Source organism: Acanthaster planci, linkage group LG05, assembly GCF_054643075.1.
Source record: "Acanthaster planci isolate LZ-2023a linkage group LG05, COTS_SCS, whole genome shotgun sequence".
NCBI lineage: Eukaryota > Metazoa > Echinodermata > Asteroidea > Valvatida > Acanthasteridae > Acanthaster > Acanthaster planci.
The window spans coordinates 371,565-443,653 of NC_141781.1; the positions used below are offsets into that span (position 1 = coordinate 371,565).

The 72,089-nt window shown below is 39.3% G+C and overlaps 2 protein-coding genes and 1 long non-coding RNA gene across 9 annotated transcripts in view; 1 reads left to right on the forward strand and 2 right to left on the reverse strand.

Annotated features, from left to right (window-relative positions):
• Window positions 1–4,547: 4,547 nt before the first annotated feature.
• On the forward strand, window positions 4,548–43,985 carry LOC110984738 (gastrin-releasing peptide receptor-like). 7 transcript variants are annotated; one of them, XM_087137001.1, is made up of 4 exons: window positions 4,548–4,744; window positions 19,704–19,751; window positions 19,898–20,005; window positions 38,002–43,985. In XM_087137001.1, the coding sequence occupies exon 4, from the start codon at window positions 38,801–38,803 to the stop codon at window positions 39,908–39,910; it is 1,110 nt and encodes a 369-aa protein (XP_086993127.1). In that variant the 5' UTR covers window positions 4,548–4,744; window positions 19,704–19,751; window positions 19,898–20,005; window positions 38,002–38,800; the 3' UTR covers window positions 39,911–43,985. The 7 variants fall into 7 exon arrangements, with proteins under 7 accessions (XP_086993127.1, XP_022100898.1, XP_022100901.1 ...); XM_022245206.2 differs by lacking the exon at window positions 19,898–20,005; XM_022245209.2 differs by lacking the exons at window positions 19,704–19,751; window positions 19,898–20,005 and having other exon boundaries at window positions 4,548–4,749.
• Window positions 21,088–25,823, reverse strand: LOC147798965 (uncharacterized). The gene is made up of 3 exons (XR_015425263.1): window positions 25,023–25,823; window positions 22,481–22,668; window positions 21,088–21,563 (listed from the first exon to the last, which is right to left on the reverse strand). It is a non-coding gene; the product is annotated as an uncharacterized LOC147798965 (long non-coding RNA).
• A 26,117-nt stretch (window positions 43,986–70,102) lies between the features above and the next one.
• Window positions 70,103–72,089, reverse strand: part of mrps30 (mitochondrial ribosomal protein S30) — a 5,252-nt gene continuing 3,265 nt past the window's right edge. The window contains exons 2-4 of the mRNA XM_022245167.2: window positions 71,921–72,029; window positions 71,418–71,579; window positions 70,103–71,238 (exon numbers count right to left, since the gene is read on the reverse strand). Of these exons, the coding sequence (XP_022100859.2) occupies window positions 70,967–71,238; window positions 71,418–71,579; window positions 71,921–72,029 (543 nt within the window). The 3' untranslated portion in view covers window positions 70,103–70,966. The remainder of the gene's footprint in view (window positions 71,239–71,417; window positions 71,580–71,920; window positions 72,030–72,089) is intronic.

Genomic DNA, 72,089 nt, shown 5'->3' on the forward strand with positions numbered 1-72,089 from the left:
GCAGACACATAGCTGGAATTTACTGTTCGAAAGCTTCATGCACGTGTAGCGATGGATGTTTGAGGTCAATGATTTCAGACGACAATGTTTCAAGCATGAAAAATTCTGGAAATCATCAGAACGTATTTTTCTGTGACACCAAATGTGGTCACGTGGTTGCGTAGTTCAAGGGGAAATATAGTGTCAGCTGATCAAAGGTGCACTGGGGCTTTTGGACGTTTTATGTCCTTGGATAATTTCACGTTTGATAATTAGGGTTCTTGTTTTAAAGAAGTATTCCATACGTCATCAGTTCAATTATGCATAGCAGTGGTTTCTTCAGCTTGTACTGCAATTCCATCTCCTTACCAAGTCTTGTAGTGGAGTAAGAAATCAATGGCTAAGCACCTGGGAAACTTTGCCCAATTTCCCAATATTTGGCGACATCAAATTCGCTTTTTTCCAATCTGAAGCTCAAATACAATTGCAGACTTTCAACAAGTTGTCCAAACACTCTTTATGAAGTCGTCACTGTCTTTTGCCTTTAGAGAAAGCAGCACGAAGCCATTTGGATACTGGGCGCGATGTTGCATGACTGTGGAGACAGCCATATTGTGCTTGGTCCATAGAGCGTGACAGTCGGCAGCGGCAACCAGGTGACGAATACGACTTTAGGACGGCAAATAATGTCATCATGCAGAGTTAAGAAATCGTCAAATTAATCGCCGATTTATACTCTGTGCGACACCGAACGCGACCAAGAAAGCGAATTTGATGTCGCCAAATATTGGGAAATTCGGCAGAGTTTCCCAACCTTTTGAAAATTTGCAAATGGGGAACTTGAGGTGACCAATTCGCATTTGCTCTCCCGTCGAGAAAAACTGAAGTGGGCTTTTGTAGTCAACGTTGATGTAAGTTTTTTCACAAATATTTGACGAACATTTTGAGACTTTCGTCTCTTGCGGGATTTGTTGACGAGCGAAAACTGTGGCCGTAGACTTACTTTTCGAGGAGTACTTTATGTAAATACCAAGTCTAGGTACACATCCCTTGACAATGGGCATGTCAACTAAGATACATAACTATAAGTTGCGGAAATGATATGTCGATACCAAAAATGTGACGTCAGATCAAATATTCGCATATGATGCAAGATATGGGGCGGAGAGTCCCTCCCCCGCCTTGGTGTTGGTCATTGTTTGATCGGAATCTCAGGAATTCTTTTCAGACTTCAAGGGGGGATGAGTTAGGTAACAATAGTTTAGAGCGTGTATAGGGATTGTGTTGGTCATTGTTTGATCGGAATCTCAGGAATTCTTTACAGACTTTTAGGGTGTGTGTGTTAGGTAACAATAGTCTAGAGTGTGTATAGGGATTGGATATGGGGGGGTACCCATCGGCCCCGTATCGTGCACGGTATCAATATTCGTGATGAGAGATTGCGAAAGTTAAACTCATTTCGTTGTGATATTTCGTGGCGTTAATTCGCTTCGCTTTCGAAGGTCGTGTTATGTATGTGGTTACACATAAGCCTCTATTGGTCATTCCCCAATGTACAACTTTCAACTCCCAAGAGTGCAGTAGCTTCCTTCAGTTGAGAAAAAAAAAGTCACTATTGGGATTCATTCATAGTGAAAGAATTTCTCGAGAGATGAAGCGACGGGCGATGAGAAAACCACCGATATGGATTACTTTTCGCTATATGTTTTTTGTAAGTGATTTTTTCTGAATATGGACGAATCGCATTACCTCCTTGATCAAATTTCTTCTGGAATTTGAATCAACTATTTGTCAGAAGGTATGAAATGGTCCCAGGCAGTTGGCTTGGAAACATAAAGGTCCTTCCAGCTCTCTTGGCAAGGAAGGTATCTCACCTTACCAGCTTTTGAAGTCACACTAAAATGTCCATATGCTCAGTCGTTTCATTCTAGCACATTTCGTTTGGAGTCGTTTTGTGTCGATTGGCAATGGGTATTTTACATCTTAGTCAGGACAGAAGTTAAAAAAAAAAACCCGAAAAATATCAAGTTATGTTCGAAAATGATTGGATAACATGATACGCAAAGTTGTAATGCGAGCTGGATAAACTATCAACTTGCCCGGAAGGTTATTTTCGCGGTTGTAAATTAGTTAGCTCAGACTATCTCGATCTATCACGCCTTTAAGATTTGTTCAAAACAAATGATAAACCATCTTCATGAACAAAACTTACGAACATATAGAGGAATAAAGATGATAGTTTCGTACTCGGTAGCTGCAACTTAACTTACACACAGTAGAGAAAAGTCCTTAAAATAGTAGTCCTCCTCGTTATATTTTAGCATGATAAAAAGTTAATATTTGTTTGAGGTATAAATTAATCGCCTTGTTCGTGAATGGAATTTCTTACATGTTTGGAAGTTCAATCAGTTAAATCGTCCGATTAAGGTCACTGCATTTAACCAAAAGCACCTGCTGTAACTTGTAACCAATAGAGACGAAGGTAAAGTTCCTTTTAAGTAAGAATTTGGTCTTTTTTAGGAAAGATGTATATTTCGTGGCTTGGTATAAACACTGAAACTGGTCACTAGCCGTAAGTCAGCCGCTATGAAGTATTTATCAACAGCGGGCACCAACTCCAAATATATCGCTTGACTGGTTCCCATTGCCTTTTATAGATCAGTTTTATTATTAATAAACGACGAGGACCAGCTCTAAATTGGCTGACTGGTTCTCCCTTTTGGGGGCCGGTGGCTGCAATTATTTAAAGGCAATAATTATTTTAACTGCACTTAAGGTAGTTGGTGCTTCAACTTAGAATTCATAAAGATTGGATCTGTTCAAATTTAGAGACTGGCGATTATGACAAGCATTATTTGCACCCCATTGAAGGACACCCTTCCAAAATGTTTTAATATGCGTCATACCGTCCCATTTATCAACAATAACGATCGAACCCTATATATATTCATTAATTTCAAACAATTTCCCGACACGAAATGCTGACCCAGCACAGCAGTTTTAATCAGAGAGGTAATCCCATGCTACTTGTATATCTTTTTTGAGATATAAAGTAGGCCCGTGGGGGGGGGCAAAAGTGGGAATTTCTTTATACAACCTTTTGTGGTCTTTCTCAGAGGTGGAGGTATATTTGGAGTCTTTTTACGAACTCTTAGAGGGAAAGACCATGAAAGGTCCTAAATCTTGCTTTCTTTTTATTATTTTTAACGTAAATAATACTGTCATCTTTTAGGGAGGAGACACGCCCCCCATCCGCTAATGCGCTGATATGCAGTATTTTTTTTATTAGTTCACCTATTACCTACTGTTTTTCACCTTGAATTAACGTCCTTGTGCAGAGAAAGTTGACGAGGCCTTGCCACTATATCCTCGAATAATTTTAATAATGATGGGAATTTAATTTGTTTAAGTGGCGTAAAAAGCCAACGATGTCATCAGGTTTGACAATTCAGCACGCAAATAGTGTCAAAATTAGTCTATACGAAGGAATTTGCCGTCAGCAAAATCTACCTGTTTGCTGTTACGATATCGAAAACTGGCATCATGTTTCTTACTCCGGCTGAAAGACGTGCGTCATCTGCAATTCAGATTTTTGGAGTGGACCAGAGGAAAATTTAGTACAGTAAAATCTGACAAAACCTCTTGACACAATCACATCAAGTGATGTCATAGGGCTTTTGCGACAGACATAGATGCAAGGTAAAATTAACACTGATATGGATGCCGGTATGCAATGGAATTTTAATGACCCTGTTCCAAGATGTTGTTCGACGATTGTAGTAAAATTCCTTCCGGTTTAAAGTAATCTCTATCACGTTATCTCCGTTTAGAGGAAAGTTTAAAACGCTGTCAGACTGGTACCCTTTTCTTTTCAATCATGAGAGTGACTTCTTACAATTCTTATGGACAGTCTGTGACAAGGATTCTGCAGTAGACAGTGTGTAGGAAGTCGACAGTAAACGACGGATTGACGGATGGATGAATGCATAACAAACGAAACTGTAATCCTGTATTGGCTTTTGACGTCAAGTTATGCGCTAGTAACACTTCATGAGAAGAAAGATGAATCATTAATTACTCCGGGTAAAAGTTTCCACCCCACAAAATAGACATAGTGTGATGACGAGATGTTAGTTATTACCACTATCGAGATTAAAGCAACTGGATGGTAAAGGTGTGAAAAACCGTAAATAGATCTTTTCTGAAGAAAAAAAAATTAGAATGGTTAAGACACAGCTGCCTGAAAGACATGTCCGTCTTGCAGTCTAATGAAGTCCGAAAACATTGCGTGTTGATGGAACACGCTTTTAGCAGGATTTCTTTGCCATGCGGCAGTCAATACTAATTGGTTTGCATGGAAAATTTCTAAGAACAGGCTTAGGTTAAAAGAAACTGATTTATTAACCAACTGTCATACTTTTCCAGAAAAAAAGACTACTGCTTTCCCTGAAAAATAAATTAGGCATGTTTTCCCTATGAGGCGCTGAATTAAACAAACGACTGAACACGCGCCCTCTTTAGTTTGAAATTTGTACAGCCCCTCAGACGCGTAAACTAGCGTAGTGACACACTACGCACACTGTAGTCGCTACTGCTGGTTAGTTGCTTTGGAGATCTCAACCTGGACTGCAGCGTTAGACCTAACTCTCCCCTCGCAGCTTTCGGAGGCGACTAGTTTCCTTGCCACATCATAGTTCATTCTGTTGCAACGCTGCGCACGTTCTGGCTCTGGGCGCCTCAGACCACGCCATCAATGAATTCAGTGGTAATGTAAATCATTTGAACTTTTCTTTTACAAGTTGGTCTAGAATTCAGGGATGTACTGCAGTCATACGAGTTCTTTAAAGGTTGCTGTTTTGCTTTGTCTAGTCTTTGAGACCTAACACTTAATTCTTCGTGGTGAGTTGCACATTTAAATTAAGCCACACAATGAACAACATTTTCTAGCCAAACACAAGCTGAGTAGAAACTGATGCTAGTTTTAAACTTCTCGTATCGGAGCGGTAATATATTACGTTCACTGCTCAGAAATCGGCAATATTCCCTTTTGCCATTTTACATTTTGTTGAGAATGTCTATACAGAAATTTACCTTTCCTTTATAACAAATTTTGCGTCATGACGTCAGTAGGGGATACGTCGATTTAAAATAAGGGAGATTCGGACAGTAGTTCGGGTATTGCTTGAAGTTCGGACAGTATATTGCATGAAAGGCTTAAATGCGGAAGAGTGGTGACCCCATGCATGTCTGTAGGATATCATAGAGGTTAGCCCATGTTAGCCCATGCCAATGATCTGCTTATTACCAGACAACCTCCCACATTTCCTACCTATTACACAGTATACGTGTATATTTCAGATCTCCGTTTATTATTTAAGGCGTCTCCATTAGGTTGGACTTTAAAATTTGAACAACTCGTACATATATTCCTCTTTAGCAATTGTCCACAGGTTGATTTGTGGAATATTAAATTATATTTTGATCGGCAACAGATTCAGTGGATAATTCTACAACCGTGCTGGTTAATTAACTTCTCACGGATGGTTTTTACTCTTTTTATTAGCAAAAGCTTGTTTGAGGGAAGTTCTTTTTCCTTCAGTTTAATTTCTGTGTTTTTATTTTAATTGGTTATTAGCAGATCTCAATCAAATCATACAGTGATATGTATACATTAAAAGGCATATAGAGAGACCACATACCTAGCTAGACCGATTTGAAGACCAATAACATTTGTATTTCTTAAAACATAGTTTGATCCCTAGTTTTTCGACTGAAACGTTTGTCATCTATTTAACACCTTTCGTGGGTCTCGATGTTACATCCCTTTCATTTTTTGAAGTAGTTTTTGTGTAAAAAAAATAATGACAAGAACGTGAAATGTGATGTATAAGCAAAGTCCGGCAGAGTACCGGCATAACGAGTAAGAATGGATGTTTGAAGGCTGTTTATTAGGATGGGGGACTGTGAAATAGTTCGTGTTTGATTCCATTCTCATCAACGGATCATACATACCACATGCAGAGATTCTTGAAAACTGCCACCTTTTCCGGTTACTTTCTGATGTCTGTTTTGTGATAACATTTTTTAATGGGAGGGGGTCATATCATCTGCCGTCGCGGAAACTGTGATATTCAACGAGATTTTCCAGGTGTCGTTCAATTAGGCATATGCAGGTGCTCTCGTGACTTTGTATTCGTTAATAGAAGTGAAGCGTGTCAATTGAATCTTACACTAGCCTGCCACAACTCGACCCGGCAAGCTACGCATGCATGCATTTCAGTTATTAGCCTTTCAAGCATATATTACGAGAGGGGAGTAACATTCCGTGATCAATTTAAATCTTTTCTGAAAAAGAGGGACATTGATTTCCATGATTGAAAGCAATGTGAATCGCTAGTATGCCTGAATTGTGGTTTTTATGTGAACAGCAGCGCCTCTCCAAAGAATGGGAGACTGAAATGCCATTTTCAACTTTGTGAAGTCTAAACCCTCAAGGGGAGTCACAGAGTGCAACATGAGAATAAGTGTTCAGAGATGATTATCGACTATAGCATTATACTAATACCGGAGGAATAGAAGTGCTTCATTTATTTTCCTATAAGAGTTTTGTAAGCGTGAGACCGAGTTCACCATGTACATTAACGCCTATGGCCTACAGGTGCTGAACCACCAGAGAAGTATCGTTATACACAGTCTCCTGCGATAGTGTATGTCCCGTGGAGAATTAGGATTGATAACAAAACTAGACCAACCCACTGATCAGGGTTAATGATAAAAGATAGCTTGAATTCGATTTTCATTTTGTTGGACAGTGATACTGTCCTAGTTTTTCTAGGGAATGACATAATCCTCTGGTAATAATTTCTAATACCTGCCTCTCTATATAAGGGCACAATAGTACACTTGAACTTCAGTGTAGAACGAATTTACGATATGCACTGTACCAGCAAATGCTGTCATTGTCCCAGGAACGAGTATAAAAACAGAGGTCAATGAAACAATTTGATAAGCTGTGAAATTGCTGAATATCATGGTCATTCACGTTATTGTTAATTACTGCAGATTCAAACACCAGTTTAAGCTTTTTCGAAATATTTTTATTAATTCCTACTATGCCGATAAGCGTAGTAGTATGTCAGTTAAAAATGAGTCAAATTTAGGTTTTAAACTATAATTGCATGTCTGCAGGACAATCCTGAAGCTAGGATACAGCGTTTTTCTTGAGAGAAAAAATAACTTTAAATAGAATTCACAACTTTCCCGAAGACTAACCTGACTTGTAATAGTCTCATCCCACCATTCCAGGCGGACCCTTTGCATAAATGCGGCGTGGGTCACAATTACCTGAAATCATTCGAAATATCGTCATTACAGGTTGATTCCGTTTGAAATATTTATCGTAGCTTTTCCAGTGACTAATTAACCCTATAAAAGGGAAACGTCACACGGGGCAATTTGCCATGTACGAGCAATTACGGCCTTCATTATTCTGCCTTCTGCATACCTGGAACTGTACTTGCTACATACTGTACCAGAACCACATTCACAATTACTTGAATATTAAGACATCTGGATATCTATGGCTCATTTGCGATGATGCTTTTTAAGCATCACCCAAGTTAAGACACCCCCACGAGATCAATCAATGATGAATTAAGACGATGCGGTTTCCCTTCCCGTCGCCGACTGGTTGTATGATGTTAAGACATGTTCGTACAAAATTCAAGATGTCCTAAGTTTTCTCATTCTTTGACCTGTGTGAAGGCTAGTGTTACGTGTTGATGTATTCAAGACGGTAAATTACGAACTTACAGTCCCGAAGGAAGGTTACATGCGACACAAAGGCGGCCGCCACAAATACGAATTTGTGTCGCCACGTCAAACATTCGCTCTGGGAATTTGAAAAAGGTAAACGAGTTACATCTGTGACGGACTTTACCGCAAATGTTTTTGACTTCTAACTTGCTCCGCACTTAAGTATGCACTGGCCTTAAATGAGTTTCTGATTAGTTGTCTTATGTTAAGAAGATTATCGGCCCATCAAGAGCAAATAGTCTGGAGGCTTCGTCGGTCATTGTGAAGGACAGTTCATAGTGCCGAATTATTGATTTTTAGATATGAAAATTTCGAGGCCAGGCATTTCTGTTCCTCGCAGAATGTTCAAGGCAACATTTCTATTAAGCATCTGCAAGGATCGAAACGTCAGGATCTCTAACTTTTTATTTATATGTCCATGTTGCTGCAATCAGCATCAATCTGAAGCAGTTTTGTATTTTAAATTTCTGAAAATTAATAACTTATCTTTCCTAGGGGTTCGAAAACGTTCTACACTGATGTTCTGGGTAGGCCTACTATACCGTAAATCGGCTTTGTTTGTAAACAACACACAAAAAACACACATTGCTGTGGGGTTTACACCACGGACGTATATGAAAAACCTGGACTTGCAACGCCTTTGTATGAAAAAGAAGCAAACCAGCGGCCATTTTACCGAGCCGAATACAAAGGCGTGGGTTGGCTCCCTACTATTGACGTCAGGAAGAAAAAAGGCGGGCATTACCAGGAAAGCTTTGTATTTGGCTCGGTAAAATGGCCGCGAGTGGATTCAATGACTCTATAAGCTGATTAAGGGCATTGCGAGTCCAGATTTTATTATACACGTCCGTGGTTTACACCCTTTATAGATCACGTGATCTAGCGGACGCAATCGGTCTATATTTTGCACTTTGAATCTTTGCTACAGTTGTCAGTAGTATGCCGAAATACGAACACAGGCACCGTTTTCTATTTGTCATTTTAATTAATTATGTAAAATTGATAATAATAAGTAGAAAAGTTGTTCATGCTGTTGTTCTGTGTGAACAAGGAACACCAGTAATGTGCGTTTGTGGAGTTCTTTGGAATTATATATCACTTTCACTGCTCTTTGATATAGGCGTGTCCATTATTTTGAAATCAATTGATAACAGACGAGAGATGAAGTGTAGAAACAGAAAATATTGGTTAACATGTCACGTTAACAAGACATCGATGAATTTCAGTCTGGAACGGACCAATAAGTAATACAAATTAAAGGGAAATTTTCAACAGACAACTCTTTCACAGGGAGCCCGTGTATATTTCCTGTCCTAACCCAATTCCTGAGCCTAGAATATCTCTGGGTTTTTTCCGGTCTTCTACGTATCTGTAGAGACACAGGTCACAGTCATACGGCCTCTAACTTGCTCCGTCCCCCAAGGCAATGTCGACATGGGAGTTAATCTCGCATGGTCCTCACGGATACGATCCGCCTAGGGCAGGAAACGTGCCAAACAGGGGCACACAAGCATTTTTTCAAGAATGAAAATCTCGCTAATTCAATCGAAGTATTTGGATAATCGCAGCTAGAAATCCTACAGCGTTCTATTCATTCCTTGGGGTTGTTTTTACAATTCGAAGTAAAGGAGCCCCACGAAGACAAACGTCTTGATTTTGGTTTTCAGGAATTTGTATGAATTAATTTCATTCAAAACTAAATTAAATTCCAAAATTTCAAAACGGATTGCCGTCGTTCAATAACATCCTGGAATGTCTTTGTACTTTCCGCATTTACATATGCTTTAGTACGAACAAATAATTGTTTGCATTACAAATGGGCTCTAATCAGTACATGTACATTGTATTGATTGCTTTAAATAGGCCGCAGGTTTGCATTATCGCCCTGAAGTCTCCGCTTAATGAACCCTTTGTTGTCGTCAGAAATATTGTAGTCTGGGACCTGCGGTAAGAGTTGTCTGTGCGATGTTGGTACAATGAAAACATATCTAATAGTTTTACACTTCAAAACAGATTCTATGCCGAGTACATATCCCTTACACCATTACCACCCGCACACCAACTTGAGTGTTAGTGAGTTTGTTTCTGCATTCAGTTGGGGACTTTGAACAATAGAGGACAATAAGGTCCCCAATTGACAGAGGTTCCCTGATTGACAACTGTGTACAAAACATATGGGTGGTCTTCTAAAAAAGTTAAAGTACAAACAAAAGAGGAACAATAGGGGGTCCCCAGTTGCAGGCAAATACACACTTGGGTGTGTGTGTTTTTTTTTAGATAACTGTATGGGGTACACATAGACTGTGTGTACAAGAAATAAAACCTGTAAGAGGCCGAATAAATGCTCGGGCATGATTGGAAGTTGTTTTAGTAACAAACGTGGGATAGCCTATACGGCGTGGTCTCTGCATAGGCCTATATCAAAGTACATGTACACGTATTATGATTATCTTGTGGAAGAGACCCTCCGAAAACCATGAGTTTAACTTCACTCTGCGAAGTAAAACCTGCATAGATATTGGGTCAGGTTAAATTTGATGTCTTTCTCGCTAACCAAGAAATCTATAAGAAAGTTATGGTTCACTGTTGTCGTTTTGTACGGTCTTCATATCCAAGGTCGCTACAACTTTACTGTTCAGAATATGCTTCTGAATCAGTCCGGCCCTGTACAGTCTTCATTTCTAAACATTTAGTGGTGTTGATTCCTTTACACTCTTCGTAAGGAGTTCATTTATGAGATGTTCTATAAATGTAGAGCATAAGAGCAAAAACCACATAGCATTTCTTATGTACGTGTACATCATTAACTTGTAGGAAGGTTCGCCAAACGGCTGAGGCAGAGTCCAAAGAGACAGACCAATTACTGCAAATAAGAGTTAAAAGTCCCCCTCACGAAATTAGTAGGAACTTTATAATGAATTATTTTCATCGGTTGAAAACAGAACTGACAATAAGAGTAACAACAGAAATGACAGTCGGTTCCCCTTTCTAAAGTAGGTTAACGTCAAAACATTGCACACTGTCAGTGACGTATCCAGGTTTTTAGTCCAGAAAGACAGCTTAGGGTTTCTTTTCTCAAGACGAGGATTTTTTTTAAGAAAAGACTATTGTGCCCCCTCCCTCACTGACGTAAGGCCCACATATCCGCTCCTCTGTCTACTTTGGAAGTGTATACCCTTTAGGCATATCATCGCCCTTCATGACTAGAGTTCTACAATTTCATGTCGCGGAATTCAGTTACTTTACATTACCTCAATGAGTTTCATGTGTTTTAACTGATGCAGAGCTCCAATGCAGGAGAAGCACATAAAGATCTGTCTCAATTGTATCCTTTGCTCAATCATTACCCTTAAAAAGATGCCATCTCTAGTTTTATGAACCCTACCCACCGGCTTAACTAGTTTCTTTTCAGTGGTTGCAGTAATCCTATATTTTTGTACCTGCATAAATACTTTTAGAATGTTAAATTAAACTTCTTTGGATCTGGCGATCACGATATTGGCAGCTCTACTAATAGTTACGAAGGTATTGACCCTAAATTATCTGGTATATCTCCAGATCTCTGTACAGTTTATTAGCTTCGTTAAATTTCTCTACGCCCTTCCTACAAAGGCATTGTAGAAATGATGGTAAAATTTCCCTTTGCCTTCCGTCTTCGCTGCTTTCATTTTCAACATTAGGAAAGCCCATTCATCTTTGGAAATATAGAATGGCAGTAGCTGTTATTTCACAACATATCCAGAATATATTAAGCTCCCCTTTTTCTGGTTAACCCTACCCCCTAGGGTGTATGCAGAATCATACTGAAAACGGACGATTCAGGACTGTTCTCTTACATAGCATGTAGTCACGACGATAACCTTGCATTACCAAGCTCTACATAGCTCTTCCATACCTTGCAACGTTGTACACAATTTGTTCTTCGATATTCTTGGTAATGATCTTTCTTCAGCTTTGGCCTTTCTACTTTTATTTTGTACTTTATTTATTTAGCTGTTAGTATTACGACATTTGTCTTTGTGTCTATAGTTCTCTCTTGTATTTCTTCTTAAAAACGTTTGAAGTAATCCATGGTTGTTTTATAAAGTTCGCTCTTTTCTCCTTCAGCTTCAAACTGTTCGTGGAATTTTCATCAAGTCTCCCTTTCTCCCTTTCGGGTTTTTCTTCGCACCTTTCTGCGAACTTCTGTTTGCTTCTGGATTTGTCAATCTTGTTGCAAATGGGGATCAGATTTGATCGATAATATATAGGGAGACAACACATGAAGTGGCACACATCGTTTCGTTTAAAGGCTTTACCAGACTGAAAACAGATTTAGCTACAAAGATTGGTCTGTCAGTTGAGCCGAAAAAAAAATCCGTATAGGACTGAAATTGTGTGCGTTCATCACTTTGGGAAATCCCGTTAATTTTTTACATTGAACCAGGTGTCTTTTCATGCTGACACAATTTGGTAAAAATAAATGCAATATGTTTCACCGAACAGATAAGTAATCCTTTAATTTAGCACAACATAAAACAGAAGATGGTCTGTACTTTAAAATCATCCACAATGCTGCCTGTCACGGCTTAGGTTCAAAATAAAGCTACGCCATTTAAGCTGTAGATGTTGACACAGCGTGTTTTCTCAAGAAAAGACACTGCACTTTTCTCCTCACCCTGAATGTAATGGACAGCTTTAGCTGAAGTCAGTTTAAATAAAGACAATCACCTGTGAGATGATATTGGCATTACTTTTTGGAAGGCATGCACTTCGAAAATTAATCTTCATTTGAACTAAAGTAATCACAGCTATGAATTGCACAAGGCGCATGTTACAAGAAGCGATAGTCTTCATGTGTGATATTCAACTTGTAACACTTATTATCGTACCTTTAAGGTGTACGAAAGTTGTCTTGACTGTCAGCCTAGATTTCAGCTTGTTCTGTAATAGATAGCCTGGCGTTTTGTCACTGTTTACTGTGATAATGTGAACTTGGTGAAGGATGGCCAACGTTTACGTGAAAAAAGGTTCCGTAGATCCGTATTTTAGCGGCCGATCTGAACGATCGCCCGATCACTCTGCGCGACTGGTCGATCCTGCATGAAATCTCCGAAGTTAAGTGACGCAATCTTTGACAACCGTGAATTAAAAAAGAATGGGCGAATTGGCTGGTAGCAGAATTATTAACAAATTGTGCGAAGATCGAGCGATTATGCAGATCGACCAATCGCGTCAGACATAAGCCTACGTGTTTATGTATTTTTCCAGCAACTTGTTCTGTATAAGTTCAAGAACACTCTGCATTATTTTGTTGGTCGTTTGTGTGGCAGTCAAAATGACGGGACTACACGGACAGTAACACTATGCTAATGATTTCGCGCATTTATATTTTTGGTGGACAGTGTATTTGTAACACTTTCGACCGACAGCGATCTATCGCCATACAGCGCGAACCAGTGAGTATCAATCTTACCTTTGTGCACAGTGTACATAAACCATTGCAGTTTAGGTATCTCATCATCCTTGTAAATTCTACCTTTAATGGGGTAAGTTATAGTTGGCAATGCCAAAAACATCTAGAAAACCATATGGGAAATGGTTCAATGTTGGGAGTGAGTGAACACTCGAAACCACTATCGTAAGGGATAATCGTCAACTCTAACCCTGTCTTGATAACTTATAATCTCTCACGGCCGGGATATCATGTTACGCCACCCAAATCAGCGATTGGGCTATTTCCAGATATCAAGGAACCAGTACACATTTGTGGCAAAGAAAAAAATGAATCGGGGAAAATCAGGAATTTCTGGAATAAGTGCTTCGCTAAGCACAGTGTCATTTTGGGTCGGGGCCGATTCAAACGTCAAGCTGTAGATGGCAAATGCTTTTTTTGCCGGTTAACCCTTGATATTATCATTGGCACTACTTTGCAACGTAACCGTGATCTGCATGTTCCATCATAAACCATATTGGACAAGATGGGTCGGGGGGGGTCGGAGATACGACTGACCTTCCCTTCTATCGAAAAGTTCAACGTTCCAATTCTATAGAAAACTCTTAAATAATCATATCTGCAAGTATTGAAACTTCAGGTCCTCTAACTTTCCTATTTCAAAATCTCTTCCTTGTAGTCAGCAGGCTGTCTGCAGTAGTCAGCAGGCTGTCTGCAGTTTTTTGTTTCTGGAACAGTAATTTTGCACCGATGGTTTATTTTTACACAAGTAGGCCTATACTGATCACGCAACTGACGCCATATCACGCCCCATTTTCTTGGTATATCGGGGTTTCTGATTAGGCGATATAATGACAAGCTTTGAAAATGGGTAGGTTATGCTGCCCAGAAGTTTGGTTTTAAATGTGGAAAATACCTAACAAGTCCCCTTCCACCCAGACAGGGAAATTAGATTGGCTGTGAACCTATATCGGTTGGGGTATATGTGTTACCTTAAAAATGCAGACAAATTGATCAGACGGCTTGAGAATCAGTATTTACTTCAGGCTTCTCGTCCTCTTTAGATAATGGATGAAAACTCGTGACTTGGCAAATATTCTGCAACGTTTGTGTGACAGGCAGCCCCTTAACGACTTATAATGAGTTATACTTCACTCATGTTGATCAGTTTAGTTACCGGTGCCGCTTTTTTTTCACCGGGACACTATATTGCCTTAAAAAGTGAAAGTTATATTGATTACAGAACTCCATTGACTCTCCTGAAAAAGGTCATGAATTTCGAACAAACAAAATTTGAGCATTAAGTTCAGACAGAAGTGTTTTCATTTTGGGCGTTTTGGAAGTAACATGAGTCAGTTGGTCTCATTGCTGGTCCCACATGGTCGTCTCTTGGGTGAAAGTAGCAGTATCTCCATTTCCACTCTCTTCACTTAGTTATATCGATCAAGACCAATAAAATACCCTCCATAGGTCTGTTAGAGGAAAGGATAATAACTTCCTGTGTTAACCCAATGAACGTCTACCTTCCTGGCTGCAAGCATGCAAGCAGACTATGCAGGCTCACCACGAGCGTATAGCAAGCGCTACAGAGATTGTGAACACATGCAAACCACTCGATACGGTACTCCGCGCAACCAAAGGGCGGATACTGATGCAGGGTAGACAGAAGAAATCTCAAGAGGTTTATATGAATGATTGATGTAGCATGTGCACTTGAAGTTGTGATCAACATTGGAAGGCACGATTCCTCTTGTCAGTCTGATATTGCTGTCTGTCTTTTAAGTCGTTTCTTAATACCCTTATCATTCAGGTTTGTCTGTTTCGTCTCCCAGCTTTCTGCATCATGACTTTGCCCCAAAATACCTTACTTTCAAGAATAAACCGCCAGCAGGGAATGTGCTGTGCTTGTCTCTATAATGAAAGATAAGACACAAAAGTACCTGCATGCGGAAAACTTTTTCTGGCTCACGACTGTACCTTTGAAAAACAGTTCTAATTTGGCGCTGCAGTTTTCTTTGTTGTTAAAGCCTAGAAGTTTGGTCGTACATTGCAATTCGTTATTTCAATCTTGTTTTTGGCAAATTACATGTATGTGCGTCACTGTAGAAAGAGAAAAGGAACCCGACAAATAGAAGTCAGAAAGATGAAAGCATTAGGACGGATAATATCAAAGGGACTGCAGGGGCTCAGGTTTGATATCTTGAGACCAGATTTACACAACCAAACTAGTTAATAATTGTCAACGCTCGTTTATATCCATAATGTCCTACATGTGTACAGCTCGGCAGGGGATAAACACACGTCCTTAATAGGCACATTTATCATCCAACCAATTAATTGATGAAGTTAAAGTAGACGAGAAACCCTACAGACTGTAGACTAATGGTGTCATGTTGTCTAGACCTCTAGGAATACGAGTTTTCAATTTAAAATCGAGTTCTTTATTCTAAAAACGAGGTAAACTGAACAATCCTGTTAACGCGACAGTTTCAATTCAATTCAATTCAATTCAATTCAATTCAAGAAAACGTTTATTCCATTCTCTTTTTCGAAGGAAAATACGTTGATAATTAAGGGAAGAAGGTACGTAGAATTTGACACAATGGATAAGCTTAAGAAAGTACATAGAAGTTAAAGAAACTTGGTACATTGAAATTAACAAAGTGGATGTAAATAACTTTTTTTCAGATACATGTACTTAATGAAAAGAAAAGAACATTAGAACTTATGATAAGATAAAGAAAAGTAGTCCATGCACAAATGATAAAAGAAAAGAAAAAGACCATGAGGTTGTTGAATGATCAGAGGCTTGTAAAAACAGCCCTTAAAGTCAAAAAAAGTCTCCAGTTTCTGGTCAGGACCTGGCTCCAAAAGTGGTGGGGCGACGCGGATTTGTTTTTTTTACCCTCACTTTTTTACTGGAAATGATGTAGGCCTACGTGTACAATAACGCGCGATGTCCATCGCGACTAGACTACATGCGCACGTAACTCTGGTGCTACCAACATAAAAATAGACTGCCCCAGCACTTTTACTGTTTAAAAGCATTTTCAGCTTGTACATGTACACAGGACATAAGACCACCTTGTTTGTCTGGTTCCCAGATGTAAATGCACATAATTCAGAAATGATATCAGCTGGAAACGAGTGCCCAACTAAATGTATGGGGAATTACAGGGACTCCTTAACTGTACATATTACTCAACCGCAGTAGCGGGATTCCGGTCGATTAAGCAAGTTTGGCAGCTTTTGGATATCGTTTTTATCGTTTTTTTTTATTTTGCCGATGCGCAGGTCTATGGCGACGCGCGTTCTATACACAGAAACCAGAGACTTTGGGGGGGGGCCTAAGACAAAAGACAAAACAAAAACAACAGCACGACAAACTACGAGACAAAACACAGGACGGACAAAAGATAAAAGATATGACAAAAGCTGACAGCAAAAGGTTACAAGAATTGTAATATTTGATGACGACTAAAATAAAATTTAAAAAAGGATATAATAACCATAAGTACAGAAGAAGATTAAAGCTATGTTAAATAATGGGAAAGGAGGGCTCTTTAATAAGAGGTCTTAAACTGGCCTACGGAAGATTTCGTTCTGATGTTACCGGGAATGGCATTCCATAAACGGGGACCGAAAAAACGAAGGGTGTTAATTGAGTAGACGGTGCGAGGGAAGGGAAAAAGCATATTGTTATGGGATCTAGAGGAGTAACCGTGGATTTCATTGACCGATGCAAAGTACGAAGAAAACGTACTGGGGAGAAGATTATTGATGTACTTTAACATGAAGATACCAGTGTGTAAGTTGTTGATGTCGGTAACAGTGAGGGTGCCTAAACGTGCAAAAAGGCGTGCAGTGTGGGCCCGAGAGTGAGACAAGGCGCAAGTGTGAATCGCTTTTTTTGAGTGATAAGCAAAGTGTTCAATTTGTTAATCGTTGTGCGTGCCCAAATAATGTTGCAGTTTCGACCTAAATGTTCTGTGTACTGAGCAGGTAGGATAGACAGTTTCATTTTGTTATGTGTATCAGTCATTATATTCCAGTCCATCACAAGTCCCTGCACGTCCCTGAAAGTCGATCACAAGTCATTCAGTCTTAAGCCAATTCACAAGCTACGCAATGAGCTGTAACAAAAGCATTCCTTTGTCATTGCTCTATGACTAGCCTTGTGAAGGGACTTGTAAAAGGACTTGTGAGGGACTCGAATACAACATTGGCATCAGTACAGAGTGTCATCTTTGAAATGAGCCAATTATGTTAAAGGTTATCCCCGTGATCCGAATGTTACAACAAATAAATTAGTTTAGAATATAATTTCTCATTTGCATTTTCACAACGCAAACCACACAATCAGGTGACTGGCTGGGGAAATTTACTGTCAGCGCATGTAAACTTTGATATTGGAACGCGGCCTCCAACGTCTTAGTTCATGCAGTAATTCTGCACATCCAATGCTATATATGACCTTGTGAGCCAACTTTTTCCTCAGGTGGGAGGAAACCACGACTTCTTGCGTTGGTCTGATCGAAGATATTAACTATACTCCGTAATCAAACTTGCCGAGCTTGGCTGGCCACTATATAGAATTTGATTTGGCAGTTGTGACTTTGGTATCTTATCATAGATTTTCGGATAGTACTTAGTGTTACATCGGAAAAGTGGAAAGCACAATTACTTGATCCAAATGTTAAAAAGATCTTGCTGATGAAGCTACTTTGGAAGATATAAACATATCCACAACCTACATCCCAGTGTCTTTGCTTTGGCCTTTGAGTTTCATTTCCTGTTGATACGTCTCCAATGTCTGTCCTTTTCGTCTTATGAAACGTGGGTCTAATTGTATGGCTACAGTTACAAAACTGTCAGAGATTCTGACACTTGCAAGATTAAGGTGACAATCCTGTGGTCCCTTTGGACGGCCATCGATACTCAACCGTCCTCCCCTTGGTCTTCTGTTCGAGTCGCTAGTGTTATAATTAGGCCCACATAATCCACAAGGATTTGCTTTATCTGCGTAGCTGCAAAACATGCCTTGTTAGCCTGGATGGGAATGGATTGAGAGCACAGCCCCTTGAACCGGTTCTGATTTGGAACACTTGATTTGGAGAAGGTGGACAATTTGAAGCAGGTTTGTGCTTTGCACCGTATCATCGTGAACGCTTCGTGCATTCCACTTGTTATTCTTTTTGAATGACTCCAACATCTAATAATCTTTACATAGTCTTCAATTTTATGATCATGGGCGTAAATCCCGGGGGGGTGATGGGTGCATATATTTACTTCCCCCCCCCACCACCACTTTTGAGGGGGCGATGGACTACTGAATCGTTCACGCTTTTGGGTTGAGCAAAAAATAAAGCAGATTGTGATGAATTTTGCAGACTTCCAACGACTAAAATGCATTCAATATCACTCAAAACGGGAAAACTTTTAAAAGGCCAATTTTTCAAAGGCCATAAATATGCTATCCTGAATATATAATTACAGATGTACATCAATATCACGAACAGCGACTTCTATATAGATTCATATAGTGTCCCTACCCCCCTCGTCAAATTTTCATGGCCAGCCAAGTCATTCCCACCCTCATTCACCACCCTCTCCCCCGTTTCCTGTACAAATTTACGCCACGATTGTGATTGGCACAGATCTTCATGGAAGGTCTTTGTTTGGTATTTTCGTGAAGTCTTCATTAACAGTATTACCTCGGGGTCTTTGTCATCCAAGCTGTTTTCTTGAAGTCGTATTTGGAGAAAAATATTAGAGGTTGACTTTATATGAGAAATAAAAATAGGATAATATCGTGCGTTTACTTTGAATTAAAATGCGTGTCATGGATGTCTGATTTTTCGCATAAGTTTCCGCGTAGCAACTGCACTGACCCAAGATAAACTTACTTTTGCCAAGTTAATATTCATTTAGCCCGTGTTTTGTTCTTTTAACCGTCATAGAAAATGGATGCACGAGATAGCTCTTGTATCTCCAGTCCAAACATATTCACTGATAGACTGACTTGTTTCTGTATAATAATTTACAGCTTCGAGTGATTGAAAAACACGACAGTTGGGGTTGATGGAATGGAGCAGATGTCGGGTCGATGATGTGCTCAAGATGATGTTGAATGTGTCTGTAGGATTTAATTTCACAAGTCGGTTTCCCTAGCGGGATGCACATATACACTTGTGTCGTCAAGGTTAACATGGGGTCATTTCTCTAAATGATGTAGCCGATGGAACTATAAATAAATCATTGATAAAGGAAAAACTCGATTGTTTTTACGCATTCCTGTCTTCTATCGTTAACTGATCGTGAAATGTTTACAGCAAATTGACTGGACTCACTGAGCTATGGTCGCGTGAGGAAATCATGCAGATGCATCGATTTGTACTATTGCACGCACAGCACGAAAAGTAAACAGTGGATTGAATTTCATTCCATCATATGAACATTCTCTTTTTTCTTTCAGATTGAAAAGACAAACAAAGTGGGGCATGTATTTAAAAAGACCAACAAGGTGAGATGGCGTTGTTTTAAGGTATTTTGTTTAAATTTGATGAGATCAATAAAACGGGCCTCCTAAAATAAGATTCTAATGGATATTTCTCGGCTTTACAGAAGTTGTGGCTATAATCAGTCACTGGCATATTCCTGTTTTTGCAGGTTGGACCCAAGTGCAGATCCAAAACCAATTGTTGAGGGGCCGAAATTGCCTCTAGGAAAACAAATGGAAATGTCTCTGAGTATAACCCTTTGCAGCCTTCCTGACGGGTGAGGCTAACCTTAGAAAAGGGGCTTTATACACGCTTGTGGAAGGAAGAGAAATGAAACAGTTCCCCCAAAATTCCTGCCTCTTGTTGCTTTTCCCAAACTATATAAAAAATAGAAATTGCTTTTTTTGGTAAGGGAGTAGCTCTGTCCCCCCCGACCCACCAATTGTTGGGCCTCAAGAAAAGACAGAATTTGCAATGGTGACTCAAAGAGGACCTATTGTTAGTAAGAGACCAATTTTTGTCACCAAGACTACCTTGACTTTCCTACTTTAAGTAACTCTGGGGATATGGAAGTTGGCAGCAGAAACTCAATAAAACTTTTATTAGAATTTCCAGTTGCAAAGATCCATTCGAATCAGTATCCGACACAGTATTCATAACTATTTGTAATGTAAAGCATTTAGATGACAGCACGGCTTAAATTTAATGATTGCCAATAACAGAATTAATTAGTGATGCTAAATATGACAGGATCCTGTAATAAGGTTCACGATTGAACCTTGACTTCCAATATAAGTTTCTTTCATCGTTGGCCTTCTGCCTGTCAAGTCGTAAATACACGCTCCGCGGTGTAAATGAAGCCCGCTTATGCTTTATCTTTAAACTTGTGTTTTAGCGTAACCTTGCCCCGTCCGTAGCCCTAAAAACTCTGTACTTTTCATCCATCCACATGTACTTTAGAGATTGAACAAACAGACTTTGGAACTAGCCTTTTAAAGATGTTATTGAAGGCAGATGCGTGTTGCTCTTTTTTTCCTCAAGGGAAATGATGTTGCCCTTCTAAGGTGTTAATAGCAAATATCCACTGGCGGAGCCGTGTTTTGATACATCGTACAGATCACAAGAAGGAATTAATATCTCTGAGGAGAACTGTTTTCTATTTCATCATGTCAAACGATGGTAAACCTTTTTTGTAAGGAAACAAGCAATAACCTTTCTTTCTTCAAGGAATACGCACACCCTTCTGAGGTGTCCGTTTCAGCATCTTTATCATTGTCAAGGATGCTGCCGACTTCTTACTACAAGCTCACACTTTTCAGTTGCTTGGTTGATAAACAACGACGACTTGTGCTTTCTGTTTCGTCTCTTTCATCAGACATGTTGTTTGAAAGGTTTTTTGTCTTCATCTCTAATTAGGTGAAGTCGGGCAGCATTACTTTAAAGACATCGTTATACATCTTTTGACGTTATAAGCTTGTTTCCTTCCATCGAACTGTAATTAAATACCAGGATAGATCAGAATGTTTTGAAAAGAAAAATTAAACCATGGAACTATTAAAACCATTCCAAATATAGTAGAGAAATGAAATGTCCGCTACTTCTCAAATTATTTTCCTCCTGCCTTCACAAATTTTGGAAATCTCCCAGTCCATTCATTGAAGACCAAAGCATAGTTCTCTTTGGGTATTGCGTTTAGACATTGGTAAACTGCATCTCCAATTGCCCCTCTGTTGTCATATCCTCTTCTTTTCAGCTCCTGACAGTTGTCCCCTTGAATACTTCACCCTTGAAAGCTCACTAAGAGGCCTTGAAAAGTTAGAGTTCTGTTCTTCAGCCTAGGGAAGAGCCAAAAGTCACAGGCACCGCATGTCAGGAGAATACGGTGGATGTGGGAACACACAAAATTACGGTTGTTGTTGGTAATGATTAAGTCCCTTACGCTTGCTGATCTGTAAGCAGGAGCATAATTGTGATGCATGAAGACTTGCTTCATTACCCTCTTTTGGCATAGTGTTTCAGTGTTTCTGCCAGTATTTTTAATAGCATAATACTTTCCAGTGACTGAATACCCTTTGGGTGTATGCATCTGGGAGACCGTACCGTGTTCATCGAAGAAAGGAGTACACGAAATCTTCTTGGTACTCCTAGATCGACGAAGAGTTTAGTGGCTTTTCCTCCTTTTGGCACCATAACTTTCTTTTATTGTCTACTTCCTGGTTCCAAAAAGTAAATCTATGTCTCATGTCAAGTTACAGTCTCTTTCATCCTTCTCTTATCGGTATGTTCATACTTGCAAACTGTGTCTTCTGCCATTTATACCCTCTCTTTGCCTTCAAGTTGCTCCCCACTAAGAATATGAGGTACCAATCCAGAACAGTTTACTTATTTGCAGAATCTCACGTGCACTGATATTGTGGGAGGCCAGAATATTTTCTTTATACATAAGATGATTACAGATCATGAAATCAATCAGATGCTACATAACAAGTTTCCTTTCAAAGCATACTGACCCACCCTTTATTGATCATGAAGACTGTTATTTCAACACAAAGACTTGTGTTTATCTTTTGAAATGGTTGTGGTTTGAAGGGCAAAACAACAAACCCTTCAAAAAACACAACAAAAGCATAGAACACTTTCTGTCCCATACATCTTTTTAACGTCAAGTATAATGAACGAACATGATAGTATTTTCCCCGGGAAAAAATAGCCCATCACCATTAATAGCATTTTCAAAAATAAGCAATTGTACCTGAAAGTTGATTGTCCAACCAGGAGGTGGGGTTGGGTCACGGACAGCACTGGCAGGTCAAGGGGTTTACCACCGGTAATTGACTCGTTGACATCACTAATAATTTTACCAAAATGTCAAGCGAACAGAGTGATGTGCGTGACTCTGCTTTCCCCTGTATTCAAGCACCACTCTATCCTGAAATCATGCTGAAACAAAAACAAATCAAATTTCGTGATAGTCGGGTGAAAACGGGACCATTCTGTGCCCTAAGGGGGTTGGCTGTGCGATTGTTAATTTTCGACACGTTCTGTGGTAATATTTACCTCCCGCATATGCGCCTGAGGGATAACGAGTGGAATAACAAACAAGAACTTGATTGGACGAGGAGTCACGGTCAAAAGATGTCACCACTGCTTTTCATTTCCCTGAGGAGGATAACCACTGAGAAAGGCGGTAAATTAAACATGTTCGGCTAACCTCGAACCCAAGGGGTGAAAAGCTCATCGTTGATTATTAGTCTACGGTTTCCTGTCGTTGATTGAATGTCATTTACAGTTTTCGTCGAATAATCCATATTCTTAGTATAAGGAAAACTGGTTAAAATCTGCTTGAAATCGAGGCTACAAATACAGATATTGAAGGCACGTTTTGAGGTTTGACCACCCCCCTCGCGACTCCTCAAGATGGAGTGAGGGATTTGTCTTCCACCGTAATTCAAGATATCAGGAATACAGGAAGTAACTTACATACTTATACGAAGTTTAAAGGTTCTCAGCTGATTGACATGATTGAGATGAGAAAAAGACAGAAATTTTACTGGAGGAGTCAAATTAATGGTAGTATTGGCCATTGAAAAAAAGAATTTCTGATCCAGTACCCCACCCTACAAAAAAATCCCTTCACAGTGAATGCCCGGATGTTGATATCATGACGTCACGTAAAGAACAATCTTGCCACGCGTCTCCACGCAACACGTTCAACGTTCGCCTCTCTTGGTATCGTATAGACTTGAGTCAGCAATGATGGCAGATTCTGAAGTTTCCGAGAGCTATTTTAAGCCGATTTTTCCGAGGAAGAGTTTAAAAGCTCTGCTTTTGATTTCTGTATTTTTCAGCCGAGGTGCTTTTGGTATTCCAAACTCTTCAAGGAGCGTTTCTTCGTAGCCATCGGCTGTAAAATTGTCACTGCAGATGATACTCGTTGGGGACGGCCCGTCCCAGTTTGCCTTGGTCAAGCACACTTTTGCTGGCCAGATTTTCCATGATGCCGGGTCTTTTGGGAAATTGTGCAGGCGTACACCGTCCTATGGTGTATTGCTGCATCCTACAACGACACATCTCGTTGGCATTGTCGCTTGCTGTGGCCAAATTTCAATTCGGTCAGTCCACGCGTAACGCCGGGTCAGTGGCCCCTACCCTGAAGATCGGGTTATTTACGGGATGCAATACATCATTCATTCAGAGTTTTCGAAGGGGAAAGTGGGGGGCACGACAAAATTGGTGAAAAAAATCGTCGAATCAGCAGAACCGATGGAAATAAACGAAACACGCCGGGACACAATTCTTGTTTTTATATTCAATACAGATTTATGTAACATAACAATGGCGTGGAATAGCAGAGAACCTTTAACTCTGTCTTACCTCTTACAGGTTACGTTTTATTTCAAGTCCTCACTTGCTTTAAAATAACTGTTATTCGACATAGAACCATATTTATTATGATATATCATTACCTTACATGTATTTTTATTTCCGTCTGTGCTAATGCTATTGAGTGGAAGTCTGGAATTATTGACTTTTTTACTGGTATTCGCCGTTGCATTTATGTAACTTAAAGCAGGAACGGGGAAACTGAAATAATAAATACACCAAGCTCATCGATCTTCTCAAACAAAAGCTCATCAATGCCATGAAGTATACATTTTCGAAAAGGGAATTATATGTTTTCAAAATTCGTTTTTACGAGATCTATTTTTTCAAGTTTGTTTATATGGGATGTAAAAGCGAACTTTGAAAAAAAAATCTCTTAAAAAGTGTTTATTTCCCAAGAACAGAAACAATGAAACGAAATAACTCATTAAAACGAATTCTGGAAAACTGTATCTTGTAAAAGCAAAATTGAAAAACTTATACTTCACTCTTTGAAAATGTATTCTACATGGCACCAGTGGGCTTCCGTGCATCAGTAATTGATTTTTAAAAGAAAAATTAAAGTCAGAACCTGTAAGTTGAAAGCTCATTTACCGCAGGGACACATTAATCTCTCCTGTCTACCCTTTGCCTCCTAGTCCATGCAGCCACGTAATCAAAAACTAATTGTAGATTATAATGGGCAGAAATGAAGCGGAAGGGTAAATTCTTACATTATATAGAAAGTGTTGATAAGATTTCGAGAGCTGGCAGAATTCTGAAGGTTTTTTAAATCAATTATGCTTCATGATTTCCCTTCCTTGTTTTTTTATATTTCTCTTCTGATTCCATCAGTTAATTTAATTCAAAGGACAACCAAGGTTGGTCTGATGAAAGTTCAGAGGAAAAGAATTCCAAATGAAGCAACTTACACTGGAGCACCAGATGTGTTGTCTTCCATTGTGTTCACGTACTTTAACTGAGGTCTGTGGGAAAGACATGCATTGGTTGAGTGACAGCATAAATATAATGAGTGAAAAAATCAAATAATAGAAGTCTGTCCCTTACCTTGAGAGTACTGAATGGGTTTTCTATTCTGTTGCCGTTACTAGTGTGGGCCTATGTGGATGTCAGAGGCGAAGTCGCCAGCCCCTTCAAGCCATCTTTGTTTCTGTTTAAATCATCAGTGGCAGAAGGCCAGGTGGCCCTTTTGAACTTGCTTCATGTGAAACAGCTTCAAAACTTTTTTTATATATCGGCAGACAACTTGGAACCCTTCCAATTGTGTTGCATATACTGAAGAAAAAACAAAAATAATACTAACTATTTCAATTATTCATTACATGATTCGAATAATATGCTGATATATGCATGTTATGTGACCAATTCTTCCTGTTACAAAATGGTCAATCAATAATTCAATCAATTAATTCAGTCAATCAGTAATCATTTAAAATCACCTGCCGCACCACCTTGAACGCTAACGCCCGACCAAAAAACCATAGACTTCTTCCCTAGCCTTAACCCCCATCTTCATGTTTATGCTGATTAGGCAAAACGGGGCATTCATACTTGACGTCTTGATTGGAGAATGTCTGCTTGCTGTCAAATGTGAAGCACTTTTTTCCCGGAGATTTTCTATCACATAAAAATGTGTTGTCTTTAATTCGTCAGCTGTGCATATACAGCTGGGAATTTTCTCATACATCTTTAGTATAAACATCTCAAGGACGTTTTGCCCAGTCGGTCGATGGCAGCACAACAGGATGCTCAACTTTAGCATTTATTCCTGAATGAAAACTAGACGTCAAAGATGCAGTGTTTTTACGGATTATTTTTCCTGCATGGTTTAAAGCTGTAGACTCTGTCCATGTTATCGGTGTTTCTTTTTGCCCCTTAGGGAAGCCTGTCATCCATTTTTTTGTGAAGTGGCAAAAATACGAGTTCACGATACACTGCTTGCCGACAATTGAACACTCAAATGCGCGGGATGTTATATTCTTTGCATGGAGCCCCGAGTTATCACACGATAGAAATTCTGGCAATACGATCTTCACAGTCGCTGCTTTTACTCCCAACTACGTTTATGTCGAGCAGACATCAGCTTGAAGAAACAATGAGACACATTCCTCGTGTCTTGGTCGCTGCCCCGACAACTCTGACTACCGTTATGGTACTCCTGGTTTATAAAGACACGAGCTACAACTGTGAAGTGAAATGACTGACTACAGGATGTCCAACGATCACTTGATGCCGCATTTATACAAATTTCCTCTTAATTCTAAGGACTTGCATGACACTGTCAGAGTACGGACTCAAAATTTGATTGAGTGTATCATATAGAATGAACTCACGGACACTTTAGTAGTGGGACGACGAATGTTTATGCAAATGGTTGATTCATGTAAGTGCTTAATGTGAATCGTAGGCCTATCGTACAATATGCAGTACAGTGCATTCATGCTGAGCTGGTTTAGACGATGGACTTGGTGTCGTGTTTCCTGCTAAAAAAATTGCCATTCAAGTCCTCTGAGTAATAGAAACTCTGCTTCTCGGCCAGCCAGCCCATGAAGCCTGTTGTTAACTGATGAAGATTTGGCGCTAGTGAGCTGGTGGTTGTGAGTTCGAGAAAAGCTTGGGTAAGCTTCTGGGTTTTTTATCCTCCACGAGCTCTCGAAAAATGATAAGCTTAAACGTGGTACATTTGCCTGTCCTTGATGAAGCACTCAACTTCAAAAGGCATTTTAAAGTAGTATATTACCTTTTCAGTCCAATTATTTTGCAGCCAAAAAAAAAACCAAAACAGAGTAAATTTGACATTTCTTGTGTTTTAACATGTCGGTTATGATTTTGCGTACGTGGTTCAGGTTCTTAGCTACCACAGCACGAGAGCGCATGAATTCAAGCATGGTTATGTCATCATAGACTCGGGTTTTTTTTCAAGCTGGTCAAGTCCATCGTTTTACTTAATGTTAAAGTGATTAAGATGGCAGCTGAGATCACCATCAGGTTTTACCACCCAAGATCAAGCATCCACTATATTTCCCAGATGCTTTAGGTTTATATAACAGCTCTTACGTGGATCAACGCTTGCAGCTGAATAGATAGACTTCCACTCAGCCTAGTGGCTTTTAAGTGAGTGACCAAAAAGTACATCATTGTACTAAGCAACCAGTGGAATCCTCTGGTGGCCTTAAGCTGGACAACTGAAGGCAACTAGACGCGGCTGTGCGGATATGTGTTCCTTGACAGAATGTAGAATTCATACAGAGGCTGCCGCAAACTTGTCTACAACGACCCTTGTGGTCGGACATAACGATGAAGCGTCAGAACTCAACATGTGGTAGATATATAGCCCAATATTATCAACACAGGGAGGTAAATCACCCACGCTCGGTACCAGACCACCGGGTTACATGTATATCAAAATGCAGTACTGTGAACCAAAAAAACCACTGACTGTCATGTGTATGGCTTATCGTTGGTTTTTTGTGTGTATGTTGTCATTTTTAACCTCCACATGAAATCAACGCACCTTATTGTATAATTCAAGTTTTGAGCGTTTCGGAGAGTTTTCCCAATTTGGGGTTTGAGATTGTGGTATTGAGTCGTTACCTTGCCAGAAGGCGTGTGGACACACGTTTATATGGTCTGTCTGCCAAGGCAAGCCTATCGTTGAGACCGATACGCTACTCATCTTGGACTAGACCGTCAGCTCAACTCTTGAGTGTTATTATTTGAAATTACTGTACGTTGTATTTTTTCCTCAGTTACTGAAGCAGCTTGATTTTGTCAATTTTATTATATTCAATTCCAAAGCAGCATTTGCTATATTTTACAGCTGACAGTTAGTATGAGCCATAAAGTCAAATTGATCTTTAGACGCAAGTGTCAATTTCTACTAAGTTCTTTGCCTGACTTGAGTTTCTGCCCATGGTTCCAGGAGAACAGAAATTCGTGGTATTTTTGGTTAATTTAATATACATAAGCACTTAGCTTTCGTTGGAACAATTCCAACCCTTATAGTGTGCAAGGAACCTGGCAGACGGCATACCGTAGCCAGGACGATTCTGTAAATCGACGGCATTGTTGATGACAGCTCAACCCACGTGTCATCTTGGTCGAATCCTCGGGAAGGTTGCAGACTTTGACATAATCAGACCCAGATTTTTTGAAGTATAACTTTGGAATCGTTATCATCATTTGCTTTGATTGATTCGAGAAGGAATTGATTTCGATTTGGCGCTGCAGCCAATTTGGCATAATCTGAAGACTTTGAGTATTTCTTTTATTTATTTATTATTTGGAACAGCAACTTTGGTTTTCCGATAAAGAAATGTAAGCCTAGAGTGGTTGCTTATGTTTACTTGTAATTAACCTGCTTTAAATTTGAAAAGTTGCTTTAGCTATTTCCTTCCCAGTTGAATTTTGCTTTGTTTTGACTAACATTTTAGCTTATTGTTGAGTGAAAGACATTGAATTATATGGTTTTGTTTTCTTTTATGTTGTTGTCTGCGAGATGCCTCCAACTAATTTTCACTAACCTGTAAATTCTGTAGATAATTAACTTCTTTTTAAATTAAATTTACTTTTTGAACCGCTATATCTGCATCTTCTTCGCTTTATTTACAGTATTCTCGACAGAACTGTACCTTTATATTCTATGGTTGTTTTTTGTGTGAAAAAAGGGGACACCTTTTTTCTCAATTAGGGTTTCCGTGAACACGTTCATGATCTGAGTCGGCTGAAATTCGAAAAGATCAATCTATCTTTGTTGCCGGATGATTAACCATTTTTGAAGATGACTGTGCAGCTGCCTCGTGCTAAGAAACCAGAGTAACATATATCCTGATAACCTCACACCCAAGCTCATCCATAAACATTAATGTAAAATGCAACAGAGGTCTTCATCTCCCGTAGAATGTATAAGGGGAACTGACAAGAGCCCAGTGATGACTAACGGTTGAAGTTAAGAGCAGTTTCCAATCAGAGGAATACTCAAGATTCACTGCGCCTCCCATGTATAATCTGAACATTATGGCAACGTTTCTGGCGTTGTTCTTCTTTTTACAACAAAGGGCCAAAAAGCGAAGATTTACGCTCGTATTCTCATTTCTTGAAATCAGCATGAGGGAGAAAGTGGACCATTATCCGAAATCTGACTGAATTATTTTATGTTTAGAAATTCTACTCATTCATCCTGAAATAGTAACGAAACCGCACATTCTGAATACAGGTATTCGAACTGCAAACGTGGTGTATTTTGATGAAGACCTGTTCTATACGCCAGAAAATCAGATTTCTAAGATGGTGTGTTTCTTTTGGTGCTGAAAATCATAGCCCCTGATGGAATTTATTAGTAAGCCTAAGTAGTAGTAGTAGCAATATGTTGGAACAGAGCCGGTTAGAGTCAACTGCATTAATTCTTAACCTGAAAAACATTATTACTCAAGTCCTATCTCAACATTAGTCAAATATGCACTGCTTGCTGAAATAAACCAACAAAGGCCGGTTCACAACACAGGCAAATGTGAAACCGAAGCGAATTTGACGTCCCGAAAGATTTGCTGCAAAATTTCGCTGAGTTGAAACTTGTTAAACTTTTTGCGAAATCGCAGCACAAATATTTTGACCTAACGTCACAAAGCCCCGTTTTTATTCTCGCTCTCGTGCCATGTATTAACCGGCTACATCTTATGAAGAAGATATCAATGCCGAAAAAATTTGTCCACCAAGTTTTATAAGTGAACGGAAATCCCACCAAACAGGTAACTTACACCAGTGGCCACCGTGCACCTAATCAACTAAACTACTTCTTCGCACACTAAAATGGGAGTGGTATTGCGTTTCAACCTGTCTCAGCTTTATAGGAGCATGCAGGTTATGGCAGAAGCAGTTGACTTCGTCTTAAATTAATATTTCTCAGAGTGCCCGTTGGGCGGTAAGGGAGCCTGTCTCTCAAATGTTTTATGAACTGCCTGATCACAAAAGCTGCCTCCTCGTGAAATTTATGCCTTGTCGGACTTGAGAAAATTGAGACTTGTGAAATTGATTAAATTTACAGTCTGTTTTCTAACAACCTTCTATGGAATCTTGTTAATGGCTACCTCCAGCCCAATACTTGCTTCGTTTACGGTGGTGCTTGACGAACGGAAGACATTGCTGAGATGTGTGATAGGAAACCAGAATACGCTCGTAAATTTATTCTGAATCTATTTATTCCAAGTTTACGACAATGTGGATTTCCGAAATGAATATAAATCAGTAATCAGTAATGTGATAGTTGTGACCTGAGCAATGAATGAATTTTCCCTTACCCCTCAGTTTTCTGAGGAAGACTAATTTGGAAGCCACTTTCTTTCAATCTGTCTGAGCGGCACCCTCTCTCGAGCCCTTCCTTCTCCATTGTGAGTCGTGGTTTGCAATACTTCAGACGCATGACACGACATCACGACAGTTTAAAGTATCTGTGACAGATCGATTCATTCTCACTGACAATTCTCGATCAATGTAACATGACATGTTATACATCACACTTCAACTTTGCTAATTCAAATATTTAATCTTACGTCATAGATTGGCGTTCGTGTTTGCTTTCGCACCAAGTATGAAGTGATCTTAATGTAGACTAACATTTTGTGTGTATAGTTGTGAAAAGGGCAAACTTGTGGCATGATTGTTCATAGAACAGTCTCAAAACAGAACGATTTTCCTCCTTTCTCATCTATTACAATATTTCAATATTAATGTTTCTGTGGCATACAGCATTTCTCTTGCAAAACGAAACTGTGCAATGAGAACATCATAAACCAAGACTTCTGGAGAAAAGTTGCATAAGAGCTATATACCGCAACCTGCAACAAAATACATACTTGTGAAAACAAGGAAAAGGCGTGAATACTCTTCAATATAAATTCGTGAGAGCTCTCAAACATGTAACCCTATACACGTTGGAATATTTGTGGAAGAAAATGGTGAATTTGAAAATATTGCAGGCAAGTTTACAATCCCTTTACATTTCGAAAATGGCATCCATGGAAGACGCTGTAGTGTAAGGTTACTAAGCCAATGCTAGTAATGCCTCCCATCAAATTCCAGAATCATTTTATAGCTTTAAATTTACAAGAATTTCCTGAAAGGACAGGAGATCACATAAATTTGTTCAGCAATCCATAAAAGCGGTTGCAAATTGTCGTCTTTTAAAGTTATGATTGGTAACACGCACATTTCAGATGCTGCTGGCGAATCGAAAGGTTACAGCGGCAGATTCCAATCGGCATGATGGTCATTATCCATCAAAACCTAGTCTGGTAAAATCAATTTCATTTAGTCAAGGGCTTGTGTGAGAAAAGCCTTTTGGACTGTCCGTCAGAAAAGTGTGGAATCGTATTTGTTGGGGGAAATGTGATTTCAGAAAATGAAGCTTAGCGATATTGCATATTGTGCAAAAATTAAGTTTAATATAGTTTTGTTAATACGTTGTTGAACAGAATCGATGACGGTATGTTTTTATCTCGAGCGTTCGCGTTTCTCCTGTTGGCCTAACGTGTTTTACTGCCTTTCTCTTCATGTGGCGTAGTAGGAGATTGAGGGGCTAATTAATTGGGAAGTTCGTTGAATGGAGCAGGGCGCAACTTAGACATCCTATCAATCACAGGGTAGAACATGATTGTTTTTTCTGTTCGATGGTTTGCTCTTCTTTTTGTGAAACTGACTGTTGGCCTTTATTTATCAATGAACATTTTTGAAGGATTCTTTCTTACTTTAAGTACCAAACACTCTTAAGAAAGCCTGACCACCGAATCAAACCAAATCAACACGTACGGGGAGTCAATTTCTGCGCAGTGTTCATTAATGTCAGTCTTCATGAACGACTGATTTATTAGACTATAGCTCATTAGCTACGTCATCATGACTTTAAACATTATTTTGTAATGCAAAAGTCTGATTGCATTCTGACAGAGTTAATTTGCGTAGTCTCTTTACGGGAAGTCTTTAAGGGTGGATCTAGGAATGATTCCAGACGGGGTCGGGTCAGTCAGATTTTTTAATACCGATTAATGCGGACAGGCAAACACTGCTGCCGCAGCACATTGTTATTGATGCAAATTACCTTTATATACGAAGCAGGATGCCCTTTTCTTATTAGGACCTTTCATTGCGTTTTGTTTTAAGTTTTATTTGTTTATTTTTTGGTGTCAGGGTGGAGGATGTTGAACTCCAGCACCCTTCTGGGTTCATGTCTGGTCTTTGCTAAAGGTTTTCGTAAAGGCCTCCAAAGTCTTTCCGTGAGTGTGAAATTACTGTGTTTAGCTTCAATATGCTCCATGTTTGCTACTTTGAACTAATGTCTAAAACTGCCGTTTTAAAGGTAGGACAAAGTTTATGAACTTCTCCAAAATTGTCTCCAGAGATAGGCGTGGCCGTTGTGGGCGTGGCGCTCATCATGTACCCAACATATCATCAGCAGTAGAGAAAACAGGCAACTCTCCTTTCTTCCCTTCTTTCCCAAAACATTTCCCTGCTGTTTGTGCATATTAATTTTACACTGTACCACGCATAACACTTAAATTTCATGTTGAGTTTGTACCCGTGAACCATTTGTTATATGTAAACAATTATAATTCATTGCATAAAATAACATTTGACTGCAGTGGTTTTAGATCGCCATCCTGAAAGACTTGTAGCCCTCAAGAAGAAAGTCAAAACACATTGACGTGAACTGCTTGACTATCACACATCGTTGCTTGAAAATGCACGTATCTACAGTGGGACTTACTATATTGTATACTTACCCTGCCCAAGGCAATATCATCAATACTTATTATTTCATAGCACTGGTAAGCCGTCAAGATTGAGTCGCATTATTTTGATGCTAAGCTGCACTTAACTAATTAGTTTAGTTTGGAGGTTTAACAAAATCAAAATTCAAAAAGAGATACCATGGCTTAAAGAATGGTGCATGCTTTTATGGCAACCTTTGGTATTGTCGGAGACCTTTCGGTGTTTGGTCGTCCATAGAATTTTGTCTTCCATAGTGCCTACTGTACTTGTTGCATTTTACTGCCTGCGTTCATCCAAATTATAATAAACCCTTTCTGCTTTTATTGCACGAGTGGAAATTATTATACCATTCGATTTGGATCACGTGTGTGATGGTTAAAGGGTTTCAAGGTTTCATTTGTTAACAATGTTATAGAGTCACCTCAAAGAACAAAGAATTCGTTTCACACGTATCTGTATAAGGAAATTGAACGGTAACACTTTTATTCAGCTCAAAAATGCTATGTGAAAGCCGCAATTCTTTTTTCTCTTTTTTAAAGAAATATTTTAGCTTCAAACATCAAATGAAGTTCAAAATTATTATTGATATTGTCAAACTTTTATCAGTTTGTCATTCAATTTTTTAGTAATTAGATATGACCTCTGTATAAGTACCCTGAAGCGTGTGACTCGCAATCGCTTTAGTGTCAATCAACTTAACAGTTTCCATCACACAAAATTAGCTGGCACCTGAATTGAACCAGCATGTCTTAATAATTGTAGCCTTCATGGCAGCCTTCACGATAATGCCATTTTTTTGTTCTCGCTATACAGCTGAGTTCACAAAATTTAAAACGCGAAGTTAAATTTCTCAACCCCACAGCTGTCACTGGTTTACCGAAAAGCGCCAGAGACCGAAATAGCTTGAAGTAATTCCAGTTTATTTAAACACTTATCGATTGGTTCTGTGACAGCTGGAATAGGTATATACAAGTACATGCGAGATATCGTCTTGTCAATATTATGATGATAAAAATTATCCTGACTGTAATGATTACAATACGTTCTTGCTTGAAATTGACAGCTTTTTTTATTAATGATGTGAAAAATGTCGGTAGATAACATACGGAATCAAATAAAAATTTCCCAAGAAAAACCAGGTAATCCATGACATGCCATGTAAATCTGTAATTGATAGTTTGTCTTAGAGAATACCTTCGTTCATCGTCAGCATATTAATTGCTAGCAAGGAAAACGAAATGCTGGTCTCATACATAATGTAATCAAATAGCAGTACACTAACGAGAAAAGACAACCACTTACGATTTAAATATAACTTTTGTTGGCATTTTCGAAAAACAGTTTAAAGCCAAATGCCGATTAAGGCAAATTTTTAGTTGTTCTACAAGACTCCCCTACAAAGTAGAGCACAAAATGTTTTTAAAAAACTGTACAGCAATGACACCAGAGTCCCTTCCCATGGGATTAATAACAAAAATAACATATAATTGGAAAGCTACAAATACGTTCAAAATAGTTCAGCATTGTTCTTCAGCTACTTTACCCCCAATTTTGTGGGAACAGTCATTCCTTTAGTTTTACTTATGTCTCGCTTTCTGTAAACACACTTTTAACCAAACCTGTTAATTTCAAAGAAACTGAAACTCTAAATACATTACAAGACTTCGCGGTAAATTAATATTGTAATACTTTTCCTATTCCTAAGTTAAATAGTGTAAAGAATGTACAAAAAGATGTGAAAAGGAAAATTTGATAACAACCGCAGCGGTTGAAAGCAAGACTTCCAAATATACAAATGCCATAAAGATTACAGCAAATTTTGATATTGTGCGAGGATGACCTCTTTTTTGTTAGCGGGCTGTCTACTATAATGTATCGTCAGAGAATTTGGATGTTGATTAGTTCGTGTATTTTCGTTGGTAACCACGAAACCTGTAGCTAGATGTAGGCTACTGCTCTCTTTCTGATCACCAGACTCAGCGCATATGTAGGAATTACAGGTGATTACAGACGGTCGCTTCGATTTTTTGAAAACAAAGGCTGTGTAATCATACGTAAATGTTGTATGTGTTTTGTTTTCAAGAAAACAGGTTTACGTATGTACTCTGTACACTAAGGCTTCCGCCTCTGGACTAATTTCGAGCAATGTTAGCCTAGGATTCCCTTGGATTCATCAGAGCAAATTCATGGGTGATGACGCCTGCTCTTGTAGATTCTACGGTCACATGGTTCACTGATGAACATCGTGTCCTCACACCGCATCGTATGGCGGGGAGCAATAGCTAGAGATTTTAGAACTGCGTCTGCGCTATACGTACATGGTCCAGTTTAGTATAGTTTATCACTTCGTACCCTGAAAATTTCATTTTTTTTCCAGTTTATCCGACCGACTTTGTTTTGTTGCTGTTTGGTTTTTAAGGGTGGGGTACTTATTTTACACTTAGTTACGCTCAAGGTACGTATGTAGAGCAAGGTGCGAAAACAATCATAGACCACGAAGTACTTTATCTCCGGTGATAAAGTGGTAATAAAATGAACGCTGTACAACTAGATCACCTAATTTTCATCTCCCGCATAAGTAACAGTGATACATAACATAGTAACAAAGAACAAGCCGGACATTACATCTGGAAACTAGATCACCTAATTCTCATTTCCTGCGCAAGTTACGGGGGCATTGGTACCATTCTTGCATTTCTACGATATATTCATCCGCATGCATTGCTTCATGAGCGAAGCAAATAATCCGCATGCGCCGTATAACACATCGTTACAGGCAGCATCTGGCGCTGAAAAGACAGCGTACGTGTCCATTTGTTCTCGCATGTGATTTCATCAAACGCTCCCGGAAACCCTGGGGTTGAGGCATCTTAAAATACTGGATGGGTTTTTGTGACAGTTTGACGCCGTAAGCAGGTCGTGTATTGCCGATCGAGGAAGTTGATCACCGTAAGTGGACAATTATGGTCGATCAATTATTGATTTCTGACAGAAATTTGGAACGATTCATTGGTATCATTCAATTCCTTTGTCAGCAAATTCAGTGTTAAGCTATTAAATGGGAAGATTTTATTGAGTAAGCAACTTTAAATGTTTCCAGACTTCAACTACATGTAAAACACTTTACAAAGAGATTGCAGTTTATTTCTAGCTAAAATTTAGAAAAATTTAAATATCCTTTCCTTTCTTATATTAGCAGTATCATTTCAATTTTCTTTAGTCCATTTTTTCCGTTTAATTCAGTTTATTTCTTTGTCCGTACTGCTGTTTTATTTGAAAGGTTTTTGCACATACTGCTTGAAAATTTTATTTCGATTCCTTTCCTCTTCAGTCTTTCTTATTTGAACTTACAAAGACAGATATTTGGCTTGTCATGTCAAATGTCAGTTTGTTGTACGTCTTTTTTTTCTTTTTGGTAGATCGACAGATACTTCTTAATTGAATGTGGAATAGCCAGATCACCTGAGTCGATGTAATGGGCGCCAGTTTAAGAAACAGAGAGGAAAACGTCACACTGGAAGACAGAAAGCTTCCACTGGCGTTTTTTTATTGGGACAGCCGCCTCGGGAGTTTGTTCTCAATTTTTCAAAAAGATGTTTTCAAAATGCTTTCAGCGAATAAAGAAAGATGCTATGTTTGTATACAGAGTTTAGTTAGCGCAAGAATAACTGGGAAAATTATTCTTTGGCTTTTTGTAAGGATTGGCTTCTTGTTTCCTTTGCAAATGATTGGAATACTTTGTCAAGAGATGTTGTGTCTGTCAATTACTCGTTAAGGTTGTACCAGTATTTAATATAAATATGAAACGATAAAGAAAAGTAGAGAATTTAATTATACTATTTTGAGATTCAGTCTCTTTGGTCATGTATCTACATCATATTCTTTTGACGTCCATGTAAATGTTCTGGATTTGACCTCAAATGAACCAGTCCTAAAATCGAATTAATGTAAACCTGAAGGCTGAAATTTAATTTCAAAGTAATTTGTATCGATGTTCTCCAATTTTTGTATTTACATCAACCACGTTGTATCGATCAAGAGTGAATCCCCACATTTGCAAGATGTATCGGGTTTCATGACTGAAGTGGTAGGGGCAAAGAGAAAGAGTTTACACGTCATTCATAGGATTCAGAGCATGCGCACTGCTGACTCGCACTGAAGGAGAAATTACTGTCCCTTTATGTCTCGTGTGCCTGAATGTCTCAGAATGTATAAGATTCCACTGGAATTAGTAGTTGAGATCGGATCACAAGTTCCTGTTACATTGTATCGAATGATAAAAGCCCTTTTAGTGGTGCGTTTTTCTATTTTAATTCATTTTGTAAGACTGGCAACAGAGTGTAGCGAGTAACCATCTGCGATAACCCACCAGATCTCTGACAGCCAATTCTCCATATTTCATTGCAAAGACTGAAGTTTGGTTACTGATCGATTCCTCTGTGATGAAATTTGCTAGATGTTGCCTTGTTCAGTTAATGTGTTTAATTGAGCTTGAACCTAAAAGGTTGAAGGAAAAAACTGTACCAACTTGTGATCATAAAATGAACCTACTGTCAACAAAAAGTGTTCATGGCCAGAATTAAGTGTGAAAGAAAATCAAAAGCAGCTCAGGTCATGGTTCTGAAATTGTTGTAGCCCACGCATTTTTTAGAAATTAAGTTGTTCTAGATTATTTTGGAAATCTGAATTGTGCACACCAAGTTCTGACACATCGAGATGAATCTGTTCATTGGTTGTTTCAAATTTACAAGCAGAAGATAAGTGCAAATTTATAATGACAGCATATATAAGAGTGTACCTCTCTAGTAAGTGCTTCTGAGAAGTATCTGGTTGAGGCAGCCGTCTTTGATCATGTTGAGCCTTTAGCTAATAACTGATAAATCTGTCCGGTCCGCGATGAACGCCACTTCTTTTCATGTTTCAACGGAATACAGTACTTTGTAAATTGTACACAAGATAAGGTACTACACGAGGATCTTAAAACCACAAAAGCAATTCCTCTGTCATCTAAAATCCCAGACCTTTTCAGTTATTAGCTCTTGGATTCTAAATCAGCCGGACTGCAAAAACAAACGAAACACACACATAAAAGGCAAGTAACATTTAATATTTCTTTGTTGTTCTCAGGCTAACAGCGAGCTACTTAACCAAGCACCAACCACTGATGAAAAGCGAACAAGCCCGACGTTCAGGAAACCGTTCCTGCTGTCCTCTTGCCGTAATTAAGGATGACCTGAGTGGTTCTCCCTTTGAGATCTGCGTAAATTAGCCAAGAAGATCGAGGAGCACTGCCTGACGGATCAATGCACAATCCCTGTGGGACTCACCATCGCAGAACCAGGCTTAATAATTACACACATCTCCGTGTCACATGAGAGATACGAAGCACGTTGGAACAATCAACCTTCGAACTTAGCTTACATTGGCCAAGACTTATTAGCCAGACTTTAAGCTTCGATGAGATGGCACAACACGATACCTGTATAAATTGTAGACTTGGTGAGCAGTGAGTGAATTGAAGAGTTGTCGTTCAAGGATAATATGACATCCCCAGACATTAGATCTTGCCTCAGTTTAACACCAGGCGGAAATTGAACTGAGAGGAATCTTTTGAAGCGATAAACCGCATTGATATTATTGAGGCAAACTTTCTCCCAACTCCGTTCTTTGTATGAATGATACCTGACGCTTTTTTGAAACTCCTCTGTTTTTCCCGTGCCGGATTTCTCTTTGTGAAAATGGTCCGTGACGTTTGTTGAAAGTTTTTATAAATGTCGTATGTATAGAAACTGTTTGCCCCTCACATCACGCCCAGTATTCTGCTCTCTTTTCCTGAAGGAAGTGAAGGCAGGTGGCTTGGTGAATTAAGCTTTGATTCCGATCGATTGGGATTTTTTTTTGGCGATTTAATTTCTCCGCTCTCCGTATGATTGTCCGTCCAAATAGATTAATAGAAATCGCCGACATGGAGATACCTCCTAATCACACGCTTTACAACACCTCCGATGACAGCACTCCTACTATTGTCATCATTGATTTCTTAATCAAGCTTATAGGAATTATTGGCAACAGCAGCGTAATCCTCATCATCATTGGCTTCAGAGATATGCGAAATATCCCCAATCTGCAGATTATGAGCATGGCCATTGGTGATTTAGTGTACCTCGTCATTCAGGTTCCTAATTCGATTGCTTTCAACTTTGTCAAAGTGTGGACTTTTGGCGAAGCCTACTGCAGGATTTTCCTTGCTTCAACTTCCATCTCGCAAGGAATTTCTGTACTGACTTTGGCCGCATTGAGTGCCGATCGATACTATGCCATCGCTCGACCAATGGCACGACGTAAGATTAACGTAACGCAATACACACTGATAACTGTCGTCGTGATTTGGTCGGTGTCCGTCTTAGCTGCAATCCCTGCCTTTGTGGAAGCTATATATCATCCATTTTGTCAAATACCTCGTTACACCGTCATTTACAAAGTGTTTATCATCTTACAGGCTGTGTGCCTCTATGTCCTGCCTCTAACACTGATTGCTTTGTTCTATGCGCTTACAGCTCACACCTTGTGTCGCGGAGGGGAACGAATCGGTCACAAAGTTCGTGACGGTAACGGAAGGCGCGACCCTCATTTCAAAGCTCGCCGTCGTTTAGCCATTATCATTTTAGTTGCTGTGGTTTGCTTTGCTGTGTGTTGGCTACCTCACCATGTCTACACACTTTGGAGTGAATTTGAAGTGCACATGGAAGTCTTCATTACACCATTTATGCTGGGCTTCATGGACATGACGTATCTGATGGTTTCTTTGTCATCTTGTCTCAATCCGCTGATTTTATACGTCATGAGCTCCAATTATCGACGGCATTTCAAGAGAATGTTTCTGAGCTGGTGTAGATGTTGTCGAGATAAAAACCAGCCACTCGGTCACACCTGGACATTGCTAACAGCCTTCAAGACAGCGGTCCCCAACTCACGGAGAAGTAGCATGGAATTTCAAATGAAGCAGAGCTCCTCTACACTTGTCTCACATAGCTAAACTCACATCAACCCTTAAACTTGACTTGGGAGACAATTCATTACAAAGTCATTAAAGTGAGCGATAACCTAGCCACTCCGTTTGTTGTGTTCGCATTAGTGGCACTAGAGGTAGAACATTGGATGACAGTTTTGGTCTCAAAGGTTGTGACTGTCTACATTAAGAATCCTTCGCAGACGACGTGGAATGCTGAGCTCAGAATGGCAGATTTGCCGTTCAGTTCCGCTAATTCGGTTTTTCAACATAAAGTTGCTGTGTTGAAATTTAATGGCAGAGCTAACCTTTATGGAAGAGTTATTTATTGCTCTCTGTTTTGTTCTTATCTATTCTTTTACTCATCTTACTTCAATCACATACACGATTATAATTTCTTTTTCCATTCTATTGTTAAACCAAACGAGAACAAATGGTCGCATAAATTGCTTTATTTAGTTGTGTAAAAAGGTGACGAGCGGTAACGATGTTAGCAGAGATGACGTCATAGGTACGTCTGCCAAGACAGGCTCACACATCATTGGCGATACACTGCTGGGTTCGAGTAGCTTCAGCCTCGTCCCCACAGTCTCGTTATATGGTACACAAAGGCAGCATCCCTGGTCAGGGTTGCCCTGCAAAAGCTATTCGAATGTACCGAGTAGGCCTATGAACATGCATATACATTAACAAAGAGAGAGGAAGCTTCATCGTTTCATGAATCAATTTCTGACATTATTTTTGTTCACTTTCTCAGCGAGACTTCATATTAAAGACGACTTTGCATCTTTAATCAACAGAAAATTGTTTTGTCTAGTTGACTGCCACATTAATTTACATTATCCTCATTAGAACGAGTGAAATTGGTGCTAATGTTTTTCAGAAAAGGTAGCCACTGAATTTCGTTAAAGTTTCAATTTATTTTAAAAGACTTTTTATTAAGGGTTTTATTGTGTATTTTACTTTGAATAATCCGTTTCCATCTTGACTATTCGTTAGAATAACTCAAATAATATTTAAAGTGAAGCAGTTTTTATTTGAAAAAAGAGCCAAATGACATAAACTGCAAAAATGTATACGTGTACATGTATGGTAATATTCTTTAGAAGCAGTATTACACAAGAGTATAGTGGCAGTATTGGTATCATTATCATAGTAATACTAGTGCACCTAATCTAGAAATACTTTCACCAATTAACTATCTGTCCAGACAGTACTGTAGTTATCAATCCAGTTTAATATAGGATATAAATTACTTCTGTTGTCAATCAACTATTTGTCGTAATTTGAATGTTATCTTTATGCACTTGTCACATCACAAAACTTTAAGAAAGATGTTTTGGCAAAGACCGGTATCCTATTTATAAGCTATCGCTCCTCGTGCTATCTGTGTACTCAATGATGCAGATATGAACCTTCCCACATTTCCAGATTTTGTAGGATCTGTAGGAAAATTGTAAAAATCGATCGTTGCTCAGTAGTAAAGGTTTATTAGCTGTTTTGAAAGTACTGTCAAAAACAGCGCTTATTTCCTTATTATTTGTTTTTTAAAAGCAATCTTTCAGAAGTCATGCCTTGATTTAAACGTATCAAGGAGAGATGAGTAAGATCACATGGTGTCCTTCGAACTGTTTTCTTGATTTGATTTATAATAATGATGGGCTATAGAGACCCAAAACCTGTGCGCAAGTTATGTGGTGCGTATATTCAGCAAGTTTTTCGTGTTTGCATTTCCTTATAATAATTTATGTGTATACAATAAGTGGTGTGTCAACAGCGTGATGTGAAAGACTCAACATTGAAACACCTGTAAACCTCGCCGTCGCGACAGAATTGTGTTTACTGTGTACGAAGTAGAATTGTAATTTCACCAAAATGTGGTTTGGGCAATAATACATGTCCTACAAAAAGTTGGATGATTATGCTAGATATCTGCCCACCATTACGAAGCGACACGCTAGAGTGTTGCCAATTAAATGCGTCGTCTCAGAAAATGCTGGACTGTTGTCTTTCAACCCATTCGCTGTAATTAAGCTAATTTCATGATTAAAGTGTCTATATCATAATTTGTACATATGAAAAGATAATACTTTCTTGTAAATAACACTTAAAGGTAGCATAAAAGTGCCTATTATTTCCCCTTACTACTCGATTTATTAGTCTTTCCTGGGTCCTAATGATTATTGGAGTCATAATCCTAATCCTTTAGATATATGTCACACTCATTGTACCCTCAGATCACGCCTCTCCCGACCTCACCTAAGGATGTTGTTGAATAGTTTCATTCCAAACAACTCTCATGCTGCCGTATATGAGAAACGAGTTCCTATGATGTCACTTTATAGAATTGCAAGTTAATTTAATGGATCAGTTCGGGCGCATGATCAGTATACGCATTCACAGCACATTTTAAGCCCTTATTGATATAGTATATCAGTGAAAGCCTCATGACACGTCTTAACCCCCCCCCTTTCTAAACCAAGGCCGAATTTTTGTATGATATACTTCGCAGATTGCTGTAAATTTAACAGCTCTTAATAGAAAATACTTTAGTACTACCTTCAACCTGTAATATTTCATTTACTTTTAGGCTACATTGAATCCGTTTTCTTTTATTTTAGCACACGGCGGTGGCTTTGTACTTATCTTATATTAATATACTCTTTTCCTATGTATACAGGTGTGTATTCTCTGTTAGACATTGCATTGTACATAAAGAAAGGCTGTTAGCGTAGTAACATTTACACATTATCAATCAATTAATTGTATTTTAGAAAAGGGACTAGTATGAGCCTTAAACCATTTTCTTAATTTGGTTTCACAGGTTCTGCAATAGAAACTTCGTCATGTCGCACCTAACCTTTTCAAACGACACCCCCAACACTCAGCGAAGTTCAGCCAGGATGTTTCGTAACTGATAACAAACTGAACCCGTTGGGCAAAATATTTTTGTTTCATGTTATTATCTAGGACGCTTATTCGCTTTGCCTGATAACCTTTCGCCGTCTCTCGCTTTTTAAGTTGCTTTCTGATGAAGAAATAAGATCCCTGGCTATTACCAGCGGAAGCGATCCGGATGAGGTATCGGAACGAAGATGCTTTATCGCGCAATCTGTTAATGATACCCCAGGAGTACACAGTTAGTCCAGAACTCTGCTCTAGATTCATATCAACTTCTGTTTTATTTAAATAATAAAATTCTTCTGTTTTTGACAATAATTTCACATCATCAGTTGAAAACAATCGGGTAATGCTAGTTCCAGCTAGGAAGAAGAAAAAATGGGTTCTGCTTAGAGAATTTCGTTGACAGTTTCTGTCAAAGAGCTCTTGAATATAAGCGTAAGATGGAGGCTGGTAGGTTTTACCCTACTTTGCTAGTGCCATTGGACAGTGCCTTGTGAATTCCACAAAATACACATAAAGAGATGTCTCTATGGTTAAATACTTGTACCATTGCGTATACTTCTTACAGGCACTTCTATATAACATCGAAGTAACATCTGAATTGTAGAGGATATCAACAAGAATTGCATTTCACAAATTCATAATCCTTTTGTTTTCTCCATGCATGGAACCATTTCCAAATCCATTAAACTAATGTTGTCATAACCAAGTAATGTCACGCAGAAAGAAAACATGTACATTAGATTTAGAGCCAGTCAAATTAAGGAAAGATTGCGTGGAATTTACATGAAAAAACGTCTCTTTCCAGGACCACAAGCGAAAACGAAACTGTGAAAATTCCTGTCTTTGTGTTCCTATGTGCTAACAAATCGAATGTACTTTTGTCCGATGATTGCAACCGTGTTTGCTGACGGACTGTGACATTTAGGCACGAAGCACGCAGTTGCAATGGTGTTATAGTTTGAAATGAATAATTCAAATCGATACCTATGACATATAACAAAATTAGATTACTGTTTTGCGGGGATATAATAAATTCCATGTTAATGCTGTCTATTACACCTTGCCTTCAATGCACTTGCCCAGCCTACTCATATCTAAAACACGTTACTTGCAGAGTACCGTAAAATTTTGATTAGGTTAACATCTTACGTGTTAAAGTAGGTTGAAAAATAAAATAAAATCAAAGATGTGCGATGTGTGGCTTGGAATCTCTTTTTTTCCCCAAAGAAGTTGGATCCGAAATCAAATGTTCGTGGGTGTTAAAAAAATTCGAGGGGGCTAAACCTGAGAATGTCTTTATTTAGCCTTTATGGGCTCTCTGAGTGTGAGCCTATAGAGTTGAATACAATTTGCAGAGGCCAGGAGAATAACACCACCACCCCCCCCGCAAAATCGTCTGTCATTCTTTTAAAGCAAAAAATCGGTACCGGTGTCTCTTAGGGGTTCGAATTCAAGAAGTTTGTTCACCAAACATGCTTGCAAACACCGTTATCAGAAAAAAAATCATCTATTGGAGGAAAACAATCCCTATTGCGATATCTCCATAAATTCTGACGAGAGGAGACAGCTGTCTTACGTTGCTACCCACCCCCTGGCTAGGCTGAAGTTACTGATTTGTTTCATCTTCCAGTTACACTGAAGATGAAACTCGAAGCAGTACTATCCCTGGCAAGTCACACGGTGATAGATTTTAAAATGTCAGGGTGGATTACACAGTTGACGATCTAAAAAAGGGAGGTAGAGTGACCTGTACCAGTGAAAAGGAAACCCCCATGACACAAACACGCTATCCAGTAATACTGCCATGACTTGTGTTAAGAACCAAGCGTGACACCTTTGCGCCGATACGTTGCCCTACTTTCATAGATCAACGTTTAGAACTTCGGTTTCTGTATTTATGGGCTAGTGAGAAAAAATAACTAACGCCTAACAAAGGCAGACTCGGAAGATATACAGACTGTGATGGGAATGCAGGATCCAATGTCTAACATTGGAGGTTGTCATCGTTTACTTCCCAAGAATTACATCTTTACTTGGGGAGAATGATTCGACTGAGTAGCTGTTAAAGGTGTTTTTTTTATAAAAATGAGGCAGACAAAGGGGGCTAACATCAAGTGGAACATCCAAAATCATCCTCCGGCCTTTGCCAGTAATAGTTATATATACAGTTTTGGTAAAATGTGGTATAGATGGGGCTTGGAGGGACTGGGGAAAGCGTATGAATCTTTAATCGTAATATTTCACCGTATCCATTACCGGACGCTCACTAGTTTGCCTCGGAATCCTCTCGAAGCGCCAAATTTCATGGATCACTGGCTTCATTGGTAAAGAGCCGTTTGACACAGTGGCGGGGCTCCAATGCCTCCATCAACCAAATACAGTCGAGATGGTTTCAGTTTGGGAATTAAAGTCTTTAAATGGATATGGATATACATTGGCAATTTGGTAGCTCATGGTTATACACAGGCAGTTTGGTGGCTTATGGTTATACACAGGCAGTTTGGTGGCTTATGGTTATACACTGGCAGTTTGGTGGCTTATGGTTATACACTGGCAGTTTGGTGGCTTATGGTTATACACTGGCAGTTTGGTGGCTTATGGTTATACACTGGCAGTTTGGTGGCATATGGTTATACACTGGCAGTTTGGTGGCTTATGGTTATACACTGGCAGTTTGGTGGCTTATGGTTATACACAGGCAGTTTGGTGGCTTATGGTTATACACAGGCAGTTTGGTGGCATATGGTTATACACTGGCAGTTTGGTGGCTTATGGTTATACACTGGCAGTTTGGTGGCTTATGGTTATACACAGGCAGTTTGGTGGCTTATGGTTATACACTGGCAGTTTGGTGGCTTATGGTTATACACTGGCAGTTTGGTGACTTATGGTTATACACTGGCAGTTTGGTGGCTTATGGTTATACACTGGCAGTTTGGTGGCTTATGGTTATACACTGGCAGTTTGGTGGCTTATGGTTATACACTGGCAGTTTGGTGGCTTATGGTTATACACTGGCAATTTGGTGGCTTATGTTTGGGCGGGTACACACTGCAAAAGCCCTAGGCAAGTTTATTTCCCAACATTGAACACCATGTGAATCGCTTCACTGTTAGGCATGGGCGTTAACCCGGGTGGAGGGGGTTTATATATCCCCTCCCCCCTTTGAGGGCGGGGGATGGGCTATTGGATCATCTCCCCCCCCCAAAAAAATGCACTTTTTGTGATGATCAAAAAGTTAAAGCAGATAATGAAGAATTCCCAAGGACTGAAATGTTTGCAATACCACTAAAAAGGGAAAGCAAGTTTTATAAACCATAAATATGCCATTCTGATGTAACATTCTGCATGAATTTGATAAAAATTACAGATGTAAATCTTTATAATGAACATCGCCTCTATATAGTGTATAATGGTGTCCTCCCGTGCTTTTCAAATTTCCATGGCTGAGCAAGTCATCCCCACCTTTCCCCACCCCACCACCAATTTCCAACACAGATTGACGCCACTGCTGTTGGGCAAAGAGAACACAACACCGAGCAAAGAAATAAATGTACAAATAACACTTTCTACAACCGTTGGGTATAAAATGAGACAAGTTTGTCTATATATCACAAGAGAATCAACGCGGCTGGGTAATCTGTGTGACCAATAGTTAGGCGATTCACCTGGTGGCCCAGTTTGGCAACAAATTCCCCATGCACCTTTTTTACATTGTATAGTTCCCGTAAAATGACCGTGGACTTCCTCGGCAGTCTGAATGAAGTAGAACCTCATTTTGTAGTTCTATTTAATGTAGTCCATCTTCTTATATAACTGATTGCGAGGTTTATCGTGGGATTATTTCTAAGAAAAATGTCAGATGTACTCTGCTTCTCTGCAGGAGCATTTTTCCAGACACTCTGCATGGGTTGGAATGGTACAGACAGCGAAAGTAATTAGCCTAGCGTGTCCTCGTATCAGCTTGAGGTATGCATGGCTCCTACCAGGATGCACTAACACTTACTTGCTTCTCAGTTTCCACCTGTGTGTGATGTTTCATTTCGCATGTCGCTAATTTTGAATTTGGGTTGTGGTAGCAGCTGCGGTTTTACTGGTGTTATGATTACTGAAAATGCTTTAATGGCATCCATGTCCAACAGAGGGATCCCCGCTAAGATATTTCATTTTGGCTTTCATTTTACACATATTACTGGATTTCTGAAAATACAAGAGAGGTGTTCGCAAAGCAAGTTGATTTGGTGACCGATTTCATGCAGTTTATCAGCGCAAAGAAGATTTCCTGATAGCAGAGAAAATTGTATTTAGCAGCCAACAGCCTAATATCAAGCTAAGCTCATATGATATCACTTTTTGCTTGTCCTCAACTGGTTTGCCTTAACTTAAACTGGGTTTTAATTAACATTCTCTGCACAGTATTTGCCTCAGTGGGAATGTCCCAGCAATACAGACTCGTGCTTAAAGTATTGAGACTTCATGGCTTAAATGATAAAAAAGAATTTACGCGGCAATGGAAAGCCACAAATGGAGGCAAGACGACTCAGGGAGGGAAAATCAATGAAGAATGCGGTTCATCAGAATACGTGGAGACATGGTAATGATGTTGATGATAACGAAGCAGCAGTCCATGCTTAGGAGTCTGTGATACATAGATTTAGTCCTCAGGGTATATGGAAATTTTCCCCTGAAGAATTCAGTCAAAATGAGTTGCAGTAAACGAAAAGCACAAAAATAGTTTCCCCACAGCCTCCATTTAACGAACTTAATCTTGTATGCAGTATAAATAGTTATGAATTCGATGCATGTAATTGCAATTATTTCATGAGGTGTCAGGTGGAATATTCAAATCGTCGCCTCCTATTATGGAACATTCAACCTGTCATCTCAGGAAAATGTTCTTTCCAATGCACAAATGTGAGACATCCATTTACTGTGTTATTCAGAGTCTGAACAAATCTTCGACAGGTGTTTGTTCTTGCCGTCGCAGTCGCTGTCGTTGTTTGTCGTTGCTTGCGATTCGATTGTTGTCGTTGTTGCTGTTTTTGTCGTTAATTTTTTCATAAGCAACCTCAGCATCGCACAAAATTCCAGACATTTTTTTCTTCTATACAGATTTATTAGGAATAGTATTTTTCGTTTATCGTTATCGTCCATTTTGTGTTAAAAGGCCGCGTGATACTGTCATAAAAAGGACGATTGTGCACCCAAGAAGAACATTCCAACTAAAAACTGGCACCTGGGATTAAAATGTTGTTTTTAAAGTGCAGCTTGCGCCATGCGTTGAGACTAACAATGCATGTCACGTAACAAAGAAGCCACCAGTCAAATGACAGTAATTTATTCAGGTTTTTGTGGTAATTTGCTTTGGTTAGTCATTTTCTTCTGATTTAATCGCTTTGTTTCTCTCTTAGAGGCTATAGCTCCATGTTGATTCTAAAACTACAATATGTATAGTTAAAACAAGTTTTGCTTTAAAATTAGAATTCCTGCAGTGCAAGGTATTAAAAGTGTCCATTGGGATGTCAACATCGTTTATAGTGACAGCAGCAAACATTCGGACAGCACTGCCTTGTATGATTTTGTCAATTAAGCCTATTTCAAAAGAAGATCTCAATAGAAAATGTGAGACGCTTTATCGTTATCTAAATGATACGTATTGGCTACACTATAAAACCAACATTAGATACAAAATAATTAAGCAGTGTATACGGCTAGTATGGAATAATTTACGGACATTTTTAGTAACAAAATGACAGAATGAGGGACAGAATGTCTAATGCCTTTAACAAAGTGAAGTGTCTTTGGAGGGAAATACCATTAAATATCATTAACGCAATTCATTTGCAGTTGACGACCAATAATGAAGGCAATGTCTGCTACTGTGTCTACATGGCTATTCTGGGATAAAATTGTGTCAAATTGCTTTAACAGAAATCGCTGGCGATGGTTTAGTTGTCGGTCTCACTATCTGGCGGGGTTTTCTGAAAGTTCCCCATGGCCCTATTTATTCACCATTAGGCGGCTGTTGGGAGCCAGTTGACATGGAAAAATACAATCACGTCATCAATACAATGATGTTGGAAAGCTTTGACAATGACGAAACAAGAAATTAATCAAGTATAGTCAAACAAACCCGTACTCGTATACAGTTTTGTAGCTTCTTGTTCTAAGACAAACTAAGCCTATTCAAAGTTTTGTAAACAATTGTTTTTCAAAACAAATACGTGAATTTGACACTGACAACAGTGACGACAAACGTAACTTTGACAATGAACACAGTCTGATAACGTCAAAGCAACGACCACAACCAGTTAAGATAATAGTGGTATCCAAATAAACTACGCCTCGTTATTAGAAATAGAAAATTAAAATGAACTCCTATTATTGACAAATTCTGAAAAAAATCAAAATAAGCATATTAGTGATTATTCAAGTGAATGTTTTTGTTACATTTCACCCGCACATTTTCTCAAATATTGCTGAATTGTGCCAAGAATGCGAGACCAAACTATACGAGTACACATCACTGAGTTGTCATTTCATTTAACCTTTGGGGACCTCGAGGAGTTGTTACAGTTCCAATCATCGAGCTCAATAGAAAGTCCCCCCAAGTATTTGGATCTTTTGCAGGGGTATAAAGTACTGATTGGAAAAAAACAACACGAACTTCCTTATCGACGACTGATTCTTTGGCTAAAGGAAAGCAATTACTATAGTTAGCGATTGCAAAAATAGTCATAATTTCACGGAACGTGATCGTAATATTCTGCATGACTAGTTTCCGAGGGGGGCAAGACGTCTGCCGCCAATGAACTGGATGACAAGTAAAAGGCAGACTGGCGCGATTTTCATGGGTGACTTACTTAATTAATCTATTTGACTGCTATTGTAAAATCCTTTTTTGCAAGCCAGCTTAATCGATCGGTACCTCGTTCACCCGATCCAACTACCCACCGCTACTTATAAGCAAGGCATGTGCAGCTAAATAGCCATGCTCTAACTGTGATGCTAATATATTATCGTATGATGCAATACAGTGGCACACTTATAAGTGAGGCTAGTAAGCGTCAAACAAATTGGAAGCAGAAAGCTCGAACAAGCCTCACTTATGCCTTCTATATTGCATCATACCATAATATATATTATCACCACAGTTAGAGCATGGCCATTTAGCCTCACTTATAAGTAGTGGTGGGTGGTCAAATCGGGTGATTCGTTATCACTCTGCGACCATAGTAGTAGGAAGATTTCTTGTTATTTTAGTTGTGATTGTATTGTAACGCAAATATCCAATCGTCACAAACAAATTTCAAAAGTTTGCTGAGAATTAATAATGGCCAGATTCTACATAATTATTTTTGCTTCACTATATCCCCAACCGTTTGCATCATTCAACTTCATAAAACTTGCTAAGGCCTCGTTGCCCAATGTAGCCGTACATTCATCTTTTATTATTCATCAAACGTTGATTTTTATGACATTGATAATCTGGTATCCGACTTGAGTTTCTTGTTCACATATAAAACGGTTTATCAAAGATAAGTCTGTTTATGACTACTGAAATCAATTTAATCCACAGCATCAAGCCAACACTTACCTCTGTAAAAGACATTTTAATAGATACATGTATGAATTTATAGGGAATTAAACGATTTGTTTGTGGATGAGAATGATTCTCTACAATCCCCAGGGCCAACAGAACAAGTAACTTCGACAAATCAGAGAAAGGTTGACGTAAAATTGGGGAAGAACTAAGTCTAGACAATGTGAAATGTTCCGTCTATTTCATTCCTGTAGGATGTCACATTCTTTGACGGGATTCAGGTACGCGTGGCTGTCTGAAGAGTGTGTGAAGAGTGCTCCAATTCAACGTAATTTCTACCGTGCGACTCTTCGTCTGTAGTGAGAGCCGAACATGAACCAAGTGCTTCCTATATATCTGTGAGACAGAGTGCATCAAATCGTTCAGTTCCATCTTTAATAACGTCAAATCTGAGAGCCGTCAGTCGTATGAAGTGTACCTACCTGTTTACTCCCAGAAGAAAGGGGCATTTAGTCGGAGGAGTCCAAAGACACGCGTGCGCTTTTTGCTAGAAAATCTATTTCAGAAATAACTATGAGCTCTTGGTGCCCACCCTCAAATTTTCGGTAAAGTAAAGACCAGTAAATACTGATGGTAAAATTCATCATTGCAAATGAATTCAAAAGTTGTGAACTACAAATATTAATTTGATATAATAAGAAAATCGAAAGATGAAGCATTCATCATTCAGCATTCATTATAATTAAATACAGAAAGGATCTTCGATATGCCTATCGGAAGGAAATTTACGGCCATCGAGAATGCTGCAGTTTGCCAGAAATATTCTTCGAAATGCATATGCACAAAGTCATCCATTTAAGATCTTAATCATTTTAGCCTCCTGATGCTTTAGTTTGGCTCTCATTTCAAAGAAAGGTTGACTGTAGCGATGTCAGCTGTGACCTTTTCTGGATACGTAATGGGATTAAATGCAAGTCTAGTTATTATAACTCGCTTAGCATCCTAAATGGATTATTTCATTGACGAGATTGCTCCATGGTGTCCAGTATTAAGCCCTGGATTGGTCGAGGAAATCCTCAAGGTGCGGTTTTTAAAGGAGTAAATAGCAGGAGCCAGTGGACAGTTATCAACGATTAAATCCAATCCTCCCGGAAAGGACTTCATGGCGCGGCTTCTTCGTTTTAACTGGAAGAGAAACGTAAACCATTCTTCTTTTCAATTGTTTCGATGAAAATGACTGTTTACAAAACCATTCACATTTTATCGACGACAATATGACGCAAACAACAAATTAAATGTTCTAATCAAGACTAATTTATAAAAGAAAGGCAAAATATGTTGTCTAGTGTTAACTATGAACCAGGACAAGTGCAAGACAGAAGACATTGTGGCTGATTAGATGTTGATTCTTCCGAGACCAGACACTCGGTCTGATTAATATGGAAAAATTGTTCGTGACCTGTTGTGAGAATTTAGCTTAGAGCCTTCTTCTATTTCAGCTAGGCCTACAGTATGGATTAATCACCATGCACGTACAAGTGAAAGTTTTAGACCACGCTTTATATAGCAAGCGGTCGATAAAGGAAATAATCATTAGCTTCCAAGCTGACAGAACATTCCAAAGACCGGCCAAAGAAACTATCCGTCCCCCCAATTTTCAAGCGCCATTATGGGCTAAAAATAAAAGCAGCCATGCCTTTATAAACTGGACAACAAATCCTTTCTGTTGTCTTTATCACGTGCTTCAATGCACTCACCGAAGACTGCAGTTTTTAACGTTTCTTTTCAAATGGCGGAGCAGACTGCATTTCATAGAAGCATCAAGCTTCCAATGGCTGCGCACGGCACCAAAATTAATAATCCTCGTGCACCCATGGCACTCACTACACAACCGTCATCAACAAAAACCAAGATCCTCGTTATCTCTAGAGCTCACTCGTGCATAAACATTACAACCGCACGATTTTCATCATGATTACACCATCATCATAATGGTCATCATCTTATCTGAACTTCAATCTCCTAATGGCTAGGCTATTCTCATTTCAATACTCCAGCATGATATAAGATTCAAGGCAATGATTGAAGAGGCGTGGAAGTGTACTTCATGAAACCTTGAAAGCATCCCACTGCATGTAGGCCTAGCTCATGTCGCTTTTTAAAAGTCAAATAATGACAGGAATCAAATCCATTTTTTTTTCTGTTAGTAAGAGACTCAGGGTTATAAAAGTCATCAATTTCTAGTGAATGATTTCTTTAAGAAAAGGAGTTCATTGTAATGAAAGAAATAATTGTGAATAGAAAAATGAATTCATAGATGTGTTATGCAGCTACATCTACATGTACTAATTCCAGTTGCTGTGTTAGTTTAGCTAAAGAAGCTAGAAAATCGACTGTGATTGTGATGAAAAATACAAGGAAGCAAGGATTCAGCTTACGTGAGATTACTGACTGATACACTAAGGATAACCGGAAATGCTGATATACATTGAGCTCCAAGTGTCATAGCAGACTTGTTGACGGAAGTGCTAGTCTTAATGTTCAGCAAGTTAAACGTATTTCATTTATTCCTGGAGGTGTTCGCAAATGGGATGAAAGGGAAGAGTAACAATTGTTCATAGGGAAATTATCTACTATTAAATTGTTAATTGATTGTAGCTGTCTTGATTCCGAATTTTGGCCATCAACAGAAAATGGCAGTTAGTGTTTGTAAACAAGAGAATGGTCTATAACTACTTGAAGGAATGATCATAATTCGTCAGACACCACGAAAGCCCGGGTAACACCCAAGTCCACTCAAGAATTATTTCCAGGAAACTGCTACACGACAAATTTTGGTTTCACCAAGTAAGACGCAAATGTATGTACAAAACATTGGACACAGGAGCGAACACTATTAAAGAGATACAATAACACTTTTCACAGATATTTAATTAGTCTATATTCTGGTGGGATTCAGAAAAAATAATATAAGTCGTTGAACTGGTAATATAAAGATGGATGTTACTTCGTGAAAGTCAACTGACGAACTTTATACCGTCCCACTTCCATCATTTAATATATAAACTCTGCCGCTACAATTTCTGGTTTTGGTGATTTCTTCCTCAGGACTGACTCCCTGAATGACAACTCCTTATTCACTTTTACATCATTCAAGCTCGTCAATGTTCACTATATCGCCCGATATAACGATATTATTGTGCGGAGTATGAGGCAGTACAGCGTGCGACCGATCACGTGATCCTTTCGTAGGGTAACACCCGGATTACCAAATTCTGTGAGTGGTACATGGTGGTACATAACCTGTTAAAAGAAGTTTCCTGGCTGCATAGAGGATGGAGGTAAATGACAACCGCCAGGCGTCCGTTTATTCCCAAGCGATCCGTGATATCATCATATCGAATATTATGCGGCACTCGGAATTATTAGGATTCTCACCAAAATCTCAGTTAATGCTCTTGAAATCCTGCATCACTTCTAACAGCTAGCCCTGCATCCTCTAAATGTTCGAGGACTCAAGGCTATGATGGTAAAGTAGACTAATATTGTTGCATGTATTGGACGCAAGACAGTTGTTCTTGCAAATAAAGTTGGATTCCGTTTCCATATTTACAGACTTTTCAGTTATTCTTGTTCCCTTTGGCTTGGCACAAGTCAATAGGTGCTGATCCAAGGATGAGAACCAAAATAAATTCCAGTCTCTGCTCTCGTTTTCAGAAAAAAAGACCGGTGTTTATTCAACCTGCACGTAAGACTCACCTATGGGTGCCATCCAGCATGCTATCGTGCATTCCAAAGACTGTTTGCTTCAAAAAGGTGGATTCCAAATGTGGAACTTGATGTCCTTAGAATACAAAACACGGGCGTGACGCAATTTCAAAACTTATTCCTCTGTATTACATTATACTGTGTTAGGTTGAAATGTGTTTAATATCCAAGCCAATCAGATCAAGAAGCCATTGTCACAACGCTGGTGTTTTCCCGCCCCGAAAAACCAACCCTCATTTCATGGACTTCAGATTTTCTGTAATAACATTTCAATAGTTCTTAGATTCCCTCAGGTTTAATTTGACAAATGGACTTTCGCCTGTATGGAGCTGTGACTTTCACCGCTTGATAAAAAAAAAGACTAAAAATGGCGTGAATTCAAATTGAATATCGTCCCTAACGTTTAATTTGTGATTCCCTCGGTAGAGTAGTGCTGAGAAAGACAGTTGAGTCAGTCTCAATGCTCCGTTTTCCTCTGTGTCACCGATCTTCTCTAACCTAATGCACCTGTCGAGTTATCAATTCAACACCATAAGACCTACTACCGTTAACTCCATTCCCACGACGACATGAATTTTAATGATGCTTGAAACATCAGTGTCTAATAAGTCAGGGCCTTTAAAAACACACTTTCCCCTGCCAATACTCGCGGGGAAAGTGTCCCATTGTAAGAGGTCGTTTTTATCCTACAGGTTCACGTTGCCCTGAATAAATGTCTTTTTGAATATCAAAAGTTGGAAAAATTCGCATTTATATCCTGACAAGTGATCCTTATTTTAATGCAGAAAACATAATTATCAGGTCGATTCGTATAACAGTGTGTGGACGGCTAAGAAATTAGGTCTTCTTCACATTATTAGCCGTCAGACAGTGACGTGTCTGGGGTGAAATTTATGATGAACGCCTGGGGTGCACAAATTTGTTCAAGCAGGCAATACAAGAAATTTATCTGTGCTGTATAAGCACTTCAACATTTCGAATGAGGGAGGGGCATAGGAAGTGGACTTGCACTTCGAGATACTTAACTGTCGTGACGGAGCAGAACACGACTTTGGGCACCCTTTTTTAATTTCTATGGTCCTCATTTCCGACTGGTCCTGTTTTTGGCTACCGACCTCGAGAAAGAAAGGCCTTTTTTCTACCGACCCCGCTGAGAGGACATGGCTATAAAAAAAAAAAACAGTAGAGTTGTGACGACATGTACAAAAACAGCGCTGAAAATAATTAGACATGTTCGATACGATTTAGCCCCAAACATCAAGATCAACATCAAGAAATGTTACTTATGTTCTGCACAGTTCAAACGGTACTTAATAGGGTATATAACTGGGAAGCATTTGTAGTTTGTAAATGAACCAGGCTCCTTGAACGACATGCACTTGGCACACCCTTGTCGACCATTTGAACCATTCAGATTTGGTTCCCTTTTCCTGCTCGTACGTATACAGTAAACTTTGCATGTTCTTTAGTCTACCCCGTATACATCCATAATGTGTCACTGCTTCTCTAAGCCGTATTTGCGCACAAAAGTGCAGCAACAGTGATCAGAAAACGTTCATATTTTTATCGCTTGCCGATGTCTGTAGCCTGATTTAAGAGTATCGTGTGAAGGCTCGGTATACAACGGCCCGTTCGGCCGACAGACAGAGGGCGACATCTTTGACGGTCACAAGACTAGAGCAAGCGATAGATTTGATCCCGACTGTCTCTTCGTATTCTGAACCGTTATTGATATTTGACTGGGTCATTTTCTTTTCCACTAAAAACTCATTTCGCGTCACTGACATGTATATATCCTACAGACAATGATATGTTCTCATTTTTCCCAAGAGCTAAGGTGCTACTTGATCGCGAAGTCCGTATCACACAGCACAAAGATCGCATCTCTGGACTTGGAGTCGACTCATTTGGAAATTGGTCTCTTAACTTTCCTTTCCTGTCCTGCCAAAGGCTGTTATCCAGTCAAGCATGCTCCATTACTACAAAAGGGATACAAGGATTGCCTTAATGTACCTCAACATCACAAATGATTACAATGACAGAAACATTATGGGTATATCCAACTTTGCCATTTCCAGCGGCCTATCCGCTTCCTCTGTGGCTCTCAGTAGTTTGCATCCTCCATCGAAAATTAAAGTTCCTTTTCCTTGTATAATTCATCAAAACACGGATCCCTGTCCGAAAGTGAAATGACAAATTGGACATCTGCCACAGCTGTCCGTGTTGATTTAGCGGACATTCATCACAAACTTCCCCGAGCTTTTCTGCTGCTCACACGGATGATGAACTGCTACCTGTACCCAGGGCCGTGGTGAAACCAACACGATGACAGCAACTTACGTGCAATAAACTGCCCTAGGCTGCTGGCTTCATCCGCGGCAAGGCTTTTTTACATGGTAACACAACAGACATCTCGCTGCATCGTAATTCGCTATCTCAAGTCGTCAAAGCCGAAGGCAGGCATTCCGATGTTCATTTTAACTTGGCTGCGAAAATGTCTCCTTTTCGGAGAGACTATTTTATGAACGTGCTCCCTGAATTTAGTGAGGATATTTTTAAAGGTTAGCTGTAATCAAAGTGTTTTAATACAAACATTCCAGTGCACCTTTGTGTCTGTTAACCAGTCTCATTTTCAACTTTGGTTTCACTATTAAAAGTGTATTTTACTGGTTTGTTCTGTTGTTTTTATGCTAACAAGTATTACCATATTCATGAGAAAAACTGTTACGTCATTCTAGGATGAAACTTCAATGTTACATTGGTTTGTACATTAAAAAGTCCTCCATTTTCTCTTGTACTCAGTTTCCCTTCTTTGCTGATTCATTGTTGTTCATGTGCATAGCAATAAGCAAACATAAATCCTTTTCTCAGAAATATTTTCAGTGAGTCAATTCTGGGTTCACAATTTGAACAGAAGAGCCCAACCACTGAACTGTGTCTTCCCTGGATGACTTCACAGCAACGGCGCCCTCAGTTGTTCAATAAAGCATGGATAATCTTTAATTAAAAAAAACTTTTCAATGAATTTTACCAGATAAGAATGTAGAAGAGTTTTCATCCATTGAAGAAGAATACAAAGTTGAAAAAATGAGTCTAAGAAAAATCCACTGCAGCTACACTTCAAAGAAACCCCAACCCGGTCGTGCTTGCTAATCGTAAGAAGAAGAATTCAGTAAGTTCTTGCTAAAGGCAAGTTTTCCACCTGTATTACAGATATTTACAGTGACGGGTGTAATACTAACTTGATCGTATTTAAAGTTGTATTTGGCAATTTACAGATGTATTGTTTTAGATTACAGTCATTTGCATTGCTAAAACCTGACCCTCGATTATACTAGCTACGAGTTTGCCTTACCTCGCCCCAACGCTGAAAATCACCTTTGCGGCCTACACTTTTGCTCAAATCTGTCCTTTCCTCTTAACCTTCCAAGATGTCAATAAAAGTTGATATTAAAACAACACAACTTTGTCTCGTGATTGGTCCTGTCACTTCACCTTATAGGCCATATTTTCTCCTCGCTGACATTTTGGGTCCAATGAATTTGTCTGTCCAAGACGTTCATTGTCTCTATCCCTGCAACTATTTTTCCTCGTTCCTTGTTGAAATCGCCACCATACTCTTCATCTAAGCCTCTTGATGCCTACTCAGGTCAATTCCTCAGCAGTCTTCTACGACAAGAGTGACTTCTACATCAATTCGCGTCTCTTGAGTCTGCAGTATCAACCTTTGATCACCCCTCAACCCCCTTTTTGCTTCTTGACACAGTAGCTACGTTCTCCATTCAATCTAGGACAACTGCGTTCTTGAAATCTCACGACTTGTTAGGGTAATGCCCTGTCACTTGATGTGTGTCCAACTTCTTCGATTGCTACAACTCATGGGCAATTAGCTCTGCTTAGATTCGCACTAATGTGGCTCCACCTCTAAAACAGGAGTCCGGGAGTTGCCACGAGAATAACGACGCCCCTCAATCAATGTCATTGGGCTGGAAGTCAATGTAATACCCCCCCCTCCCCATCACCTTATTTAGATTAATTCATAGTGCACGAACGTACATCAACAATGTACATGCATTTATACTGTCTACATCACTCACATATAAGTGAATAAGTGACTGTGTTAAAAAAATCTACACTTTTTGGGTTTCATTTTAATTCACAACTATTTTACCCCAAGGTCACTCCCAAAACAACTTAGTTAAAATAGCCAATGCTGAGAGATATGCGCCAAACCCAACCGATCGGCTACACATACAAAATATCTACATACAGTTGACTGTTATGAATCATTTTATTTGTTTTAAGTCTGTTTCCAGCGTATTTGTTTCAGTCTATTTGTTTTCACCTTTTGCACAAGGTTTAGCAAATAGCTACCTTGATTCCCCGTTACACACAACTTAAAACCCCGACTAGCGGTACACGTCATACACGTTGAGAAAACGCTCTTTCACGGTTTGGTGTTCATAGCCAAAAGGTACAAAGTACAGAATAGTATTTGGTGCTGCATTTTTAGTGCGTAAACAAATTGGGACATTTATTTTCGCCATTGCTGACACCAACAAACAAAACAATGCCATTTGTCTTCAAGGGTCCTACCGAGGAATTTTTTACACACAGCTTTTGCACAAGTTTATGTAAGTTGCTACATTTTGTATCAATAATATTGATTCATTTGGGGTTAAATTTAATGCAAATTGCACATTTTAAAACATTTGCAATTGTCTACGCTTTTCCAGACAAACGAGGGCGTGCTGTTGTGATGTCAATCAGAGAAGACATTATACAGATTTTTCAATCAAAACTGTGAAACCAATTTCTCTCTTGAAAGCATTTCTGAGAATGGGTTGGTAATTAGTCTGATGCCATGAACCTACACAAAAGAAAAGGAAATTCTGGCCAGCAAAATACTTTTAAAATCCCAGCATTTAGCCTAAATCAGTGCAACATTGAGGTTTTTTTCCTGATATGATGTCACAGTTCTGCTCATAAATATAGACGTATCGTTAACATAATGATCAATATAGAACCTGAATACCCCTTAAAGTAGCAAAACATGTTAAAAAATACTTGAGGTTAACTGAGCAACATAGATTCATTTGTCAAGGTTTGTATTGGAAAACAAACGTGACTGCATTGACCCTTGAAACCCTTTATGTGTGAAGTCAATGTCGCGTGCATAGCCGAGAAAAACTGGTTCATCGAAAATCAGCTTGTGTTTAACCTTGTCTATATTCTGATCCCAGAAATAGAGTTTTTATTTTGTTATTTAACGGTCGTTTTATGCCAACAGTGTGAAAACTCTTTTCATCAGGAGAGCTGCCGCATTTTCGTGTGACATCAAAAGATGGACGTGGAAAACAAGGTCCTTCGGTTTCTAATGCTAAACAGTTTAATGCCAAGCATCGCCCACACGTAGAAATACGTCCTTTGCAATGGCACGGGAATGTACACAAACTGTATTGGACTTGAGGTTTAAGCTGTTCAATGTCTAAAACCTTCAATTTAATTAATTGATTTTACTGCACCGAACAACTGCATAATTTGAAGCCAAACCCAACAAGCACATGAAAGCCAACCCTTGACCCTGTTAATGCCATATTTGCAGTATATATTTCCTTGATCTTGGAATTTCTAAAAACTGATACACGACAGAAATGTTCCATTCATTTCACACTTCACTCAAAACTTGTCTCGTCATTGAATCAAGACGACAGAAGTTGGGCTGATAGTTACTAGGTAACAAGGGCAGCAATAAACATTACGCATAGTACAAGGAAACATCTGAACATTACATATCGTTAGGAACCATTATTTCTCCGTGTGGGGCATGCTGTACAAGTGAATAAATTGTGTAGAAACGAAAACCTTGAACTTAAGCCAGAGAGTTAGTTTGCCAAAACAAATACCAGGTGAAAGACGGGAGAGGACCGACTCGTGACGTCGCATTATGTCAGTCGGTTTTGGTAATCATTTGTCATGTTCTTTAAGGAATCAATAATTTATCGGGCACAGTTTCTATGTTGAAACAGTCCAGAAATGGTTCGTGGAATGACAGCCAACACGCGTTGGATTTCAATAAATACCGGTACCTTCATGTTTTACCCGCACCTACGCGAAGCGCTGCGATGGCTTCCGCATTGTGTAGCCAATTCACCGTAGCAAATATTTGAGATCGCAGCTAAATGGCAACCATGCACATGCATCACTAAATCCAATCTTCTGTCAACTGCATCTGCAGAAGGAGAATTTTCAGTCGTTCTATTGTTTTAAAAAAAGAGAGCTGAACATGTCCCATGTCTTAGACGCAAGTTTGCCGATGTTAACGAACAATAATTTGTTGCCAAAGTTTTCAGTGGTTTTGTTTTTGCTCGATCCAAATGACATTGTTTAGTGTATCATACTCTCAGCCCCCAAAATACTCAAAATTGCTGAATCCTTGTGTTTCGATCTGATATCTACCAAGATTACAAGTGGTGTCACTTTCAATCTAGTTTTGTTTTTTCTCTACGTCAATTCAGTTCCCAGTGGAAATTGCAATCTGCGATTTCGCCGCGCCAATTTAGCCCCAAATTTCTGAAGGGCCTTCACAACACACTGCCATCCTCTCCAAGGGGGAATTCAGACTTGTGATTTTCTTTTAAAAACTGAGCGATGCTGTGCTAAAAAAAGCGCTATTTGGCCATATCTTGCAGCACTGAGAAATTTGCTTCAACAAAGCCCACGTGCAAAACCCTCCCGGATTTGTCCGTAGCTTTGTCGGCGAAGTCTACTTTCTACGTACAACTGCAAGAAAAGCCACCCTTTTCAAACAGATTCCGTTCAGTGTGATAGCCTGACATTCCTAAATCTTTGGAGAAATCCCACGACAAACAGCGAGATTTACGAGAAAGTCATCATGAGACACGAGCACATCCTGTACAATACTTGTTTCATAAATTGACAGTTCATATGTTTGTCAGCTCAACTTCTCTTGCCTGTGACAAGACAAATTACAATTTTCCGAGGGAAGGGAAATAGTCTGGTCTACTAATGCCGAGGTAAAACCCAACTTGAAAGTTGCCTTTGAAAGTGCATCCCTGATCTTCATTTCTTGAAAGGGTCTTTTGTAGTTACACATATCTCTCATATTTTTTCAGTTTATTTTCGACAAAATCTCAAAAGCATGGTTCTGTGTAAAAATATTCAAACGCACTAAAAGGGTATGCATTGAGTCAGCACACGCGCACATGCAAGCTGTAGCAGGAATACATTATAAAATAACAGAATTCAGTAACAACTTTGTGATTTTCAAGCTGCATGAACTGATTTAACTTAGCCCTGTCTTTTGGACTGTAACTACGTGACGTAATACGTACGCTGTCTCGCTGGACTAAAACACATTTAGGGAAAAGTCGACCGTTTGTCTGTAGAGTGCTACTGCAGACGCACTAATTTTGATCATAAGGACATGTGTAGATATATCAAACTGTCATGAAAATCGTTTCAACAGCTCAACGGCAACATTAAGATAAAATGCCTTTCTCAGGTCACTTTTCTCCGTCACCGCACGTATACGTAACCAGCGTTACTCCAAGCGTGTTCCCTGTCTTGATGGGATGAGCAAAAGAAAATTCAAGTATGACACTGTAACAGGATCGCTGGCTCTCGATTTCACGATAATAGAGAAGGATGAAATGAAGCATTCAAGAGTCTTCATGAGACAAGTAAAGGGTGTCTCAACAGACAGGTGCTGGGGAAAAAAGGAGATGGATTGCATGAAACCTCCATGATGTGCAAGTATTTTCAACCAACACAGTTAGAGCATGCGCACCGTGGGATTCAAAATTGAGGCTTGGAAAACAACCAAAAAAATAATAATAAAAACTAAAAAATACACAAACAGGAAACTTTGTGCACACAAATACAAATTGAAAAATATAGCAAAGGTAAACAAAAAATAATGGGCAAATTGTCTTCTTGCCTGTTCTGCGTCCAAAACAGGAAGCGTAGGCCTCCGTTAAACAGTTTCACAAATTCGACATTATTCGAATAATTTCACGTTGAAAGCAAGAGCAATAACATCATACAGGAATCCCCATATTTATGTGTAGCACAGTTCCAGTCTGGCAAGCTGAAGGTGCATTTTTCTTTGTTTTGACTATTATCAGGTGCGCTAGTAATTATGGTAATTAAGATGCCAATAATATCGCGAGATTCACACTGTTGGAGCGTTCACGGTCACAGTGAAATTATTATGCAGAAGACTACCACCATGCACGCCGCTGCAACGCCTACTTAACTAGCATCCCGCTAAGCAGTTAAATTTGTTAATAGCCAATTTAGAAAATTTACTCCCCTACATGTCATGGTGTCATGACTGAGTCGAAACACTTTCTCTGTAGGCCCATCTATTGTCAGAAACGCAATTAATTGGCACATGGTTGAATTAGACCAAGCCATACACGAGAACAGCTACACTACAGCGAGTGGAGACCTTAGTGATGGGAAATTGATTTCGAATTCCCACGTGGACGAGGGAACGAAAAACATCTGCTTTCAACACACCGCTTTTCATCAGACCAGGCAAAAATCGGCGTGAAATGCTCCGTGCCACGTTTTTGAACACGAAGGAACGTTTTCTTCGAAGCCGTATAGTCATTTTTAATCAAGGAATTCCAATCGAAATTCGTAATTTCCCACTTCAGCTAGTGTTCACTTAATAAGTGAATTTGTGGAAAGAAAAAATGTTGTATTCCTCAAATGTCACAGTTTGAAGTTGGGTGTAGGAGATATCCTTTGACTGGACTCGGTACATATATAAACATAAGCACAATGGAAGTGCACTCTAAAAACTCTCAGGTCAGATTGACCCAGAATTGGGTCCTGTTTAGCGTGACCCCTTTCCGGGTCAAATTATGAATAAGAAAGGGTCAAATACGACTCGAAAGGGGGTCATTTTTTACCCAGGAAAAGGTCACACCGAATGGGCCCCATTCTGGGTCAATCTGACCCAGAAGTTTTAGATTGTGTGCAGCTCAAAATAGAAATCTATACAGTGCGCAATTTTTACTTCTTGGCAATTCATTTTTTTGACACTAAAACATTAAGCTGATTCAGTTAGTTGGAAAGAAACATTTATAAGAAAATCACTAACGTGGAAGAGGAAAAACTAATTATAACACAATTATTATATTAGTTATCACACGAGTGCGAGTGGAACACAGAATATTATCTTCAGGCAAACTTGAATTCTCATTTCTCATTGGTCGATCCATGGCAACAAGCAGTGATATAACCGTATTGTAACCATTGTAACCGATATGTGCCGACGCATACTCTCGGTGACGTAAGCGTCTGGATCCTGCGGAAAGCGTCATCTGATGTACAGCGTAAGGAACTGGAGCAGCGCGTCATTTTCGAACTTGGAACGCTCCATCCAGGGGGAATGAACGTGAATTTTTCCGCGTTCATTCAGAACTGAATCTGCTTGCCCTGAAGAAAATACTCAATTACCGAAAGCTCGGCAATCACATAATTCAGAGCACTGATTGTATTTAATATTTTAGTCTATATTATGATGGAACCGTACTGCACGGTTCATATACCCTGCGTAATGCGCTGTTCTAACTTAATGCATGGAGCTATTTTTATGCTCCATTTTTATGCTAAAAGCAAACGCACATCTGCATGACTGTAAATTTAAAAGTGGTGTGTTTGCTCGTGCTGACCGTCACGTGGAATACCACGAGGAATAATGTCGTGCGTCTGTGTCCCGTATACCTCGAGGAATAATGTAGTGCGTCTGTGTCCCGTATACCTCGAGGAATAATGTAGTGCGTCTGTGTCCCGTATACCTCGAGGAATAATGTAGTGCGTCTGTGTCCCGTATACCTCGAGGAATAATGTAGTGCGTCTGTGTCCCGTACACCACAAGGAATAATGTCGTGCGTCTGTGTCCCGTATACCTCGAGGAATAATGTAGTGCGTCTGTGTCCCGTATACCTCGAGGAATAATGTAGTGCGTCTGTGTCCCGTACACCACAAGGAATAATGTCGTGCGTCTGTGTCCCGTATACCTCGAGGAATAATGTAGTGCGTCTGTGTCCCGTATACCTCGAGGAATAATGTAGTGCGTCTGTGTCCCGTACACCACAAGGAATAATGTCGTGCGTCTGTGTCCCGTACACCACAAGGAATAATGTCGTGCGTCTGTGTCCCGTACACCACAAGGAATAATGTCGTGCGTCTGTGTCCCGTATACCACAAGGAATAATGTCGTGCGTCTGTGTCCCGTATAGGCCTACCACGAGGAATAATGTCGTGCGTCTGTGTCCCGTATACCTGAGGCCGAAGACGCACTACATTATCAGTTATCCTGCGTGATAACGAATTTACGATAATTCATATAGCGTTTAACATTAACGTTTCAAAGCGCTTCCAAAGCATATGTATTGAAAATGTACCAAAAAGTAAATCCTTGAAATTGGATTGAAATGCTTCGGTATCCCTCTGGACATAATGATTTAGCATACAACATAGGTTGAATCATGAACACTTTCCAATCTTATTGAAATCATTCCCTCCCGATATCCATTCTTTTCTCTACAAATCAATAATTATCGGACTTCTTCAATGGCTTGCTGAGACCACAGAGGAAGGACACAGAAGGAGTTGCAACTCAGGCACTTCAAAGTTTTCAAAGATGGTCGCCACTGAGTCAGACGCATAATAGAAAACATTGCAAAAGTGCCTGATACTACCTGCATCTTAGCCGGACCAGCAGGGCCAGTATAATATCCTAGCAATACTTGTAATTTTTTGCTTGCAATTAAACACAAATTATTGCTTTGACCGGGAAATAGGGAGAAAAATCTCTGATATTAGACCTACTTTTGTCAATATAAATAAACTTTTAAAATTTGGATACACTGTTCCTTTATCCATGCAAAGTTTGAAATTTTATTCTCCTCTGTCCAATACATCAGTGTTCAAAGACTTAGTGCGAATTTGGCTAAGACTGGCCAACAAAATGTTGACTACAACTGGAAAACTAAGTTCATTAGGGACAAAATGCGCTATCTCATCACAGGGAGTGATTATCGTGAAATCACATGAAATACGCTTTTGTACAAATGCCAGAACAAAACACAATATCTTGTAAACAACCGGGCTATTTATTCCCAAAATAACTCCAGAAGAAAGGGCTCATTTAGGGCATTGACTGCACATATAGATTTAGCGGGGTACCACAGAATAATGCAAGCAACTGCGCAAGCATTAAATTTGATGTCATGAGATCATACCAAGCACCAACAAAGGCATAAATGTTCAATTTCCTATACCGCAGTACACCAAGTTTTAAGGATGTGGATTACCAGCGACAAAGTGCGGCGGCGATCATACGGTACAAAGGGGTTTCGTGTTCGTGAACATATGGTGCGTAGCAAACGTTCGCTACGCTCTCGCTATGGACATACCAGGCATGCTAGAAAGCGGTAATTGGCTAGATGTTACAGCCCGGGCAGTTCAAACTCCGTCTGCGTCCTTCCTCTATGGTTATACATATATATCACTCCATACGCACATCTGGAGTTTTGAGGCAAAAAAGTCAAGAACAGAACACAGTCAATATAATCTGGAGATTTCCATCAGGTTTATGATTGTGTCCAAGAATCACACAGCTACGCTGGATGTATTTCCCACGAGCATTCAGACCAGGATTGGTCTATACATCAACCTCAGTGCAATGTGAAAATTAAAAATACAAGAGTTCATCCCCTCGGTATAGACAGCATTTAATTGCCTAGTGGATTATAACAAAGTCTAATCATAAACACACCTTTTTAAAGAAAGATTTTAGGGGATGATGTCATTCAATTATTTAACTGTTTAGCACCACGTTAGCACTTGCCTCCACTGGCCGTACCAGAATTGTCAAAATTTATGGTCAAATGCAGCGAGCACCAATTGGCATCGTCGACATAGAAACCATAACGCACATGCCGGTTTGGCAAAGACAACTATTCATTCAAACAATTCATTTTATAGGCCGTAAGCCTTTTATAGAACCTATTATAAGCCAACTAATTCCATTCAATTAAAAATCACTGCATACACTGATGTGATGTCGCGTTAATGTCGGCTTGCTGCTCCTGCCTTTCACCTAACAGAAATCAGATTTGACTTGAAAATTGCTTACTCGATTCACATGGCTAAACCCACCCGGTCAATAAACACAAAAAGACAAACTACACTCGTTCAGAATGGAAGAGGAACTATGAGTTGTAATCATTTCTAACATGAACAGAAACAATTTCTTAGTCGGTCCAGAATCTCGAAATGAGGAGAAAAGTTTCAAATTTTGAACATTACGTTACCACGCCTGATGCTGATTCACTTATTATTACATGTATTATTATTTTTACAAAACATGTCTTGCATATCTAATATAATCTAATCAATTAATATTGTGCATTGGGTGGGACTGAACAAGCTAAACCGACACGAACCAAATCCAAAACCAACCCAAAGTGCAGGTTGAGGGACAGAAATTAATTGTGTAGGCCAAAAAACCACTCATCTCGGTCATACCAGTCACTGTTAATATGCAGTACTAATACACCTGATTTATTTCGGGCTTTAATCGAGATTGCTTAGCCGACCCGACCCAGAAAAATTGCAAACGTAAATCCTACTGAAATTGTGGGAAAACGACCCTACCTGGTCCGGCCCGAAGTCGGTTTCAGGTCTGGTTTGCACAATAGTATAATCATATTGTGGGAGTAACTGTGATTATGTCCCATCGCTTGTTATTGCTTTGTGTACCTAAAATTCGAATCTCCCACATTGTGAGGTGAGAGATGGGCTGAATCATGTCCCTACGATTTCGATGTAATCAGAAAAGTAAAGCAGATAGTGAGGAATTGTTCGGAATTCCCAATTACTAAACTGTATTCAGTATCACCCAAAAACGGAAAACAAAAAATCCTCAATATGCCGTTTGATGTAAGATTCTGCACGAATGTACATGTAATACATATTCAATTATTACAGATGTACATGTATATATGTACATCTGTATCATGAACATCGCTCTCTATACATGTAAAGTGCCATGCGTGCCCCCCCCCCTCGCTCTTCAAATTTCCATGGCCGGGCAAGTCACTCCCCAACAAATCTTCAATCCCCCACTTTCTGCCACAACTTCACGCCAACGGACTTTCGTCAGGTTCCTTTGGAGGTAATCTCTTTCCCTGCCAAACAAACCGCAGACAGATATGAGGACCCACACAATTACTTCACACTGTTTGTCTTGAAGCTAAAGATCATCATTCCATCATCATTCAATAATTTCTTTTTTTCTTTCTTTGCCTTTTTTATTCAGGCTGCCTTTTAAAACAGGCTTTCGGCCATATCTTGTTTCAAAATGTCCATAAGAGCTCATTCAGCCAAATGACAATATTTCAAAAGAGAAGTTGCTACATATAATGTTTGCCTCCATTGCAGACATTATAGGTATACCAGAGACAAAATTATCAAGGGGCCTTGGCTTTCAATCATTTCTTACATTGCAAAAACAGGCAATTAACGCAAATTGAAACAGGAGCTAAATAAAAATTTTGAGTCCTACAACGTGCCCCCCACCCCACAAATTCTCGGTGCCCCCAGGAGCCCCCCACTGAAAAAAAAACATGGATGAATAGACGTAGACCAGGGATAACAAAAACTTGCCCCAAAGCCACATCACTGAAAGCTGGTACCCCCCTAGTAAAATCCTTACTACGCCACTGGCCTACGGACAACCCTGGGAACTGCTAAAATTAGTTTGCAAATTTTCAGCTGGATGGCGCGCCTTAAGGTACCGACAACACAGTCACATGATCGGTAAAAGCTTTTCTGTTCATTTTTTGTTCACCTAGGGGTTGAAGATGTTCGGTGAAAAATAATCTTTTTCTTTGCATGGCATCAAAATAAAGATTGACATATCTTTAAGGAAACTACATCTTCGGGTTTTATTTAATAATACAAAACAGCTGTTGTCATATGATATGCAACATGTGCAACCTGTCTACATTATAGTGTCATTACTTCACAGACGTAAACTCCCCTACCGATAGACACACAGTCATGTGCAACGAATGTCAAGACTTTAGATTGACCACGATTAAACGAGCTACTTCAACATAAAATGTCTAACTTGTAAACAAACTTCGCTAGACTCAATATCTGCTTCGCACACTGAAAGTGGTAACCCAGCAAAGATTTTAAAAATGTGGATATTACGGAGAAAAGTCAGTACACTGAACGAGGTTGGACACAGGGCATACATGCTGTAAAACTTTATCTTCATAAAACGCAAACTTCAAAAAACTGACTGATCATTATTGTGTAGTTCGGGGTGAGTAAAAGGGTCTATCCACGAAAAATAATGACAGTGCGGGGGACAACTTCGTTTCCAGCCAAGGCTCCAACTTTAGCACATACCTGAGAGAACCCATACAGATTACAAGAAAATGTCACGCGGCATGTGTGGAGAAAAATTTTGAACCCGAAAATTTGACTCTTGATCTGTCTTTTATGAAGAAAAGGAATGATGGATGTGTTGTTTCTTTTTCTTCGATTTATCCGTGAGAGTAGTTACAGGAAGAATTAACATAAAAAGGACAGAAAAATTGCTCCAAACTGCTTGCTGACTACAGTGACCTAAAATACAAATCACAAATGGAGGGCCTGACGGTTCGATCCTTGGAGAATCTTTCTCAAAATATAGCTGTGTTTAAAATGAAATCATTGCCCCAGAAATTCGCAGTCAATATCCTGTGACCTTTTCAACGTAACATAGTGATGGATTGTCGCTTTCCACACTGACTCCAAAAATCCTCCTTGAAATGCCATGATCCGAAAATTACTCCAGTCCTACATCGAGGGACGTCCCGGTGATGGCTAGCCGCTGGAATGGAATATTAAGCATCACGATGGGATATGGATCCACTACGCAAATCTGGAAATTGCCCCACAACAGATAAAAGGCCAAACATTCAAACTGCATGTGACCACAAATTTTGCCTATTTCAGTTGGAACTGGACCCCCCCAAAAAAAATTACCTCAGAATACGAGTATGCTAATTAATAAGACGCCAGTTGTACATTAATACATTTCCAACTTAAAACGACGTGAACATGTCTTTGTTTAAAAATCTACACTGCGTTATTGTGCACAAATTGGAATTGCAACCTTGAATTTCAAGTCCAGAAGAACCTGAGGTGATTCTTTTTTGTTACTGGGTGTTTGGTCTGCACTTCAACTATGGCGAAGTAGTGAGGTATTTACCACGATGTTACATGCTACGTCAAGAGACTGTTTGCAGTCCCTCGAGGGAAGACAGGGCACAGATCGGTAAGCAGCCTAAGTAAAAGCTCAAAGTACACACAACATGACATAAAGGAATCGGTAAGGAATAGAATTAGCCGAGTAGAGTCAAATGGAGTCCGTTTGCAAACAGATTTCAAATTGGTTGCCACTGGGGCAAGCTGTCCCAGAGTTCAAAATCCATAACGTTTGGAGTGATATATGTATACAGATACCCTACATACTCTTCCCTTGAATATGTTGATGTAGCCATCCTCGAAGCACGACACTCCAAACCAAATGAATAAATAAATAAAAATTTCTTTTTCCCCAATTATTTCTTTCAACAGACTTTGAGAAAGAACTAAAGGTGTCCCACGGTGTCCCGATTTAAGAATGCAAATCGAACCTCTAAAATCTGTATTCAGCGTAAACATACGTATGGCTTCATCATTACTTAGTCTTGGCACGTTTAACCACCAGCATGACCACACTGACTCGTTCTTGCATTGCTTGGGGCGCTATCGAGTCAACACAAGGAGTGTCAACCAAAGGCCATTTCATCAGTAAAGGCAGTGCCTAATCCACACACACTTATGAGGGCGCTATTCAAAATACCACTTGTACCAAACGGACTACCTGAAATAGCCAACCAGAAGTCTTGATGAGTGCGTCTGTTTTCACAATTTATTGTTAACATTACTAACAACTATGGAGGTCTATGGTTTCGATACGCTACTTACAAATGGCAACATTATAGCGCATACAAATAAGTACAGTGTGCAAGGAAGGTTTTGACATAAATCCTGGTTTTCTGAACAGACAATGTCACCTACAATCCGTTTTGGATTGTGAAAATGTTTATGCAGAAAAGGTTAGGTCTAATATTTTGATCTTTAGCATTTCACTTTGTTGACAAACTCACAAAATAAAACTTCACGACTTGGTGAAGATTTTGTCACAAAATAGTTAGCATGAGGATCTTGTGTTAATAATATGCAATGTCACTCTTGACATTAGACCCAACGTGACACTGAACATAAAGTTGTAACCACCTGAAGTAAAACAACCTTTCTATCTTCTGCAACCTGCTTAGAATACAGCCTACAAAGGAAGATCAAGAATCCCCCAATTTCAGAGTGACTGTTGGCACATCCTTTGGGGTTAGAGTTAAAGACAAAAATCTTTTCATTGCATTTAAGAACCTGGCAGATATATTTTATGGATGCACATGTCTATGTAATTATAACCAGAAGATGAACAAGTTTGTAAATTCAAAAGAACACCAGAAAAAGATCTATCTGACTTACAATAGTGGATATGTTAGAGAGTTTCAAACAAATCAACTCATTAATGCTGAAGAAACATTGAACCATGAAGTGCTTATAAATAATACCGGTATAGCTTTTTCCAAAAAATTCTCATGAAATTGTAGAGTGCAATTATTTACCTGTGCTTTGAAAAGATAGGTTCAGTTCATTGTGCAAGAAGAAAGCACTTGCTCACCATTGGACAATGGACAATTCAAAGTGTTTAGTTATTCTTCCAAAGGGCATGTTCGGTTCAACAAAAAGGCAATAACCAGTTTCAGGACGTCATTATTGAAGTCTATGATCCTTCCATCTTGTATGTCTCCATACAGCTTCATGTCCGGACTGTACCAGCAAACATTACGCAATGGATTATCAGCTGATTGACTGGACAGTCCCATGGTATTCAGCTGATAACAGAAGAATGAAAACTGACAACCATTTGTGACAATTGTCTGACAGGTCATTGGATGTTTCAAGTCTCTGTAAGGATTATTCACTGTTGACAAATACAAAAAAGAGAATTTATCTTAGATATTCACCTTATAAAGAACTCCTGAATTATCAAGATGCAAAACGCAACCATAATTCACATTCTAAAGAAATGTTTCAACACAAGTGTCCAGGGCAAACTCAAATTTTGAAAAGAGTAACTACAGTATGAAAGTCAACACTTACTCTGATACAACGCTAGGCCATTCAGCCATCCAAATGAAGATGACATTCCAAACCCTTGTAACACCTCTTCTAAAATTTGATCTTTAGCGCATCTTGTCCGACTGAATGTAGACGTGTAGATCTGAGTATGACCATAGGTGAATGGATTACCAGTTTTAAATCCTGTCAGAAATAAAAATAAGAGTATGCAGTTGTATTGTCCAATTGAGCATCACCAGGCTAATCCAAGAAAAACTAACTCAGCATACATGTACATGTAGATCCTGATTTTTCAGCTTTTTAAGAGTTTTGTTTCAATCAGCTAGAACTTCAAACTGACATTTGCTTAAATATACAAGAAACTTTCATAGGCCTACAACCAATATTGTCTTAGACACCATTTCAAAATTCTTATCGGATAGGGGTCGGACAGAATAGTCCGACCGATGCATTTATTATAGGTTGACTGTCAGGTTAAGTGTTCTCAAGATAGGCCTACCCTATGTTAATATACATGTACTAACCAGGAAAGCACACAGGGTTAATGTGTTGCTTGAAGACACTGACATTCTCAGGTGCATAGGACCACAATGGTACTTCACCAACAGAAAGCTCATCCTCTTTGCTAATGAACTATAAAGAACACAAAATGGCATGAGAGTCAATGAAAGACACAAACAATCTAATCACCCT

What these genes read in the sequence shown, in the direction of transcription:
- LOC110984738 (XM_022245209.2), top strand. Translation starts at nt 38,801, where the DNA reads ATGATTGTCCGTCCAAATAGATTAATAGAAATCGCCGACATGGAGATA.